This window comes from Micrasema longulum, unplaced genomic scaffold (assembly GCF_059751315.1).
Source record: "Micrasema longulum isolate JH-2025_06_02 unplaced genomic scaffold, ASM5975131v1 h1tg001656l, whole genome shotgun sequence".
Classification (NCBI taxonomy): domain Eukaryota; kingdom Metazoa; phylum Arthropoda; class Insecta; order Trichoptera; family Brachycentridae; genus Micrasema; species Micrasema longulum.
Window position 1 is genome coordinate 110,696 of NW_028278835.1, and position 60,948 is coordinate 171,643.

The window sequence follows — 60,948 nt, forward strand, 5'->3', positions numbered from 1 at the left end:
TATGTACAGAATGTTACTGACAGCTGACAGGATAGACAAAGTGCTGAAGAAACACAATATTGGAACAACGTTTGAGACTGTGGGAAAAATGAAGAACCATTTATTGAACCCAAAAGACATGAATCCCCTGGAAACGGAAGCTGTTTACAAACTAAATTGCCAAGGATGTGATAAGGTGTACATAGGACGAACAGGGCGCACAGCAAAGAAAAGGATTGTCGAACACAAAAGAGCGTGTAAACTTGGGCATCCTGACAAATATGCAATAGCGGAACACTTTATAGACACCGGACATTTTTTCGCGTTTGAACCGAAAATTTTGCATAAACCCAGTAATTACAGTGCACGAAGAAGAAAAGAGGCAATTGAAATACACAGACACCCAAATAACATAAACAAAGACGACGGGCTGAAATTAAACTCAACATGGTTCCCAGCACTACATGCTACAAAAATGAATAGAAATGTGCCTACTGCCGACTGCGACACGGTACAAATTACTAGTACCTAAACACATACTTTTTTTTCTTCTACAAAACACTCAGTTTACCCTGAAGATGGCTCCTGCAATGGTAGTCGGAACAAATCCAACACACACGGTATCACCCAAAAAAGGAGAAACAAATCCTTACGGATTATATCTTTGTGTTAACATAAGCTGTGTCCGTTTTTTTCCAAATGAAGAGGATAATGTTTCGAGTATATCCAAATATATGCAGACAAGCTGGTTTTCCTCCCTAGGGAGTCATTCAGATCTAAATTTGTTGCAACAGAAAGAGAAAACACTTTTAAAACATTTAATTTGTTAATTTTTTTATAATTTCATTTTTTATAATCGCAGCATGTTTTTTATATGAAACTGTTGTGTTACGGTATATATTTATTTAACTTTTTGTACATAATGTTATTTGTACAATGGCGGGCTTATTGAAAATAGCAATTTCTTCCAACCAACCAATAAAATAAAAGTTTTATTTTTATAATTCAAGTTACAGAACATATTCAATAGAAAAGAAAAAAAAAGATTAAAAAGTTAAAAATATATAAAAATAGAAATAAACTTATTTGTTTATAAATTACCTTAAATCAAAACTATTACTCAATGGGAAAAGGGAAAAAAGAGGAAAAAGGAAAGTAGGAGAGATTAAGGAAGAGAAAGGAGATGTTTCTTCAGACGTGATTTAAACAGAGATAATGTAGTAACATCTTTGATGGTGGCATATTTATAGGTTCCGCATATATAGTATTTTTGTAGCATAAAACTTTTTTTTTCTTTTTCACATTAAATTGAAGTTAATAAATTACAGCTGAGATGGGGAACATTTTAGAGAAGAAAATGTAAAAGTCTAGGCATTTTCAAGACTTATGACCATTCATTGGCTGGTTTAAGTGGCCACTTTACATGCTGTGTAACATTCACCATTCTGCCCATGTTTAAACATTCACTTTTTCTCAACTCTTCCATCTGTTGATTTTTGTGAAGTAACTTTTTATTTAACTAAGTTTATTTATGCGGGTAAGATTCATCTAATTGAATTATTTCACCTACATACTAGGCAACGCTTCAAAATTTTATTTTGTTTAATTTCTATACTTCTTCATGGACCAGATGGATTTATCAACAATATTTTGAGTTGTCTAAATTTTTGTAGACGAGGACTGGATTCAACTCCCATGGGAGCTATTAATATTAACATATTACAACAAAGATGAAGAACATTTTATAGGATGTAACATAGATGTCTAAGACAGGCGCCGTGGCGTAGTTTTTTTTTTTTTTTCATTTGTTTTTTTATATACACACGTTATTTACATAAAAATATAATTATATAAATACACTTTAGAAAAATACATCTAAAATTAAGCTATAACATGAATTGGAAAAAAATCCCACAAAGACTTCAGCGTCTAGGCGTGGGCCATTCCTTTTTTAATTATTTAAAAGTTTATATCATATATATGGTATGATATGAAAATGAAAAGAAAAAAAATGAAAAATAGAAGAAAAACCAAATTAATATATGCTGATATTACGAAAACATGATTTATTTGCAATATGCATTTATTTTTAATTTTATTTTTTTTTTTTTTTTTTAAGAATTGTCTATCTGTTCCTTCCATGCTAATCCAAGACCTCAAATCTACTTTATACTGTACGAGAGATTTATTTTTTTGAAATTCCTTGGTTAGAAGATTAAAGGATCTTAGACCAACATGTAAGGAGTGCCTCTGAGCGAACTTAGTTCTGCATCCTGGAACTGACAGTACACTATCGGATCTATTGCTAATATGGTTTGAATTATTACTAAACAATTCCCTATTTAAGTAAACATATTTCAAGCACTGAAATAAATATAATTTTCTAAAACTAGGGAGTCCCCTAAGGAGTTGGTTCATCCTGCTGAACCAATTCACCTACTCGGCAACGCCTGAAAATATTTTTTCAATTTCTAATACGTAATGCAGTGAACCGTTTTCGCGGAAATCTAAAATAATAAAGTTAAAAATATTTTCTATACTTGTAAGAAATTTTATTTTTTTATTTGACAGTTCATAGGCCCTTATAAATTAAAAATTGTAAAGAAGAAGCGTGATATTTCCCTATTAACTTTGCTGGGCATGTTTAAATAAGTTTATTCATGTGATTTAAATTCGATATATTATTTTAAAAAATATCTTTGACTAAATTTTGCGTTTTCTTTCAAAACATTGCCTGAATTTTATGGTCAATCCAACTATCCGTATTTTCGCATATCCGGATAACGTCTGGCACTCATTGAAGCGGATAGTTGGAGTTTTATGTCATTAGAATTCATGAAGTACAAATATAAAATACTGCCATTTTTCAATGGTCCTTTTTATATCCAGTTGTTTTTTTTGCATAATATTTTTTCTATTTCATTTTCATTTATTTTTGCACCACTACAGGCCAGTAGGCCCAATTACAGTGGTGAATTACATCACAGAACACCCAGGCTTGAGAAAAAATCATTTTGACTTTTGTGTTCTCACCGGGAATCGAACCCGGAACCTTCCGAGCGTGAGTCAAGCGTCTTGACCACTACACCACGGAGGCCGCCAAAAATTCAGAAAATGTTCAGAAAATAACAGGAATTTTTCAATTTCGCTGGTTTGGAGAGTCGGATTGACATTTTTTTTATTATGTTGGTATTCATGGCCTTGAAATATGCTAAAATTTCCAACTGTATTAATTGTTTAATTAATTTGTTTATTTAATGTTCCTTGCAATAAATAATTTAATAAATCATCATTTCAAATTTCAAGTTATTTCAATCGGCTAATGCTATTTTACTTAGTTCACTGTTCATTTCCAATAAATTTTAAAGAAGAATCGATCACAATCTTTTGAACAGCTCTGCTTATACCGGGTGTTTTTTAGCGTAATACAACTTAACTTTTAAATTTAAGCAAATATTTTTGTCGGATTCAGTTGGTTTTCATTGTGATTAAAAGGACTCAAAATACCACTTTTTGCACCTATACTAAGTTAATTTAAGATATGAGGGTATTCTGCCGTCATAAGAAAGAAGGACGCATCTAACGTTTTTTTTCGAAAATTAGTTAAATACACATTCGGAATCAGAAAAAAAATACGCATATACTGGTATTTTAATGAATCATCTTCCTAAAATAACCACAATCTTTTTATTTTTACTAATAAATGAGATTTTCCTGCAAAAAGTCTTGAAGACTACTAAATATAAAAGGCTGTTCTGACTTACATAATTATTAAAGACTGATTAAAATACTTATTTTTTCTTCTATTCCGTTTTTAAAAACATCTGAAATAAATGTACTTACTCGTTATCAGTTAAATTTAAGATCTGCTGGTAATTTCGAAGTAAATTTATATAAAGTCTTAATCTGTCTTCATTGGAGAGACGTAGAACTGAGATGGACCTTATATGCATTTTTAAATACTTAATGCTTTAAGTGATGTCCCATCTCTGTTGCAATCAATTTCTTTTCATGTTCCCAACCGTGTCACCAGAAGTCAAAATCTGCTATTTATAAAATCTTCTAAGAGCAACTTTGGTTTTTATGCCCCAATGTCCAGAATGTGTAGATTAGTCAATTCATCACACGACTTGGAATTTTTTGGGATAGATCTTCCGGCCTTTCGTAGATCTCTTCGCGACTAAACAGTGTGGGATGAAGTTGGATTGGCATGGTTTAGCTCAAAGTTTTTGGTCTTTCATTTTTTTGAATATATTGTATACTATTATTGTTTTGCCCTTGTTTGTCTTTGCTAAATAGTTTTATGTTCTTTTTGTTCAGTTTCTTGCATTTATGTTTCTTCGTGTAATTGTTGTAATTGGCTTAGGCCGTATGTATATAATAAATAAATAAATAAAGATCGGCGTCATTACTAGTTTGAAAAGCAGTAAATGGCCAGTAACGTCAATTTTATTTAGTTGAGTAGAATCAATTGGCATAACAACACTAAAAAATAAAGACATTCACTTAATTACTAAATAAAAAGGGCGTTTCTAGCCAGAAACGTCTTTTCATTGCAGTACAACATATTTTTTTGTATTTTTTATACTAAAAAGAAAATGAAAATGTTAATTTCACAACACACAACGTAAAATTTATTAAAACTAATATATATATTCCATTAGGGCAAACCATAATACATACTGTCGCAAAATAAAAAACTTAATTTTTGTAGTATTTTTACACGGCAACTTTTTCAATTTCCGAGTTACAAAATATTTATTTTCTCGTTTTTGCTGTGTGAAACGTCTTTATTTATTATGGCGGCAGTATTAGAGGGAAATTTAGAAATTTCCACCAAAAACGGAAAATCAGATTGATGCCAAAATAAACTGTACATAAAAACCTACCGGCATAAATAATAGCGCAATTCAAACCCGTCTCTGAATCTTGCAAAAACAGATTTCAATTATACTACTTGACACCTCTAACTAATCATTCTCCATTGAGTTAGTGAAGCATAATTACAAATCTCAAAATTATTTTTCCAAAGTTTTTCGCAAATATCTCAGTAACTCCTTCAATGGAGATTTCTAAGTTTGCTTATAAAACCCTAATAGGAAATTTTGGTATACACTCAACAATTTATTTTTTTGCACCACACTGTTGTGGGCCTCCTGGCCTGTGCCAGGAGGCCCAATGACAGTAGTGACTCACAGCACGAAACACCCAGGCTTTTTTATTTAGTTTTATGATAAACATAGTCTAATATAATATTTACGATGTTGTGTATAAAATTTACAATTTAATGTTAACAGCTTCCCCAGGGAGTTGAATCCAGTCCTTGTCCACAAAAATTTGGACAAACTCAAAATATTGTTGATAAATCCACCTGGTCCATGAAGAAGTATAGAAATTGAAAAAAATAATATTTTCAGGCGTTGCCTAATATGTAGGAGAAATAATTCAATTAGATGAATCTCACCCGCATAAATAAAGGTTTCAGCTCTTTAACTTCACAAACGTCAACATATGAAAGAATTGAAGGAATATAGATGTTCAAATATGGACAGAATGGTGAATGTTACACAGTGTGTAAATTGGCCACTTAAACCAGCCATTGACAGGTCATGAGCCCTGTAGATGCCTAGACTTCTATATTACCTTCTCTTAAATGTTCTTCATCTCTGTTGTAATTTGTTAATATTTCCAACAACAACAACAAACCATCACGCCGTTTCCCCGTAGGGAGAAGGATAAAACGCCATATCACTCTATCTTTGCATACAGACCTCGCTTTCTCTACATTCATACATCTTCTTATGCACGCACGCCGATTATTCCTACTTTTGACATGTCCATCTTCAAGTATTTGATGGACTTGATCGTGCCATGTCTTTCTCGGTCTTCCTCGTTTTCTGCATCCATCAACATTTGCATCGTAGATCCTTTTAGCCGTTCTTTCGCTGTCCATTCGCTCTACATGTCCAAACCAACGCTGCACCCCTTTCTTGATTCTGTCAATAATGCATGTCTCAGCCTTACACGCTTCACGGATCTCGACATTTGTGCACCTATCATACATCGTTTTACCACACATTCGCCTGAGGGATCGCATTTCGACAGCATTCAACCTACTTTCATCATTATTTTTCCAATTCAATACTTCGCTCCCATACATGAGAACTCCGTTGTGAACTGCTTGTTTAGCCTCCTGCGATAAACATTTGTTTGCCAAAGTAGATTTTAGTGCGCCGTTCACCCTGTTCCCGGCAGTCACCGTCCTTTCAATATCTTAATCGGCCTTTCCGTCCCTAGTAAACACACTTCCCAGGTACACAAATTCTTCTACCTGATTCAGAACATCTCCGTTCACGCTGATCTCAATAATATTAATATTTACAATACAATATTTACATCGATACTTATTCTAACATTATTTATTACTCTTGTTTACTTACTACTTCATGTTTTCACAAAGTGGGCTATACGTTTTGCGAACTGAACATTTATATTTTTACAATTTGCACGCATTGTTCTAGTTTAAGGTATTCAATCATTAATTTAAGTTTTGGTATAGAGCATGTAATTTTTTTTTTATTCGTCATCTTTAGTTTAGCAACAACAGGTTCTGGGTTCGATTCCCGGTGAGAACACCAAAAAAAAAAAACTAAAGCCTGGGTGTACTGTATTGTAATTCACGACTGTAATTGGGCCTCATGGCCTGTTGTAGTGCAAAAAAAAATAATTAAAGAACAGGCACCGTGGTGCAATTGGTTAAACGGTTTACTGTGAAACTGGCGTAGCGGGATCGATTCCGCCAAGATTTTTTTCTCAATGTAGAAGTAAAAAAAAATGTGTTTACACTAAACCAATTTTTTTTATGTATCGTATTATCAGCGCTATGATGTTTAAAAGTTTTGTGATTCTGAAATTACTCCGCCTATGACATCTCAAGTTCTCTACGGTGCGTTGTCCTGATTGGTGGGTTGGCTTGCCGGAAACCGGAAATGTAGCACAATACTCTGTCTTTGGTTGATTGCGGAGAAATATAGTCCTTAAAATATAGCTTGATTGGAATGACAGTTGTCAGAAAAAGTGACGACATAACTTTGTAGTAACGTCTAAGGAGTTATTTATATTGAACATTTATATTTTTACAACTTGCACGCCTTGTTCTAGTTTAAGGCATACCATCATTAATTTAAGTTTTGGTATAGAGCATGTAATTTTTTTTTTATTCGTCATCTTTAGTTTTACAAGGAACAGTATTAACAAACGAAAGCTTTATAAAGACAAAAAAACACCCGCTCTTTTAATGGAAGTACGTCCTGAAGCCATCGTTTCAAAGTTTTTATGTGGCGATTCATCTTTTACGATGTTTCTCCATTTATTTTAAGTTTGCTCAAAAGCAGTTTCTTTTATTTTTCCAAATTACCATACCTTAGTTCTGAATGAGAAAATTTACGACCATAAGTTTGTGAAAGGGTAAAAACAAATTTAAACAAATATAAATGATAGATTTTAAAATAAACGACGAAAAATCGGAAGATAGATAAGCGTTTTGAGAAATAAGTGAGACAATTTAGGCAATTTAGAACAATTTAGTTATTCAGTTATGTATGTGAATTTATTTTTTACTAGCCGACCCGACAGACGTTGTCCTGCCCGAACGTTGGCTTGCCTTGGGAAAATACATTTTTTGATAAGTAGGTACCTAGGTACTTGCTTGTGATTAAATTCCAAAACTAAAATTAGTTAATATTCAAATATTACATTTAAGTAGGTACTTGTTTGAAGTTGAATTCCACCACATAAAATAATTCTTTTTTTTAAATATAGCATTCTCTTTGCAAACGTCAAACTCCGGTCGTCTCAACAACAAAGGGATGTACATATGTAGGAAAACGATTTTTAAAAATGTATTGAAATTAATATTATTTTAGTGTTACTAAAAATCCAATAAAAAGAAATAAATGTGTAGAAATTAAAAGGAATTTAAGGAAAGAATCTGATTGAGATCCACAAAAAACAAATGATGTTTGTAAACATTGAAAAACAAACTTTTTTTATACACAAAAAAACAACATCTTTCCATTTTTTTGTTTTACATATTCGATTAAAGATTTTAATATCTACGAACACGCACAGCGCAAAGATCTATATTTCTCTGAAAACCGCACGTAAATCGGTTAAGCCGTTTAGGGGGAGAACGGTGACATCACACGTACAGAGGAATCATATATATAAAGATAAAAGAAATGGGATTCGCATTCCTATGATTTTACATGAATACATATTTTAATTTTGAGGGCATTTTAAATGAGTTGTAAATATTTGTTTACATACATTTCATGTATTACAAAAACTGGCACAAGAAACACTGACCGATTCTGCTTGTACTAAGAGTAGGCTCAGTATATGAAGGGTCGGCAAGCCAGAAATACAAGTATGCCTAATGTCGGAATCGGTTCCTAAATGGGCAAATGCCTGTTTTAAGAAACCGGCTTGTTGCGGCAAATATGGTTATCCAATATGTTTCCCATAAATAAAAATAATATTGAAGAAATAGATAAACAGCTTTATTTATTTTGTTCATTAACGCCCAAAAGGCATTTACAAAAAATAAAAATGAATTACATGCTAACATACTAAATAATAAACAGAATATACAGAAAAAATAAGTGAAATCAGTTAGAAAGAATATGATAAAAAGTTTTACAAAGTAAAAAAAAAAAAAAACAATAATAATAAAGGTATGTAAGAAAAAACAGTAAGCATATAAACAAAAAATGCAAAGATATAAGCTTATGAAATAAATTCTGTAAGGCAAACAATAAATAAAGTGTTACGGTAAGCAAGAAAGACATTTTTAAGTTAAATTAATAAACAAGCAAGCATATATTATCACGAAAAAATAAGAAATAAAAATATGTGTCTATGAAATGCGTATTTGCCAATACTACAACAGTGCAATTTGATATAATGGTAAAAAATAAAAAACAAGTATAAGGTAATAAAAATAAACAAATGTATTTTTTTTTTTTTTTTAGCCTAAAAGAGAAAAAAATATGCACAGTTTACGTTAATATAAAAAATATATAAATATGATTAATGGAATCGCGTAATATTTAGATTACTATCCTCAACTTATGTATGGAAGTGAAACATGGAACTGGCAGAGGAAGGATGAAAGCCGAGTGAACGCGGTTGAAATGCGATCTCTTAGACGAATGTGTGGGAAATCAATGTATGACGGGGTTACGAATGATGAAATCAGGCGAGAGTGTAAATCTGAGACAAGTATAATTGATAAGATTAAGAAAGGGTCTCCGAGATGGTTTGGTCACGTAGAACGAATGGACGACGAGAGAATGGTAAAACAAGTATATATGGCAAAAATGAACGGCAACGTTAGACGAGGACGACCAAGGAAGACGTGGCATGATCAGATAAACCAAAATCTTAAGTCTGGTCATGCCAAAAGCAGACAGAACCGAAGGGCATGTATGACAAGATGTATGAATGTGGAAGAGGCTAGGATTGTATGCCAGGATAGACGTGTGTGGCGGTCCATTCTCTCTGCCTACCCCTACGTGATGGTAGTAGTAGTACTATCCTCAATATATTTTCAGATTCCTTACTTCCGATGTCTGTCAACCAAATCGTAATTCTGTTTTGCAATACTGTTGGTTTATCAGATTTCCAAACACATGGAATCAGGTTATACAGCTTGTAACTGGGGGGGCTGATCATCGGTAGCAAAGCGATGGGAGACTTCAATGCCAATCGATTTAACCCCCATGTACCTTCAGCGATATTCAGTCGTTTAAAAGTTATTCAGGTTTTCAAGAATTTTTAGTAAAAATCCCATTTTAGGCTGGATGTCCAAAGTGTAGCCAAACTATCAAGTCTACGAGAGTATTTTTTTTTTACAAGTAGCTCAATAGTAGGTGTTTTATCCCACAGTACGGTTTTTAGTCGTTATTTGACGTAATTCCAAATAAAAAATAATCTTTTCCAAAAAATATGCAAAATTAATTTTTCCACTAACGTTTAAGGGCTATAAAAATATTTTTTTACATGAAAAATTTTTCTACATCCTATTTTAAAAACTACTCTTATTTATGAAAAAGTAGCCCTGAAAATTTCATTTGGCTAGTGCTAAGGCATCATGTTAAAAAATGAACTTGAATTGTACAAGTGCTAAAATAAATATTTTTTCTTTGCATCAAAGGCGTACTTAAAACGTGCGCTAGCTTATTTTGGTAAGACTAACACGAAAAACACGTTAAAAACTATGAATTAACTTTCCAGAAATTGTATTCGTATATTGAAGATTCCAGATATTATGTGTTTATTATTCTTACCATTTTGTCCCACGTTGTCTTGAAGATTTTCTGAAGTCAGTAATCTAAAAATGAGATAAAATATTCACAACATGTAGGGCATAGACAAAAGTGTCTTTATGTGGAACACAAAATACACATTATAATATACAGTCCGTTCAAATCTTCAATAACCTCTGCTTTTTCTGTGCGTAACAATAAGTTTTCATACAAATCATTCTAGTGTACGTGCTAGCATAAACGAATGTTTACTTGGTTAACCGACAGGCACTTATACATCAACTTAGACATATCAAACATTCGAACGCACCGTAAACATACATATATACGCATCGATCTATTATACACATAAACGGCATAGACGCGCCCCGTAGATTAATATATTTTTAGTTTTTTTATATGGTTTTTCGTATTTTTTATTTTCTCGCTATCTATCCTCGCTTTTGTTGTATACACCATGATTTGGTCTGACACGCGTTTTGTATGTCCGAATTATGTTTCCAATAATCATGTGACATTTATTATATTTTTAGAACCGTATTCCTACCAGTGCTAGCAGGCATTTTGGTTTCGATTCTAAATGTCAAGCTCACGTCAAACCCGGCTGGCGATCAAAGAACGACTAAATACGCGTTGGGCATCATTGATCGTTTGAGCATCAGTTGAATCGGGTTGTGGTCCCGTGGCTAGTGTCTCGGACTTACGGATCAAAGGTCCGTGGTTCGAATCCTACTCTACCCCAACTTGATTCCCATTTTCCAATAGTTAGTTATTTACAACTCGTTGAAAATATCCCTTAAAATTAAATATTTAGGCAAATTATAAGAACGCAAATATGTATTTTAAAAAAAAAATAAAATGCTATAATTTTCAAGGGCTCAGGGTGTGCCCCTATGCGTCAATATATGCACGTATATAATTTTATAATATTAATTCAAATATAAAAAGTAAAATATCATCATCACCATCAGTGCCTTTCCGCATTATGGTGGTCCATAGGGCACTGCATTGGTTCACCAATCTCATCATATCTTGGACATTTTTGTTACATAAAAGTTAAATGATCAGCCTCAACAAAAATAATCCACATCATAATTTACCTTTCCGCACCCAATGGTTCATAGGGCACTGAATTGGTAAACCAAATGTGGCATACTTCGACCATCTGTTACATAAAGGTTATGTGATTAATCCTACGCTTCTGTTCGTTGGTGGATGCCGTGAACGAGGAAAACTGAGAATAACATGGTATGTCCAGATACTTGAATATGAAAATGCATCAGAGGATTTATGAATGAAGAGGAAGCGAAGTTTGTGTGCAAATAAAGACTAAAGGAGCATTCTATCGTCTCTGCCTACCCCCACGGAGAAACGAAGTTATGGATTGTGTGTTTGTGTACAATTGTGTATTAGCGACACTTGACTCACACATGTAAGGTTCTGGGTTCGATTCCCGGTGAGAACACCAAAAAAAAACTGAAGCCTGGGTGTACTGTATTGTAATTCACGACTGTAATTGGGCCTCATGGCCTGTTGTAGTGCAAAAAATAATTAAAGAACAGGCGCCGTGGTGCGATTGGTTAAACGGTTTACTGTGAAACTGGCGTTGCGGGATCGATTCCCGCCAAGATTGTTTTGTCGATGTGGAAGTAAAAAAAAAGGATTTACACATAGCCAATTTTTTTTATGTATCGTATTATCAGCGCTATGATGTTGAAAAGTTTTGTGATTCTGAAATTACTCCGCCTGTAACGTCTCAAGTTCTCTACGGTGCGTTGTCTTGATTGGTGGGTTGGCTTGCCGGTAACCGGAAATGTAGCACAATACTCTGTCTTTGGTTGATTTCGGAGAAATATAGTCCTTAAAATATAGCTTGATTAGAATGACAGTTGTCAGAAAAAGTGACGACATAACTTTGTAGTAACGTCTAAGGAGTTATTTATGTTGACACACGAAAAATCATTCGTATCTGGCGTGTTAATTTATTATTTAATACAATGCTTGACATATAAATCAGCATAATTATATAAAATCACCTTTAAAACTTAAATGGCAATGTAGGTGAAATAATTCAATTAGACGAATCTCGCCCGCATAAATAAAGGTTTTAGCTCTTTAACTTCACAAACATCAACAGATGAAAGGATTGAAGGAATATAGATGTTCAAATATGGGCAGAATGGTGAATGTTACACAGTGTGTAAAGTAGCCACTTAAACCAGCCATTGACAGGTCATATGCCCTGTAGATGCCTAGACTTCTTCTTTATTAATGACTAAGGAGTGAAATCCGGTCTTTTGTCTACGAACATTTGGACAAACTCAAATATTGTAATAAAACCAACTGGTCAGAGAAGAAGTTTGAAAATTGAATGATTGTTTTCAAGCGTTGCCTAGTATGAGATGAATCTCTTCACAACAATAAAGGTTTCAGCTCTTTAACTTCACTAAAATCAACAAGTGGAAGAATTGAAGAAATTTGGATGTTCAAAAATAAGCAAAATGGTGAATGTTACACAGTGTGTAAAGTGGCCACTTAAACCAGCCAATGACAGGTCATAAGCCCTGTAAATGCCTAGACTTCCATATTCCCTTAAATAAACCTAATTATCAACGACGTTCTTGCAAGGTTACATCATTTTGCAAAAACGTTAGAAATGGGACAAATTGATCAACGTAAATTGATCGAATAAAAAAAAAATTAATTTGATGTTGTTAATGAAAAAAGTATAAATGTCTAATTTTTTGGTGAATAATTGTCTTTAACACTTGTTTTTACGTTTTCATATAAATTTTCTGAGACAGGGTTTCATGATTGCATGAAAAAACTGATAAAATCGATTTGATCAGTGCTCAGTAATTTCCCACCACTAATGACATTAGTTTGACAGATGTCATTCTAATCAAGCTTTATTTTAAGGACTTTAGGGACGACGTTCAAAGCAGTTCTTTTTTAAAAATATTTTTTCATACATTTTCGAGATACTTAACCTTACAATTAAATGCTCTTATTTTAACTGCGCGTAAGAAAACATTTTGTTATATCTAATTTCCCGTTGCAGTGAAATTCCACATATCCCCTCTTTCTCACCTACTGATAAGCCTCTAAAAACAGGGTTAGCGAATTATTCCTAATTTAAAAAAATAAAAAAAACACTTACTCGTTTTGAAGGGAGCCATTGATCGGGTCCAAATGTTGAGATTCCACTTGAAGGAAGTCGTTATTTGGCACTAAAAGAAATGATTTATTTCATAAACCGGTATTTCTTATGTATCTACTCTCACTGCCTCCACCTTCCATGGAATCATTTCTCTACAATACCGCAGAGTGTGTGCGCACCAACTACTGCTTTACAAAATTATGACAGGAATGGTTGACTGTACAGAGCTGCTTGGTTTAATTACAATACATGTGCCAGCCAGGATTTGTAGACGGTACCACCTGTTTCATGTACCAATAAGTAAAACATCGTATGTTAAAAATGCTTTTTTTCGTAGGACTTTTTCAATGTACAATACAAAATTTAAAAATATAGATTACACAAACATCACTCTGTCAGATTTAAAATTTACACTAAAAATGTATTATGTAACTTAGTAGACATTATAATAATAAATATGTACATCTCCCCTCCCCTCCTTATCCTCTCTTCAAGCATTTTTGTCCTTATCCCGCCCAATTTACAGTAACTTAATGTTCTTAAAATAAATATTTAAAAAATCTTTGATTATTGAGTACATGAAAATAACATTTTTATAAGTATAAATTGTATGTATTTATTTGATATGTAATATATTTTTTTTACCAACTTTGTATACTATGTGGAAATCTGTTATTATGTAGTTCTGAGTTTATACACTATATCTGTTTGTTTACTAAAAATATGTATGTAGAACTGTTGATTTCCCAAATAAAATAGTTGAGTCGATTTCGTTCTAAATGTGCGATATAAGAACCTGGCATAGTATCCTTACAATTCAGCAGGACTTAAATTTGAAGACTTTTGTGTTAATATTTTTTAAATAAAAAAAAACTAATAATAATTAGTAATAATAGAGGGTACTTGCGTTCACAATGAGCAGCGGCCATGTCCTGATTTTGGGCAGCAAGGCTAGAATAAACGTCACTCGATTGTCCCGTGATGTCCGGGATACTTAAATAGTCATTAAGGATCCTGGAAAAAGAATTTATCAATTTTTTTATTTTTTTTTTATTTATTTATTATTCACATACAATATTACATTTTAGTTATTTTAAGACATTTTAATTTATTTTTTTTTACGGGACTCACCAAGCCAATGAATATGGCTTGTCGGTAAAGATCCTTTACAATTAATCATATGATAGTCCTACATGGGTTTATAATAATAATTACTACTAACTTAGATATAGGGAGCGACAAAAAGTACATGTAATTGATGTTTTCAAAAAAAATATTTAGAAGATGTAAAAAAAAAAAAGCAAAAAATAAGTGAATGATTACGCAATTTTAAGGTAAAAAATAAATAAATACAGAACCGGAGTACCAAAATTTTAAACATAAATGTGTACATATTTAATAGGCACAAAGCATTTTATTAAAAACATTATTTATTAACACATCCATATCTATATCTATATCTATATCTATATCTATATCTATATCTTGTCACTTTTGGTAGTGCCATTTCTCAGATTGTTTGGTAACAAATTGAACATAACTGGAACCACATATTTTAAAGTTCTTGTCCCATATTTGTTTCTTGTCTTTGGAATCACTAAACTTTCATTTTGTGTGAATCTTGTGTTATAACCATGTTCCAATAAATTTTTGAATTCATCACTTTAATCAAAACTTTTAGTTAAAAATGTTGTAAATTTTTCTAAAATTATTGCAAAAGGTAAAACATTTTTGAGCAGGGGATCTCAGGAATTTACAGGGGTTCTGACCACTAGCGGCTCCTGACCGAAACATTGGCAGTGCATTTCTTTACATTTTGTCAACTTGTATATTATTAAGTTCAATAATATTATAATAATATGATAGGTCTGACGTGATAAACAAGCAATAGTATGACAGCCCGCGCATCGGAAACAAAAAACGCTAAATGCGCCCAACATAACACGCGCGCTATAGTTAAATAAATTCGCACGAATATTATGTCATTACGCATGTTCAAAGTGACATTACAAACGAACTTCAAATCTGCGCATGCGTTGGCAATGCCCGGAATATGTATATTATCTTCTCCTTCTAGCGCACAATTCATCGGTATGAAGCATTGTCTGTCTCGCTCAAATGACAATTTTAGGAGATATGAAATATTTCTTACAAATTCAGGGTAAAAGATTGTGCAAAACAGAATATGCACTGGGACGATTGCGCATGCGTAGACAAAATGAGAAAATCGTCCTCTAGAGTCGATTTCTCTAGATCTTTTGGCGCTAGTATTGAATATTATGGTGTTTACGTGTATAATATTGCAACGAATCCCTGTTTCTTTCTGTCTACTTGTAACATATTTTTACTATCAATAAAATTACTAATTTATCTAAACAAACTTTTACTTGGCAGTGCACTGCACTTATGCACATACTAAGGAACCGCCTCTGGTTATGACCTGTCATTGACTGGTTTAAATGGCCTCTTTAGGCTTTGCATGCAAACATTTATACATACTCAAACTGTTTTTTATTTAACTAACTGGTATAAAAAGAAGCATACAAATTTAAAATTGTTTTCAGGCGTTGCCTAGTCTTTATATATATAAAAAAAATCTATACGTGTGATGTCACTGAGCTCCTCCTAAACAGATTTAACCGATTTATGTGCAGTTTTCAGCGACATGTAGATCTTTGAGCGGCGCGTGTTCGTAGATTTTAAAATTTTCAATCGAATCTGTAAAAAAAAGTGAGAAGCATAAATCTTCTTTTCATCGACCTACCAGGGTTGCATTCGACGAGAATGCATTTACAAAAAAAAATGGAAGGATGTTGTTTTTTTGTGATTAAAAAAAGTTTGTTTTAATTGTTTACAAACAACATTCGCTTTTTACGGATCTCAATCAGATTCTTTCCTTATAATTTTTTCCCATTTATTTCTTTTGACTTAAATAATATTAACTCATTACCTGACATTCAATACGTTTTTGAAAATCGCATTCATGAATAAAGTGCACCCCTGTTGGTGAGAAGAGCCGAGTTTGACATTTGCAAAAATAATTCCATATTTGAAAATAATTTATTTTATGTATTGGAATTCAACCGTAAACAAAAACCTGGGTATCTATTTAAATTCAATATTTAAATATTTATAATTTTTAGTTTTGGAATTCAGTCATTAACAAGAACCTAGGTACCTACTTATCAATGAAAAGCCTTTTTCTAAGGTAAGCCAACGTTCGGGCAGAACAACGTCTGTCGGGTCCGCTAGTAAGTTATATAATTCAGTCAGATAAATCTCACCCCCACCGCTAAATGTTTCTGCTCTTATACTTTACAAGAATCAACCCTTCTCAGTAATGTTTTCCTTTTTTACTGCAATAAATTTAGTATGTACATGTTTTCATTTTTCGATTTTTCGAGCTAAACTAATAAGTGGAGAGTTCTGGGCATAGTTCGTACGAACTGCTGGCACATGAAATAGAGAGCTCCACGTGAATGAATAAATATATGTATTATTTTTTTTAAAGAAATATTGGCGTTCTTATGATTTACCCAAATATTTAATTTTGAGGGCCATTTTCAACGAGTTGTAAATAACTCACTATTAGAAAATGGAATCAAGTTGGGGTAAAGTGGGTTTCAAACCACAGAACTTTGGTCCGTGAGTCCGAGACAATAGCCACAGGATCACAACCCGATTTTAGTAGTAGTTCATATTAACCATGTCGGGAATCAAACCCGAGACCTCTTGCATGGTAGGCAAATGCGCTGAACATTACACCACGAAGCCGGCACAGTCTTTTAGGAGCTAAATATTAAAAATACAAAAGAATAATCTTACGAGTTATATGTTCTTGGAGACAAGTTTCCATCACTCTTGGGGATTCCGTAGTAACTCTCTAGCTCCTGGACGCCACTATCATTGTAAAAGTCCTCGGTATTATTAGTGTTACTTTGCCCGGTAGAATAATCACAGACCTCCACGTATATGTTAGATTCGTCATGAGGGTAGTCTACGTTGAACCCCATCCGCTCCAGAGACGATCTTCTGAGCGGAAGCTGATGCAGATTATCTATGATCTTCTGCCCCTGCTTACTGTCCTCCGTGGCTTCGAAGCAGTCGGGAGCGAAGGCCTCGGAGAGGTGAACGTCTCCCTGATTAGAGGTCAGATCTTCCTTAGAGTCTATTTCCTGGCTGAAGGAATTGTCTGGTATTCTGTATTGGTGATCGTGGGCGCTCGAAGAACCAAAATTGGTAAATCCGAACAAATTAGTCGGTTGTGAATAGTCTTCTATTGTCGCTATGTTATCATCCTGAAAATATTAATTGCGGAATATATTTTTATGCATTGCACTTCTGAATCACCTTACAAAGCCCCCTGCACTTAGCCTGATTCGTCCTAGAGGCCATTTTTCAAATCTTTCATCACAAAAGTGGTTTGATGAATAAGTATTTGAAGACAGTTTTTCTGTCACTCTCGCAGATGCCTCCCCAAATACTATGCGAAAAAGACTGCACGTCAGACTGATAATGCCTAGCAAAAAAAAATTTAAAAATCAAGTTCCCGCATTCCTGTTTTTCCTACCCCAAAACTGAACCATTTATGATTTTTTTTTAAAGATAGAGTATTAAAAAGAAATTTCGATCTGGTTTTTTGCCAAAATAGTCACCATATTTGTAAACCGTTCTGCCGCAGATAAAGCTAGACGTTTTTAAGATTTTTTTAATGATCCCAAAAGACAATTTATAAAAAAATATGAGTCTTTTTCCAAAAGAGGGAAAAATTGACATGTAAAATTGTTGATCACAAGGTTCAAATTGCTCTGCGTAATGCAGTAACAATATTTTTCAAAATAAACCTGTATAGATGAAATCAATATTTACATAATTATTACATTAATTTAAAGTCACACCTTTACAAATATTTTTAAATAATGGAAGTTTTTCCCCAATACTACTAAAATATTCCTCTAAAATATACTCAGTATACCCTTATTGATTTTTAATTACTCTACTTATTTTAGCTTGTGTAGAAATCCACAAAAATAAAACGGCAATTAATTTGAGTATATAAGGAAACTTTGTAAATATTTAAGTTAGTTTGTTTGAAAATGTCCTAACAAGACAAAACGCGTCACGATGGACCCTTTGTATATTTTAGAAGGAAAATTATAATCCAATAAACTTGTTTTATTTTGGAGACATTACCAAATTAAATATGGAATGGGCAATTATCATGGATTTTTTGTTAGTTAATAAATTAATTTAAAAAATCACAAGCCGATCGGTACTATTTTTGTTAAAATCTGTTAAGAAGTAAGGGAGATATAAAGGATTCAATTCTATTAATTTGAATGGTGCCAACGTGACGTCATCAAGTATGACGTCATCAGATTGTTTTCATTAATGTCTATGGATTTTATGGAGTATTCTAGATAGCTTCCTTTTTCTGTGTGTCGTTTGTTTACATTTTTGGCGTCCTGTCACTTATCAAACGCTACGAGTTGTGATTTATAATTTTCATGATAAATTGATAACTCAATTTATCATTATCATAATAAATTGACATTTAGAAGAGGTTGAAAGTCATAAAATAAAAAAAGAAATTCGAGATGTAAGATGTAATCCGTTTTCACTTTCATCTGTCAGTGCCTGGAACTGGAGTGTGGTGTGTATAGATGTGGCTTAAGATAATATGCATAGACAACTCTCCTTATATTTCTATATTATTTATTGACTCGGCGTTAACATTGTGGAATAACATATTGAATTGTATAAATAAAACAAATTTGTTTTTAGTCCACTGAGTTTATATATTTAACACGACATGTTTCGGACACGCAGTACTGTCCTTTATATAGTTATATTATGTAGTTATATTTCTATCTGTGGCCTGTGTCATTACCAACATTAAAATGAATGCATTACTCGTGAACTTCTGTGACAAAATTTAATACCAACTTGAGAAACGGTCGTTTTCGAAAGACCTTATTTTCGAAACGAAAATAATGAATGAAAATATGCAATATAAGGGTTTACATAAATACTAGGAGAATCTTTACGAAATATTTTATTTGTAGAGTAGGTTAAATCCGATATTCCTCCCGAGTGATAATACACTATTCTACCAATTGGCTGCATACACAATAAAAACACTAAAAATACTCGTCAAACCTTCATAACTGTTTTTGACTTCTTGAAAAATACCGTTTTGGAAAAGAACCCTACAATCAAGATTACATACCAAGTAAGGTTTATCGATTTGCTTAGCCCATTTTATGTCCTGTACGTCGCTGTCCACCTTAACAAACGCGGAAGACTCAGTTATCTCTTTGACGGGGCTTGAGACATCAGTTTTGGGAATAATGTTGCCCTGAAAAAAAAAAAAACAAATTCAATACGCAAAAAAAATGTTTTTATCAAAAATATTTTGAGTTGGACTGGATTCAACTCCCCGGGTAGCTGTTAACATTAACATATTACCACAGAGATGAAGCACATTTTAGATAAGGTAATATAGAAGTCTAGGCAGCTACGGGGCTTTGATCTGTCATTGTCTGGTTTAAGTGGCTTGACCTTATCTAAAAACGGCTTAGAATATTTACAATACGAATGTTTATAGATGCAGAAATAGAGGAAGACCGAAAAAGACATGGCATGACCAAATCCAAAAAATACTCGAAGATGGACATGTCAAAAGTCGGAATAATCGGCGCGCGTGCATGATAAGATGTATGTGTGTAGCGAAAGCGAGATCTGTATGCAAAAATGTAGTGTTGTGGCGTTCTATCCTCTCTGCCTACCCTTACGGGGAAACGGCGTGATGGTTTGTTTGTTTGTTTAACCTTATCTAAAATGTTCTTCATCTCTGTGGTAATATGTTAATGTTAACAGCTCCACAGGCAGTTGAATCCAGTCCTTGTCTACAAAAATTTTGACAAACTCAAAATATTGTTGATGAATCCACCTGGTCCATGAAGAAGTAAAGAAATTGAAAATTTTCAGGCGTTTCCTAGTATGTAGGTGAAATAATTCAATTAAAGGAATATCACCCGCATAAATAAAGGTTTCAGCTCTTTAACTTCACAAACATCAACCGATGAAAGAATTGAAGAAATACAGATGTTCGAATATGGGCAGAATGGTGAATGTTACACAGTGTGTAACGTGGCCACTTAAACCAGCCAATGACAGGTCATAAGCCATGTAGATGCCTAGACTTCAAAATAACCATATTAATTGTTTTTATATTTAATTTAATTATTCCCTTAATTAAACATAATAGCGCTTAGATCACTGAGAATAATACCTTTATTGCATTGTATTTGGAAAATACATATTCCTTCAATTCTTCATTGAAGAGAGCTTAAACCTTTATTGTAGGCGAAATAATCTGAATAATTTTACCTACTAGGCCCGAAAATACTTTGGTTTAATCGACAATTTTCAGTAATAATAATAATTATTATTATAGATATAGCGCCATTTTCGTAATATAATATCTCAAGGGCGCTTTACAAAGTGATTATATCGTTGTCGCTGTTATAATAATTATTTTAATATTAATTTTAAGCGAGCAGCTTTAAGCTGATATGCTTTCTTTATCTTTATTTTATTTACATTAATATAATTTTTTAAACTCTATATTTTTTTAATTTTATTTTTTCAATAACTAAAATCCCACCAAGCCACTTTATTTTGACTGAGATTGAAATCAATACTAACTTTTAAAATTAATAAATATATGCAAAATTTCTAGTCGCAGCCTGAACCCTTTGATTAGCTTTGAAAGTTTGAGTAAACAGTGTCGATTTCCCCAAAAGACCTTAAATTTTACGTAAAACATTTTAACATATTACAACAGAGATGAAGAACATTTAAAAGAAGGTAATATAGAAGTCTAGGCAACTACAGGGCTTATGACCTGTCAATGGGTTATTTAAGCGGCCACTTTACACACTGTGTAACATTCACCATTCTGCCCATATTTAAACATCCATATTCCTTCGTATTCTATATTCCTTAGTATGTAGGTGAAATAATTCAATAAGATGAATCTCACCCGCATAAATAGAGGTTTCAGCTCCTTAACTTCACAAACATCAACAGATGAAAGAATTAAAAGAATATAGATGTTCAAATATGGGCAGAATGGTGAATGTTACACAGTGTGTAAAGTGGCCACTTAAACAACTCATTGACAGGTCATAACCCCTGTAGATGCCTAGAATTCTAAATTACCCTCTCTTAAATGTTCTTCATCTCTGTTTTAATATCCAGTCCTTGTCTACAAAAATTTGGACAAATTCAAAATATTGTTGACAAAACCCATTACTATGTTTGATTGTGTCCAAATGCTTGCAGACTAGCTGGATTTCTTCCCTAAGGAGTTGTTCATATTTAAATTTATTTTAACAGAGAAGGAAAACATTTTTGAGAAGGGAATATGGAAGTCCAGGCATTTACAGGGCTTATGACCTGTCATTGGCTGGTTTAAGTGGCCACTTTACACACTGTGTAACATTCACCATTCTGCCCGTGTTTGAACATCCACATTTCCAGCTCTCTTACTTCACAAAAGTCAACAGATGGAAGAGTTGAGGAAATGTGGATGTTCAAACATGGGCAGAATGATGAATGTTACACAGTGTGTAAAGTGGCCACTTAAACCAGCCAATGACAGGTCATAAGCCCTGTAAATGCCTGGACTTCCATATTCCCTTCTCAAAAATGTTTTCCCTCTCTGTTGAAATAAATTTAAACATTTTATTTATTATTTGAATTCGAATTATGTCATACCCAAAACCCGTACGATTTTTGCTCAGAGACATCTCTCCCATATCGCACCGAAATCGCATCGATTTATTTATTTATTTAAGGATAAAAAATATTTTCAAGAGAGGAGTTTTGAATTGGATTTTTTTTAGTGGGAGGGATTTGAGTGGGAAACTTGTTGATGATTTTCCAAATATCATCATCATCATTCACTTTCCACGCCTAATGGTGCATAGGGCACTGCATTCGTACACCTTGCAGCATATATTGATCATTTTTTTTACATGAAGGTAAGGTGTTTAGTCTTACGGTTCAGGTGCCAGTCAAGGGACTATTAAATATTCCAGTAAAAGAACACCCTTTTCAATAAATATTTTATGTTAACCAAGTCGGGAATTTTCCGAATATCGAACGTAAGACCACCTTTTTTTTCTCTCTTTTGTAATTAAATGTAAAACAAATGTTTGAGTTTGCTGTTCGCCATATTGATACGCAATATATTTATTAAAAAAATATATAATTGTGTTTCTGATCATATCAAATATTTGTACAATTCAACATGGAGTTGGGACTTATGTCTCAAAAATGGGTAATAAACTGTTTATAATATGCTGTATAATTTTTAGATTATTTTTTTAAATATCGTATAATTTTTAGGTTTAATTAGTTTTTATAAATCTTGGGTATAAGGAAATTTATGTTTAAAAAAAAAATAAGCCAAATATGTTGGTATTATAAATGTTTGTAAAAGGCAGATTTCCCGTTTATGTTAATAAAAATAAAAAAAGTAAATAAAAAAAATATATATGTATATATTTTTTGTATGTATATTTTTAGTTTGTATGTATATTTTTAGATGCGGTACAAGTACCTTTTACAACAATATTTTAAGTTTGTCCAAATTTTTGTAGATAAGGACTGGATTGAACTCCCTGGGGAGCTGTTAATATTTACATATTACAACAGAGATGAATAATATTTTAGAGAAGGTAATACAGAAGTCTAGACATCTACAGGGCTTATAACTTGTGATTGGCTGGTTTAAGTGGCCACTGACACACTGTGTAACATTCACCATTCTGCCCATATTTGAACATTTATATTCCTTAAATTCTTTTATCTGTTGAGTGTGTAAAGTGGCCATTTAAACCAGCCAATGACAGGTCGTAAGCCCTGTAGATACCTAGACTTCTATATTCTCTGTTGTAATATGTTTATAAATTTTACAACATAAAATATGACAATGTAAAGGATTAAATTATATATAAATAAATATCAACATAAAAACACAAATACGGTATTTTTAAAAAGCATTTTTTATTATATAGGTATACTAGCGGACCCGACAGACGCTGTCCTGTCCAAACGTTAGCTTGCGTGCTATTATCTTGGAAAAATACTTTTTATTTTCATTAATAAGTAAGTACCTAGGTGCATGTTTGTGATTAAATTCTAAATTTTTTTAATATTCAAATATTGAATTTAAGTGGGTACTTAGGTACTTGTTTATGGTTGGATTCCAAAACATAAAATAAACATTTTTTCAAATATGGCATTTTTTTTGCAAACGTCAATCTCCGGTCTTCTCCCCAACAGAGGGGTGTACTTATGTAAGAATACGATTTTTAGAAATGTATTGAATTTAATATTATTTTAGTATTACCAAAAATCCACTAAAAAGAAATAATGGATGGAAATTATCAGGAATTAAAGGAAAGAGTCTGATTGAGATCCACAAAAAACGTATGCTGTTTGTAATCATTTAAAAACAAACTTTTTTATACACAAAAAAACAACATCTTTCCATTTTTTGCAAATGCATTCTCCTCGAATGCAACCCTGGTAGATCGATGAATAAAACATTAATGCTCCTTGCTTCTTTTTTACATATTAGATTGAAAATTTTAATATCTACGAACAGGCACAGCGCAAAGGTCTATATTTCTCTGAAAACCGCACGTAAATCGGTTAAACCGTCAGTTCAGTAACATCACACGTACAGAGGAATTATATATGTAAAGATATGCATTTAAAACAAAATACGCTATAGGTTTACAAAATACCAGTTATATTTATATACATAAATGTTATTCATAATGTTGAAGTGCTTTATCTGTTAAGTTTTTTATTGTTCACTTTTTAGCACGAACACCTCACAAATTTACTTTTGTGTTCAATATTTGTTTTTGTAAATTTATTGATAATTTTAAGTTATCAGAATTTCACTCGTCCATGCACTTTGTAGCTGCAAGACGATTAGTAATCTAGCTTCAATAGGTAAATGCTATCAACTATCAAATATCCAAATTTAGTAAATGAGTTCTAGAATTCCAACCGTCCATGCGCTCAGTAGCTGCAAGACTTGTTGTAATCTAATTTCTGTTTTTATAAATTTGTTTTTTAGTTATTTTTTTTAAATATCACTAAATCTCAGAACTTTATTGTCAAATAAAAAATAAAAAATGTAAAAAGGGGCTAGATTTCTTATTGTCTATGCGCTGCAAGACGTGCTGTAATCTAGCTCCGACGAGGAACAAGAATCCGAACCATCCATGCGCTCTGTAGCTGCAAGACGTGGTGGGATATTGATTTATTGTACGGCGCCCTTGAGGTGATTTTCATAAAAATGGCGCCATATAAATTATCCAAATATATTTATAGATTTATATAAGTTCCTTATACATATCGTTAACATACATATGAAATTGCAAAGTTTTGATTGATTTAATAATAATTGTTTAAGTCAGATATAACGCACCGCAGAAATTCGCCCTGTTTTGCATAACTGAGTTATTTGGGTACTTATACTACCTATCTCAAACCTCCCCATCATCGACTAACTTCTTATTTGACTCAATTAAGAACGCTAAACATGTTTAAAATGGCTATCGAATTATAAACAGATTGAAGTCCAAAGTTTTACTAACAATTCGGGATCAAAGGACGAGACGTTTGATTTATTTCGTTTGAATTAATATCTGTAACTTAACCTTTCCCTAAAGCTAGAGTTTCTTAGGACAGCGGTGCCCGCATCTTAACGGCCGTAGTGAACGGTGAAGCGGTGGACATCCGTCGTAACGTCGACTAGAGAGTGGTTTCCTAGGGAATCGGTGTTAAATGGTGTTGATAACACCGTTTTTCTAGGAAACCACACTCTAGTCACCGTTACGGCTATCCACCGCATCACCGTTCACTACGGCCGTTAAAATACGGGCACCGCTGTCCTAGGAAACCCTAGCTTGTCCAGACAAATTAATGAGTGCATTCGTGCAATCACGAAAATAAAAACTGTGTTTAGAAAGACTATTGAAATGCTTTGTTAATCCTCTTTATAGGTTAGACCATGTACTAATGAGGGGGTTTCCCCTTGCGATATGCAAAAAAAAAATAGGAACCTAAAGGATGTATTATTTACCTTTTCAGAGCTGGTGTCATTTTTTGCCTCGCTGTCTCCCATAATTCTCACCGTTCTGACGACGTCTTCATTCTTCCTGCAATCGGCTGCAATTTCATCAAGTTTGGAAGACATCGGAGCTTGAAGCAGGGTTTCAAGAACTGTCTGGTTCTTCCTAGCTGGGCTTCTGCCGTCTTTTCTACCACTTCCGTCAGGCAAGTCAGTTCTTGCGCAAGACATGGCAACACCGCCAACGCTTCTAACCTCTGACATTTTGATCCGTCTGAGCGAAAGACTGGGCTGGATCAGGCGATGTTTTCTGGGTGCTTTGTTTCTGGACCGCGTCTCGCGGTTATTGTAGATTTGGGAGCTGTTAAGCAAAACGAACGGCTCTTTGGGAGCGAGTCTGATTTCTGTACTACGGGGTTGGAGGCATGAAACTTGAGAAAGAATTGATGTCTGTAAAAAGGGATAGCTATTATTACTTTTGGTGTCAAAAACTCGCAATAAAAGAATGAAAAACAAAATTACAGTAATGAAAAAATGTGTATGGAGCTTGGAAAAGAAAATTTGAATATTGAAACATCTGTATGTGAAGTAAATGATAAAGTAGATCAATTTGTGGACAACATGATACACAATCTGACCTCCGTGATCTGGTCTCCCTTTTATGAAAGCCTGATTAATCATATCGAATTGGTGCAACATCGTTTGCTAAGAAAAGTAGCATGGATAATTGGCCTCGTGAGGGGTGACTGCACTCACGGAGAAATGGAGTAAATGTTAAAAATCTCAAGTCTACAAAACGTAGAAATAACATTGACTCCATATTTATGATTAATTTACTGAATGGCTTAATTGATGTACCATCGTTACTGGAACAAGTGGCATTCAATGCTCCAATCCGCCGGTTGCGAATTAATAATGTGCTGTAGATTAACACAGCACAAACTATGGCTTGCATGCACCAATGTCCCGATTGTGTCGTATTGTACACTCTAGATAAGATGTGAACTTTTTTGGTGCAAGTCTTTATAGATTTAAAAAATCACTAAGATAGACCGGATCTTGTCTTGAGGTCGTAATTTTTTTTTGTTCTAGCTTTAATTTTATTTGGATGTATTTTATTTGATTAGTACCTGTATTTATTATAAGTTTTTGTATTTAGGATTGTTAGAATGGACTGCATAAGTCCGTCAATAAATAAATAAATACACAACCATTTTGTGGACTTCAGAAACAGAGATGAATCGTACAAAGTTGTTCAAAAGACAGCCTGACAGAAAGAGATCATTTTTGGGTGCAGAACCCAAAACTGTTGTCAGATTTGGTTCGGCAGCTCTAGTTTTTGAGAAATACTAGATTTTTTTTAAATTTTGATAAACGTCAAAGTAAGAAAAGTGAGTAACTTGAAGAGCTATTTTTTTTACCTAAAATTAAAATGTAATTTAGCAGTTGAACTACCCATTGACTGAATCCCAATTAGCATATTCCTGCATAACACCCCACCATAAACTACTACCTCGCCGGATTAAAAATAGTCCAGAAACCGAATAAGCACATCAAACAGAAGGCGACTAAACTACTCTTAAACGAGTAGTTTTACGTTTTGACCCATTAGTTTCTTTGTAGACGTCGCTCAGTACGCAACTCCCAATTCGAATTCAAATTCGGCGTGTTGTGTAGAAATACTGCTGGGATCTTAAAGAAACATGATGGGATCACATTTCATGTGTAATTAGAAAATGCGTGTGTAAGTAGTAAATGCACTACTTAAAAATTGAATTATTTTCTCATCTGTCAGATTGTCGAAGAAAACAAAATGGGCATTTCGTTAGTGTTGCCAGGGTAGTAATTTTTTTACCCTACATTGCTTATCTAATGAGAGAACTAGTGAAAATTGGACCTCGGATTAAACAACGTCGTGGTGGACATTTGACCAACATTACCTTAAAAACATCAAATATTATTTAACATGATTTAAAAAAAAGCCGTTTTATGTAAAATAAAATTTGTTTTATATTTTTAGTTCAAAGATCATTAATTAAATTACTCTTATTAAATTACGCTTTACTTATCTATTCTGTTGTGTCAATCAATGTTTTCGCGTGCACAATACAATTTTGAAAAAATTAACAAATTGCTTTTTTTTTACCTTACATTTTTGTTATGATTATATTTTTCTCCATTTGGCAACATTACGCGGCGACTTCACGAATGCGCGCGGCAAAAGTGGAGCAAAGCGGGGGAATTTGACACAGTCCGATGTATTCAAATATTATTCTACGCTCATTCTGGACTATTCTTAATTCTATGTATTTAACTATGAAATATACTTACCCCCTTCATGCTAAAATTATGGCATAAAATTCGAACTTAATTGGAATGTTTGTGTTAGTTTTAAGCACAAATTTTAACTACGTATGTACACAGTACCAAATGACTGCGTTCCTAATCAAAAACCTCACCGCACGCTTTTGATATATATGTATTTTGATTATAACGATATTATAATCTAACCTTTTTGCTTTTTCCTTTGATTGTTTCCTCTCTCTCTGTGAGTGCCGTCTTCACGATAGACTTCACAAGTCTAGTATCATCGTTCTTCTGTGCGAGAATCAAATCAATTAAATATTGTTTCTGTAAAAAGCGGCAGAAATTATTACAATTTATCAAAATGCCACCGCTTATCCTTAAAAGATAAAAATAAAAGAAACGGCAGTTGTGAAAACCTTAGTTTTATTATAATAAGTTACTAGCTTTTTTTAATCAGATGCATAGTTTTGCAAATATCGAAAATTTTGTTTTAATTCAAGATGGCGCTCGGTCCAAGCGCGGGAAATTTCGCACTTGAGTGACAGTGAAATATCGCACTTTTCTCAAATAGGCGATAACACCCCCTTGTGGGCGCTGAAGGCCTTGGAGGGGGCGGTAGAAGGCCCAAATAAAATTGATGGGCGTTGAGGCGGTCAAGGATAAATTTTGTATTAAAATCCAGCATATTGTTACATTTTTCTTAAATACAATATATTTAAGAAAAATGTTTGCAATTGGATGCTGCACATCGATAGGGACGAGGTTGTCAATTTTTTTTTAAGTTTGAAATTAGCAATTAGCAAAAAGTGACTTTTTTATTAGATATTTTTTATGTTTTTTCATTACGTATTTTTGTATTATTTAATTTAGTACTAACTCTTATTTGGCATAGTATGTATTACTCCTATTTCTTACTACAGTATAGAGTGAGTTTCTAGAAACCATATCTCAATTATCATTTCAATTATGTTTTTATGTCAACAATGTTTTGAGTATAACCAAATGCTCGCAGACTGGCTGGATTTTCTCCCTAAGGAGGTGTTCATATTTAAATTTGTTGCAATAAAGTGAAAACATTTTTGAGAAGGGAATATAGGAGTTTAGGCATTTACTGGGCTTGTGACCGGTCATTGGCTGATTTAAGTGGCCACTTTACACACTGTGTAAAATTCACCATTCTGCCTATGCTTGAATATTTACATTTCCTCAACTCTTCCATCTGTTGACTTTTGTGAAGTAAAAGAGCTGAAACCTTCATTATGTGGGTGAGATTCACCCGGCTGAACCAATTCACCTACTAGGCAACGCCTGAAAACAATTTTCCAATTTTTTATACTTTTTCTTTTACCATTAATTCAACAATGCTTTGGGTATGTCCAAATGCTTGCAGACTGGCTGGATTTTCTCCCCAAGGATTTGTTCCAATTTGTAACAAATTTAAATAAGAACAACTCTTTAGGGAGAAAATCCAGCCAGTCTGCAAGCATTTGGACAGACTCAAAACATTGTTCAATATATGTATGACAATACTGTCATTGTCTCCCTGACACACAGTGTGTAAAGTTGCCACTTAAACCAGCCAATGACAGGTCATAAGCCTTGTAAATGACTAGACTCCCATATTCCCTTCTCAAAAATGTTTTCCCTCTCTGTTGCAACAAATTTAAATGTTTTTTATACTTATATTCTTTTTCTATTGAATTTAATGATACTTTTGTATTGTATATTTGATTGTGTTTGAATCTAAATTTATTTAATTGATATTTTAATATTTATATCTGACTACCTTTTTTACATTGTATTATTTGGAATTTCGCTATTTATTACTTTTACCTTGTTTTTCTGGGTTGTTATTCATTGCATCACATGTCATTATAATTAAATCTAATTAATTTTACTTTGTATTTTATATTATTCATTATCGTAGCTTGACACGGGCACAGCCTAAAAAGCCTTAATGAGTTCATTAATAATTAAGCGAGTGTAATTTTAAATGAATGAAATGAATAAATTTATACAAATTTTACTTTCCAAATCCGGTGTGAAAATATTCGTTTGAAGATAACAAAAAAAACAACTTCGTCATTTGAAAAAAAAGGTAAATATATCAAGTCTTCTATTGTATGTAGACTAGTGTGACATCACAGCCACACAAGAGTTAAAGTGTGTTTTTTCTACAGGATAATCTCTAAGTTTTTATACAAAGATTAAACAAACAAGGTATAGTTAGATGCACAGTTTTTAAGCGATTTGTCCGCGCTGTGGCAGCGGGTAGGTACCCTCGCCCGAATCAGACCTCCCCATATTAATTCTGCCACCACAAATATTAATTTAATCAAAAGCATGCAAATACCTGTCTCTTGGTAAAAAGTTACAAAGTGGAAACATACGCTCACTTTTAGGTTCGCTGGTATCTTTAGACCTTTTGCCAAGCTTTGTACTTCTCTATAGGACATTGCTTCATAGGCCGTTTTTTTGCTATCACCCATATCTCGGAGCTACGTGTGTTTGCGAAGAAATCTAAAAAAACAGTTAATCAAAAAAGCATATTTTTCATTTAAGGCATATTACTATTGTTTTATATAATGCCTACTCGTTTGATTTACAAGTAAACGTCGTTTTGCGCCGGTTCGATTTACGCCGGTTTACAATCACGCCGGTAGGTGCCAGCGTAGGATTCCCTGGTTCAGCCATACCAGACGACAGTAGGCGCCGCGATTCTAATAGCAGTCACACTTTTACACGTTGTTTTATTCTATTACCGTGTATGCGAGCACCCTATTGTGTGTGTGAAATTGTTTCCGAGTTAGTTTTCGTCTTGTTTTTAAGAAAAATAAAAAGGTATTATTATATATTTTATTTTATTATTATTAAAATTAGAAGAATACTCAAATATTCAAATATTGCTTTATTTATTTAACGTTTACTTTTAAGCATGAACACTTGGCAAATTATTTACTCGGCTTAATGTTTATTTTTGTAATTTGTTAAAAGTTGCTAAAATTCCACTCGTCTATGCGCTTTGTAGCTGCAAGACGATTGGTAATATTACTTCAACGTGTAAATGTTATTATTTTTAGTGGTTTTCTTTGCACCACGACAGGCCAGGAGGCCCAATTACAGTGATGAATTACAGCTCAGAACACCCAGGTTTGTGAGTCAACCGTCTTTTGCGTTATTAACCATAGAATACTTAGGTTTTGTAAAAGGGGTCTAGAATTTCAACAGTCTATGCGCTCAGTAGCTGCAAGACTTGTTATGATCTAACTCCTATTTTAAAAAATGGGATTTTTATTTTTTATTTTAACATCATTCAAACACTAAACTTCATTGTCAAATTAAAACAAAATCTAAATGTGGGCTAGATTTCTTTCCGTCCATGCGCTCTGTAGCTGCAAGACGTGCTGGGATATTTATTTATTGTACAACGCCCTCGAGGTGATTTTCACAAAAATGGCGCTATATAAATTATCCAACCATAATAACTGCCTATCTTATTGAAATTTAAAATATATGCAGTGCGTTTTAATGTTTGATAACTTCCCATATTAATAGTAATGTATGTATGTCCCTGTCTGTAATTTAAGTAAACACATACATTATGGCAGAACACGAGAATGATTTATGTGAAAACTTATTGTTACGCACTCATAAATCAGAGGTTATTAGATTTTATTTATTTAGATAATTAAAATCGACATACATAATTTTTAATAATATTAATTTCCTACCTACCTATTTACGTATTTTTTTAGGATACCTTAGAAAATGTTATAGTAGGTAGATATTATAACTTCAGAGACGTAGAATGTTTTATTGTTAACAAAAAATACTAAAATGTAATGTTTTAAAGGACAGTCTTTAAATTTTTACTAAGCAATTGTAAATTTATCAATAAAAATAAAACTTACCTGTTTTATGACGAAATCATAAATAAAGAAATATAAAACCACTTATATTTATTCTGGAGACACTTTACAAACATAATTTGTAATTCAACTAACTTTTTAATTAATATAATTAAATGTAACACTTAAATAAATAATAATTATGTTCGAATTTGAACACGTAAAGTTAAAAAAAAGATTTGCACTCTGTTGCAAAAACGTTGTCATTGTTTTTGCAAAACAACGGAACCATAGACAGTGATATTTCCTTTCGTGGATCATAGAGATAAATTAAGTAAAGTATGTAATAACTAATTTATCAATATTTAATATTAGGTTGCTACCAATAACCGCTTCTGAAGTGTGTCTTACATAAAAGTTTTCAACCCGTAGAATATTAAAAAATAAATGTGTCTTTTAATTGAAAATGTCTATTTTATTTTTATGGTAAGCTACCACTAACTTTGGTATATCAAAAACCGGATTGTGGTCCTGTGGTAGTATTGTGGACTCACGGACCAAAGGTCCCAGGTTCAAATCCCACTCTACCACAACTCGATTTTCATTTTTCTAGTACAAGTTATTTACGACTTTCAAGAAATGGACTGAAAATTTAAATATTTGAGTGAATAATAAGAACTCTAGTATTTGCTTTTTTTTTTAAATATATATTTTTACTTTACAAAATATGTAATAAATAAGGATAATCCCGTGTAAGTTTGATTTTCCGACGTTTCGGCTATCATTGCAGGAGCCATTTTTGGGGTAAACTGTATGTTTTTGTACCAGTAATTTGTATCGTATCGCAGTCGGCAGTAGGCAAATTCCATGTTGAGTTTAATTTTAACCCGTTATGCATAATAACGTATTTTTTCTACAAAACAAACATTTACCCAGAAGGTGGCTCCTGCAACGGTAACTGAAACGTCGAAACAAATCAAATCCAACTTACACGGGATTACCCAAAAAAGATACGTATTGATAACAGTTACCGTGAAAATCTACGTACCTATTTAATAAATAAGGAATGCATGTATCGCGATTACTTGCACACATTTGAACTAAATATTACATAATTTTAAAGAATATTAGTTTTAGTAAACGTTTGAGAAACACAATTTTCAGCAGTACTTTTAAATATTTGCCTGAATGTAAATGGCCATAAAACACTTATTTCTCTATGGTTTATTTTGACATTTAAATCTCGCCAAGTTTTGCCGGCAAAAGTAAACTGATATTATTGTTACTATGTTTTTGTGAAAAATTATGTTTAAATGTGTAAACATGATATGTATTTTTAAACTGTCTTCATTGCTGTTCTTGGCGGCGACGATTTACATGTTTTCTCTCGATGGAGACTTTGTTTTTGACGATTCCGAAGCAATTGTCAGAAATGTCGATGTCAAACTCGAAACTCCTGTACTTAATATATTTAAAAATGATTTCTGGGGAACAAACATGAAAAGCAATTTAAGCCACAAATCTTATCGACCCCTGACCATTCTCACTTTCAGGTATTTTAAATTTTTACTGTAATATACTCACATAAAAAAATATAACCGTAAAAATATTTTTCCAATAATTATATTACAGAACTTCTATTAGCAGCTACGAAAATTGTATTTTTATGCTTGAATTCAGATGGCTTTTTATTTAATTCACGAATTTACGCACATTTATTAAGAAATATTTTTTTTTTTAGGTTCAATAGATATCTAAGTGGAGATGCACCCGAGCCATTCCATTTCAAAACCACAAACCTCTCATTGCACGTGATAGTTGTGTTATTAGCGTATATGTTATTGAACAAAATCCTAAATAGCCATTGTAAAAATGAAAAGAAACTTGTGATATGGAACGACAATGCATATTTATCTTCAATTTTGTTTTCTGTACATCCAGTACACGTAGAAGCTGTCTCTGGTATAGTCGGCAGAGCCGACGTTTTGGCGGCATTGTTTTTTATGCTTTCCATACTCTTCTATGACAAATCTATTGCAAAGAGAAAAACAAAAGAACACTCCGATGTTCACTTGTTTCGGAGTACTATTTTCAAATGGTTGTGGTTTTGTGCAGCTCTCTTGTGCGCTGCTTTTGCAGTACTTTGCAAAGAAACTGGTGTGATGGCGCTTGTAAGTATTAATTTGTTTTCATTTTATTTTATTTTATTTATTTGGATAACCAACAGCTATAATTATCTTATACTCGTATATATAACAAAACAAATAACAAATAAGCCAATTACAGGTTTTCACAAGTAGCATTACCGTGAGTTAAAAAAGATTCTCGAACATAAAATGAATAGTAATTAAATGTAAATTTAGAAAATAAAGAAAAGAAAAAATACTTCGAATTATTTTGAAAGCAAACGCTGTACGTCGTTAAGAATATTTGCAAATAAATCTATGTTAAATGATTTATTTATTACATTAAAATCATTAAAAGTTCGCCATAAATATGAATTTTGCCTATAATTAGATGAAACAAGAGGTATGTGAAGAAGAGGGTTATTTCTTAAAACTTTGGAAGGAACATTGATAGAAAGTTTGCATAGTAATTCAGGATAGTCAATTGAACCAGAGGCAATTTTTAGTAAATAAATTATATCCGCTATTTCACAACGTTTTTGCAGAGGCAATAGGTGATGTTTTTTTACATATATGAATATACTTGAACACATGAACTTTACGATTTTTTTAAAAATATTTTCAATGCGTGATACCTGCACATTGTACATAGGATTCCATATTTGTGATTCATGTTTTCAATTTCAGTGCTACACAGTTGTATGTTTATATATAAAACGAATTGAACTAAATAATGCATTATGAGTACACTGGAACTTCTTTTTACTTAGGAAATACGTTCTTCTTTTTATTTTTTCATGGCTTTTTTCACCGAGCCACTGGGGTGTTCTAGCCAGTGTCGTGTTTTGTTTAGTTTTTCTTTATTTTTATGGTTACACATATTTATGTTAGTAATTTGTATACTTATACAAGTTAGTATCTACTATCTACTATTACACTATCTACAACATATTTTCAACCTACTTAATTCCATTATTTACAAGATATTTGCGCAAAATTTTAAATACAGGTTTATTGGGTGAGGACAGGAGAATTATGATATCGGTAGGAAGTGAAATGTTAATATTAGAGAGGTCCGAAAGGAATCCAGGATAACAATAGTTTATTGGGCATCCAAGAATAAAGTGATTTGTATCTTCCTCCTCAAGCTGACATTCGCACGTGGCAGAATCCCGGACATGGATTCTGAACAGAGTGGGAACCATTTGCAGTAGTGTCCCAATGCTCATTCTACATATGAAAGGTCCACTGCAATAATGCTGAATGTCCAAAATTTGACCAGTTCAAACTAACAATGCCATTCGATTCCTTGATCTACATAGTACTTTTTCACATTTACAAACTGTGCAATAACGCAGACAGTCTCAAGATAAATTGATTTTAAAAATACAGCTACACGACTAGAACGAATGATGTCACACGCGCTCAAAGCAATAATGATGAATGTCCACAGACAACACCGACTGCCATTTTTTATTGCATCATCCTGTCGTTCATTTCATAATTTTGTCAGTTCAGTTTTGCCTAGCAGTTGAGTTGGGTGCATTTATGCGAATTGGTGTTTTTTGTTAAAATGGAAAATAATGAGGAATGCATAGACACAAAAAAAAATACGAAAAAGAGAAAATCTACAGGAAAAATGAGCGATTTTTTTTAAGAAACTTTGATACAACGAGACCGGAAAAGACTGAGAGTGTAAAGGTGCAGATAATGTAGCCCCACACGTGTTTCACTTCATATTCAAAAACTTTGTCAAAGCTTTGACCATTTTCTGTGACTCATGATGTGGTCAGAACAAGAATTATGCAATTTTTAGATTCCTACACTATATTGTACACTGCTGTAATCGCTTGGATTCTGTCACAGTGGTTTTTCCAATCAGAGGACATTCCTATATGGAATGCAACCAAAACATGGCTTTCATTAACCAAAAGACAAGGGTCGAACTTCCACATGAATGGACTGAGCATGTACGTAAAGTTCGACAGAAATCAAAACCTTCTGATGTCATCGAATGCTAACAAGATTTCTTTAAAGGCTGGACTGCACTTCTGAAACCGTTTTACAAGAAGACGTGCCCATCCCCTACAAGACTTGTAGGTACGTAAATTCAGAGTCTATAAAGAGAATCCACGACTCATGTTCCACGAGAACCTTTACCACACTCCATGGGAATCAAGCTCAGTAAACACACCAGCTTCTTTTCAATCCATGAAAGCAAATATCGAAGATGGAGAATTCAAGTTACCTAAAGCAGCATATACGAGCAAGTTGCCTATATCATCTGCGAAGTACAACGACCTGCAGTTCCTAAAAAAGTTCTGTAGGCCTGAGACAAAAGACTATTACGACCAGGTTCCGCATGCTGCAAATGTAGTAAAAGAAAATGATTAATTAAGTATGACTTTGGACAATCATCGTTTTTGACTGTGTAAAAGTGTTGACATTCATAATTTTAGTGCAAATTTTTTGAGACTTGAACGCTTGTTACCCTGATTTCTAATAATTATAGGAATATATTTTGTTTATAAGTATTAAAAACCAATACTCTGATTTGTATACTTAAAGTTCATGTATACATTTTTTAAAATCCTTTAACTGCAGCTTTGCATTTATTTATTTATTTATAGTTTTACATTGTTTGTATTCTTTTTTAATACAGAATAATGTTCCCTCACTGAGATGTCCCGTTATCTAGTTGAAACCTTTAAAGCAAATATCTCAGAACTAGATTGATAAGACATTCAGCATTATTGCAGTGGACCCTTCATATACAGGTTGTTTCGAATTTGTTCAGAATCACTTCGGAGAGCCAAGGTTTTTCCGTAACATTTGGTTTAAGATGGAAAAGATATTTACCCTTGCCTAATTCATATTTGAATTCATGATTTATGTATTGAAATGTTACTTCTTAATTAATTTTAGGTGGCGTGCAGTATATACGACATATTCATAATCAACAAAATTAATGCATTGCAAATGGTGGACTCAGTCCAATTAAATTCTTTTAGCAATAAAGAAACTTGCAATGCTGTTTGTTTAATATCTAACCTATGGAAAAATATGTGTTTTAGTATAAACACATTCCTAAAACAGTATAAAGATCTCATTTTGCGACAAATACTGATACTAGCATTCTTATCAATACTTTTGTACAGGAGATTACACATTATGGATTTTAAAGGACCCGAATTTCAAATTACCGATAATCCTGCTGCATTTTGTGAATCTACAATTTTAAGAGTAAGTTAATTGTTTTTACTGGGCTATTTTTGTGCCGTGGGCGAGCATTCTTGGGCTACTCCCAAAATCATTAATGTATATTTAAAAAATTTTGATTACAGATTGCTACATATAACTACATATACTTCATAAATTTATTGATTTTAATATGGCCGCAGTGGCTGTGTTTTGATTGGTCGATGGGATGCATTCCAATTTTCAAATCTTTACTTGATCCACGGATATTTTGTGTTGCGATATTTTGGTGTTTTCTCTGTGGACTCACTTATAGAGTTGCCAGTTGTAAAACTGATGACCGAAGAAAGTAAGTTCAAATTTATTTCGATTAACTTATGGCAACATTGACAGCGGTTTTTTGATGCACACCAGAACCTCTGTTTTACTTTCCACGCAGTACCATAAAAGTATGGATAGGTTTCCGTGTATATAAACCAATTTGGGATTTAACAAAAATGAAATTGTGTACTATTTAATCTATTTATGGATTTTTAGTACTATGCAATTAAAATCTATAACCTACTTCCACTGTCCATCAAAACAATTAGTAACGAGAAAATGTTCAAAAAGCCTATAAAAATAATCGATAGTGGAACAGGGTAGAAGTGAAATGGATTGTCTCATTTGCCCAAACCAAAATTTATTTATTTATTTATACATCAACGGTTCAAAGAACCTTTTACAAAAAATTATAATTTACAGAAATAATCACAGCAGTGCTCAATAAACATGTATTACATAGTATGAAATAATAGAATAATTAAAACTAAAAAAAATTGTGAAGATATAATACAAAAAACAAAAAGTAAAAAAGAAACATTTCATCTCGAAATAAAATATAACAATAACCATGAGAAAATCTTATGTTCTAAATATAAATGAGATTCTAAATATACTTGAGAATAACTAGAAAATAATATTTTTTTTAAAAATACAACATTAGTATTTGAAAAATATAAGTTTTTGAACAATAAATTTTTTTAAAAAACAAACTTAAATGAACATATTACAACAGAGATGAAGAACATTTAAGAGAAGGTTATTTAGAAGTCTAGGCATCTACAGGGCTTATGACCTGTCAATTACCTGGTCCATGAAGAAGTATAGAAATTGAAAAAATAACATTTTCAGGCGTTGCCTTCACAAACATCAACAGATGAAAGAATTGAAGGAATATAGATGTTCAAATATAGGCAGAATGGTGAATGTTACACAGTGTGTAAAGTGGCCACTTAAACCAGCCATTGACAGGTCATAAGCCCTGTAGATGCCTAGACTTCTAAATAACCTTATCTTAAATGTTCTTCATCTCTGTTGTAATATGTTAATATAAACAGCTCCCTCAGGGAGTTGAATCCAGTCCTTGTCTACAAAAATTTGGACAAACTCAAAATATTGTTGAAACTTAAATTAACTAAATAATATCTTTATTTAGTGAAATCATCATTATCAGTTGGTTGGAAGAAGTTGCCATTTGGCAATAAATCCACCAATGTACAATTTAAAGTATGTCTAACATGTTAAATAAAGAAATAAGATATTGAATCAACTGCTCCACAAATGTATAGTTTATGTTATGTTTTTGTTCTTTTATTGTGCTGTTTTTAATAAAAATAATACAGGTATACATAAATAAAATAAAAACATAAATACGTAGTGTATAAAACTGTCTGAACATTTTGTTAATTATCTCCGTATATTAAGTTTCCTTTGTATATTCTCCCATGTAAAAATATTTTAAAAAAAAACATTTTTAAGTGTCCTCGGCACGGGTAACCCCAGTGAGGTCACATTATTTTTATTATTAATCATTGTTTACTGTGTGGAAAAAATTTAATAAATAAATAAATCCTCCTTCTCGTCAAGTCAAGAGAAAAAACAAAAAACTCGACACTGGCTAGAACACCCGAGGTGAGAGGTGAAAAGGCCATAAAATAAACGAAGAAGAAGAAGAAGGCATGTCAATTATATAAATTTAAAGAATTAACTTCAAATTTATTATTTTTGACTTCCGCCTACTCATTTTCAAATAATGCTGCTCATTGTTGATGTATAATTAATTTAAATATATTTTTTTGTGACAATGTTAAATCGGGTTGTGGTCCTGTGGCTAGTGTCTCGGACTCACGGACCAAAGGTCCGTGGTTCGAATCCCACTCTACCCCAACTCGATTCCATTTTCTAATAGTGAGTTATTTACAACTCGTTGAAAATGGCCCTCAAAATTAAATATTTGGGTAAATCATAAGAACGCAAATATTTCTTTTAAAAAATAAAAAAAAATTTAGGTCAAAAATTATAGAAATTTTGAGAGAAGCAGATATTTAACTTTATTATTATTATTACATACATATTTTTTCATTTTGTTTCTTTTACATTTATTATATTGAACATAATTTAAATGATTGTATTTTTTTTTATTTATTTACAATTTTAAAAAACCCGTTAGGGTTACATTAGAAATTTAATATTGTCTAGTCATTTTATGTCTCGTCTAGTCTAGTTAGTTCAGTCATCATGTGCTTTTTCAGATTGATTTTAAATTTGTCTCCATTAAAAGTTTTCAAGTAGTAAGGTAGGTCGTTGTAGTGTTTAAGTCCATTATGTAGTATTTTTGACTGTCCTGTGTTTGTCTTTGCTTTTTCAATATGATAGTGTTTTTGTTGTAATTAAGTGTAAACAATTTTTTTGGTGTGTGCATGAGTTTCTTACACCAATATACAAAGAAATTGGCAATATATGTGTACATACTGTTTGTTTACCTAATAAAATAAATAAATAAATATATTGGGTTCAAAGTCAAACCACCCCACACCCAAGATTCTTTCCGATGTTGTTTTTGAATTCTAATTTCGATTTATTTGTTTGAATTTTTCAGGTTGCACATTATATCCCTCAGCATTCTTGTCCTACCATTTCTCCCGGCAAGCAATATTGTAATGCCAGTGGGATTTGTCGTAGCTGAAAGAATTCTTTACATCTCTTCCCTTGGATTCTGCATAATCGTTGTCACTGGCTTCCAAAACATTATGTCTCACTATGAAAATTTTACAATTCAAAAGGTGAGTCACACAAAAACAACTAATTTTTTAACAAATTACAACAGGGATGGAGAATACATGGAAGTCTAGGCATTAACAGGGCTTATGACCTTATTCTCCATCCCTGTTGTAATTTGTTAATCTTAATGACTTCCGAGGGGGTGAAATCCAGTCTTTTGTCTACGAACATTTGGACAAACTCAAATATTGTAATGAAACCAACTGGTCCAAGAAGAAGTTTAAAAAATTAAAAATTGTTTTCAGGCGTTGCCTAGTATGTGAAATAATTCAGTCAGATGAATCTCTTCGCAACAATAAAGGTTTCAGCTCTTTAACTTCATTAAAATCAACAAATGGAAGAATTGAAGAAATATGAATGTTTAAACATAGGCAAAATGGTGAATGTTACACAGTGTGTAAAGTGGCCACTTAAACCAGCCAATGACAGGTCATAAGCCCTGTAAATGCCTAGACTTCCATATTCCCTTATTTAAGGTATTTTCCATCCCTGTTGTAATTTGTTAATCTTAACGACTCCCGAGGGGGTGAAATCCAGTCTTTTGTCTACGAACATTTGGACAAACTCAAATATTGTAACAATTTTTTTGTTTTTAATTTAAAATATTTTATCAATGAAAGTCTCATTATATCCATTATTATTAGCAATCTGTTTTATTTTATTAAGTTCTTTATTTAAATTAGTATCATCTAGTGGAACGTTAATTAATCTATGTATCATTGAATGGAATGGGAATGTTTATGGGCAGTTGGATGATTTGAGGAATTATGAATAATGGTGAAAATAAAATATTAAAATTACACGACTTGGAAGTTGTAGAAATTTAAAAGCGATTCATAATCAGAACAAATTAATAAATAACCAAATAAACAATATTTCTTTTCAGTTTCAGTGCTGCAGAGCAGCGTTTATTTAACAATTAAAAAATACATATAAGAATTTGTTACCCACTAAGTCTAAAGACTTTTCGGTGGAGTGGTTAGTCCACTCCTGTTTAGTTTCGAACGTATGCAGCTTATACTACCATCCTTTCAAGAAAAAAAGACTTGATTTATTTGTTTCATTGGCAGCATACTGGTAACATAAAATAAAATAGGAAATAAGTTATCAGTTGAGTAAGCCTTGAGAAAGAAGCTTTTTTAGCTTTGAAACCGGTCGGTATTTTTTTATTTTTTTTAATGTGGTTAAACACAAAGTTGTTTTATTTATTTTATTACAATGAATAACCATAAATTTAGTGCTTCAAATATATTTTTTTTTATTTAAATAATAATAAAACTAAAAAAAATAAATAATAAAACTCATCAATGAAATAATTTGGAAATCCTCGAAATCGAAAAAGTTGTCAAACAAAATTTAAATATAATAACTAATCAATTAAATTTAAGTCAAAGCCCTATTTTTAATATTTTCCCTGTAAAGTCTAACCCTATGATAAACACATATACCCCCTCCTCTATCCTTATTGACACCCACGGTTCACTATTTCTTTTACGTATGTATACTTAGTCATTATATAACCCTGAAGAGGGCAATGTGAGTTGCCGAAACTAGTCACCTGTGATAATAAATAAGTGGTTCATAAAACAAAGTAATTTTATTTATTCCTTTAAAATATAACAATGAATTACAAAGTTAGTGCTACAAACATTAAAAAAAATATACATATTGTTTATAAAATTTTAAACTTTTATTACTATTATACAGGGTGTTCTTTAAACCCTGTCACATCCGAAACCACGATGATCAGTATGAGCAAAAAGACATATTGGCACATAAAAATATTTTTTTAGAACAAATAAAAAAATTAAAAATAATTTATTTAAAAAAAACAAATGGTTGCTTACTTCCGCAGGGGAGAAGTGAGGAAAGCGCGGCGCAGTATCAGATTCCCTTCTCCCTCTCCTCGCTTCTCCCCTGCAGAAGTAAGCAACCATTAGCTTTTTTTGATATTTAATTTTTTTAAATTTTAATCATTTTAAAAAAATATTTTGATGTGCCAATATGTCTTCTTGCTCATTCTGATCATCGTGGTTTCGGATGTGACAGGGTTTAAAGAACACCTGTATATTTTTGGAGCAATGAAATAAGAATGCCTTTGCGCCAGTCTTGGCTTGCATAATAGCCAAACTAGTTCGTCCTTTGTTAATAAATATTGTTAAGCCAGTCTTGGCTTGCATAATAGCCAAACTAGTTCGTCCTTTGTTAATAAATATTGTTAAAATAGTTTAATTTTTAGACGCTCAAGGCCTCCTTCATATTTCTCACTTTGATCTTTGTCTGGCGTACGATCGAACGTAGCGCGCAGTGGCAAACAGAACGGGAATTGTTCACCTCTGCTCTGTCTGTGTGCCCTCTGAACGCCAAGGTCCACTATAACATTGGCAAGAACGCAGGCGACATGTTGGATCCATCGCTCGCGGAAGAAGAATACAGGATCGCCATCGAGCTGTACCCACGGTATTACCAGGCTATGAACAATTTAGCCAACCTATTGAAAGACCAATCCAGATTTGTAGAAGCCAAAAAACTGCTATCAGATGCACTGAATATCAAGTAAGTTGATCCATATTATCCGTAGAAGCCGTATTAAGCAAGCAAATTGCCCTATTAATGAGTGCATTCTGACTTGCATTAGTGTGCGTGCTTCTGGGTGTGTAAAACAGTGCATGAGATCTCGCTCTAGTATAATTATTGGAACGTACAAACTGATCTCTTTCAGTATATTTGGATTATTTATATTTCTAGAAATCGGCTCATAGAAATGTTTCCCAAGAAAAAATTGTCGACGAGATTCGAGAGTATTGTAATCCAGTATCCCTGCTAGAAATAATGATGGACAATTATTATTTTATTTAAGAAATAATTATTTCAAAAATCCCTTTTGAAACTTCTCTATTTCAAGGATGTGGTTTGGTTTAAAAAGGTCCCAAATTATGGCACAGTATTCTAGTATTTTTTTAAATATTTTTTATATGGGAGTTGCTTTATTATTTACCTTGCTTATAATATACAAGGTTTATATTTCAAAAAGTGGATTTTTCTCCAATTAAATATCTTAAAATTTATCTAAACTATTGGGATCAGGAGGGATATATTAATGTGGGCTAATCAGGAACTTCTCAGCATTTGCTCACGTGGAGAGGAAACCACTTAAAACTCTTCAGGAGAAGCCGGCCTGTTGGCAGTAGTCAACAGGCCTTCCGTTCCACTAGAGGAGTGTTCGGCATTTTGTTCCCTACAGTATTCTAGTATGCCACATGTATGTGTATGTTTGTTTGTTTATGAATGCATTGTAAGTGCCCCGACTCGACATGGATTTCCTAGTGAGTAGGGGCAAGTTCACAGGCATGGGTCCGTCCTGATTGTGTCACTTTTAACTGTATCTCTGTCCCCAATAAATGTATTGACAAAACCTCCTAAAAAATTTTTTTTTTTAATTTTATCCACAGAATTGCCCTATTAATAATCAATCTCAAATATTTAGTACTTAGCATTTTTAATTTATTGCCGAAACAACTTAAATTGAACACACAATGTAACAAGAGCAAAATAAGAGAGTGGCTACTCGATCAAAAATTTATATGTGAGTAGTAGCTTATGTGTAAATATTTTAATTTTTCATATATTTTCTTGTATTTAAAAAAAATTAACAAAAAATATTATAATGAGGAAGTTCAGTGGTTTTTTTTCAATTTTTTATTTGTTAATAGACTGTTAAACTAAGTAAAAAAAAAAAAAAAAAATTTTTATATTTCGTATTATCGGCGCTACGATTTTTCAAAGTTTTGTATTTCTGAAATAACTCCGCGTGTAACGTCAAAGGTTCATTTCCGCTTATTCTCATTCAGTTCTTCCCATTGGTCCAGAAGCAACAAGCAGACCGGAAATCTTCCATACCTCTCAGATCATAGGTTGATTCACAAAAACCAGTGACGTCATTAAAAATAGTGCGTTTTTATCAAAGTATTTTTTATTATTTTTTCTGTACATTTTCAAGAAACTTTGTTTTACAATTTAATGCTCTAATTTTTACCCCACGTAAGAAAAAAAATGTTGTATCCAATTTCCCGTAGGGCTGAAGTTCCTCATTATTATTTGTATATATACATGTATATTCTGATCTTTCCGTCTGTTGAGTATATCTGTAAATTCATTGTTTTTATAAACGCAGATTATATTATATAAGTTAGTATAAATCTCCACTAACAAGCTAGCGAAAGTGGCTTGGTGGGATTTTAGTTTCAGTAAAAATATAAAATTGAAATTTTAAAACTATAAAAATGTATAATTATATAAATATTTTTATTTTTTTTAAATGGGTGAATTATGACTTGCATTTGTACGGCTTCTGGGTGTGTAAAACAGTGCGTGAGATCTCGCTCTAGTGCAATTATTGCGAACATTAAAAAACTGATCTCTTTCAGTATAGTTGTCAGGAGTCGCGTCGTCACAAGATAGCTCATTTCTTCAACTGTAAAACTGGCCATTATCTGTCATGGCGCCGAAAACATGTATGACTGCTTACATGCCATTTTCAATCCCAGAAACTGCCCTCTGTAAAATGACAAATAAATCGGTCCCAAGATTTGGCACAAGATTTATTGCTCATTCTTAAAGGGGGGGGTCAGTACTATTCAAGCTCCCGACGTCACTGCGACCTGCGAATATCTATTGTGGCAGACCCCTGTGAATAATGAGTACTTACATGTATATTTATTATTTTATTACTTTAAAAACTCTTTACATATTTTTAAATTTGGATTTTAGACCGGAGCGTTCTTAACAATTTTACATCGATCAATTAGGTGGTTGATAGGTTTCCTCATTAAGGTTTTAAAAAAACAGTTATTTTTTTATAATCATGGTTCACTAAGTCCACTTATATTCACTGCACACTCTCTCATACACACCTTCACACAATATAAATATATATACTCACCCTCACTTAACATGTACAATAATAAAACTGATACACAAAATTTTTAGTCACTAAAACAAGTACTTAACTTAAATATTAGTATGTTATAGTAAAAGTTATCCTCCTAATGTAATGAGGAAGTTCAGTGGTTTTTTTCCAATTTTTTATTTGTTAAACTAAGTTAAACTAAGTCAAAAATTTTTTTTTTTAATTTTTATATATCGTATTATCGGCGCTACGATTTTTCAAAGTTTTGTATTTCTGAAATAACTCCGCGTGTAACGTCAGAGGTTTATTTCCGCTTATTCTCATTCAGTTCTTCCCATTGGTCCAGAAGCGACAAGCAGACCGGAAATCTTCCATAGCTCTTAGATTATAGGTTGATTCACATGAACCAGTGACGTCATTTAAAGTAGTGCGTTTTTATCAAAATATTTATTATTATTTTTTCTGTACATTTTCAAGAAATTTAGCACCACAATTTAATGCTCTAATTTTTACCCCGCTTAAGAAAACATGTTTTGTATCCAATTTCCCGTAGGGCTGAAGTTCCTCATTGAGACACATTTAATGTATATACTTCTACCGACATATTGAAACCATTGTGTAAATTCCATTGTGTATTTTGTTTTTATGAGAAAAATAAAAATGAAATAAAATAAAGAGAACTACACACTTTACTTTCATCATCATCAGTGGCGCTACAACCCGTTGTAGGTCCTGGCCTCCTCCAGAATTCGTCTCCAATCGTCCCTGCACCCCGCGGCTCTTCTCCAGTTCGTCAGGCCAATCGCTCTAATGTGACTTTCCACATTATCCAGCCATCTTAAGCACACTTGACTTTACCTTTATGCGAATTTTCCAGAGAAGACTTTCCCGCTGCTTGGATGAATTTGGGAATCGTGCTGGCCAATCTCAAAGAGCAGTCAGCTTCTGAAGATGCATACAAGCAAGCTCTCCACTACAGGAGCAGATACGCTGATTGCTACTATAACCTGGGAAATTTGGTAAGATATTTTAATCCTATCCTATTGGCACTTGAAGCGTAAGACCGATCAACTTACCTTCATGCAACAATTTTTTTTATCAAGATACGCTGCGATTGGTGTACCAATGTGGCGACCTATGCACCATTAGGTGCGGAAAGGGAATGATGGTGATGGATGGTGGCTTTGATTTAAGTTAGCCGTCCAATGGAACGAAACCATCAGAATATAAATAAACCCTTTCAGCCCATTTTTTCATTCAAATGTACCCAAATTTGTTTTTTTTTTAATCCCGTACCTGCTGAAATTAACACATTTCATGCAGGAAAGGTAATTCTACCCGCATGCCTGAATCTTATTGACGGGAAGTGTAGAAATACCCTTTTTACAATATGGATTGTTTTTTGTTCGTCGTTATGCAAATGCAAATATAGACCTACATATTTTTTTAATGATATTTTATAAATATATTAGCGGACCCGACAGACGTTGTCCAGCCCGAACGTTGGCAAAAGACCTTTCATTGATAAGTAGGTACCTAGGTACTTGCTAATGATTGAATTCCAAAACTAAAAATTATTAATGTTCAAATATTGAATTCAAGTAGGTACCTAGGTACTTGTTTATGGCTGAATTCCAAAACATAAAATAATTTTTTTTTTTAATATGGCATTCTTTTTGCAAACGTCAAACTCCGGTCTTCTCACCAACAGAGGCGTGTACTTATTTAGGAATACGATTTTTAAAATTTGTATTGAATTAAATATTATTTTAATATTACCAAGAATCCAATAAAAAGAAATAAATTATAAGGAATTTAAGGAAAGAATCTGATTGAGATCCGCAAAAAATAAATGCTATTTGTAAACATTTAAAAACAAACTTTTTTTATACATAAGAAAAACAACATCTTTCAATTTTTTTGTAATTGCATTCTCTTCAAATGCAACCCTGACAAAGACGGATCATTGGAGAATTAAGGCCATAGTTTGTTCTATGCTGATCGATGAACAGTACTTCATTGTATCTCAACCTACAAGTCGGAATATTGAATTTTACTTATCCCAGTAATGATGGAACATCGATTATACTATTTAGTATGCCGAACATATATATGGAATCAATATACACAAATCTATCAATTATTTTAATAAAGTTTTTGTTTTATTTTCAGTACTTGGAACAGAAGAAATTTGACCTGGCACTCGGTGCATGGAATGAAGCAACAAATATAAATCCTAAGCATACTGTAGCGTGGAGTAATTCTTTGGCTTTACTTGATAATTCAGGTAAATTTAATCTATTCAACGTAACATAAAAAAACATAAAAAAATAACAAATAAATTTTTAAACAAAATATCTCCAGGTCAGATAGATAGAGGGCTGCAGATGGCACCATTGGCCCTCGCGGCCCTTCCCGAAGCGGCCTCCATACATTTCAACGTTGCAAACTTGTGCGGAAAGAAGGGACTGTTCACTTCTGCCGAGGAGCATTTCTTGACGGCCATACGCCTCAAGGGAAATGAACCACAGGCTGTTTACTATGCCAATTTAGGTAAATATCTTAAAGCGTGTATGAAATGAAGACTGTCCTTAGTTATTAAGATTAACACATTACATATTGTCGTTGAAAGGTCAAAAGCCCTGTAAATACCTAGACTTTCATGTTATCTTCTCTGTGAAAATGTTCTCCGTCTCTGCAGTAATACCGACATAATCGCCAACATCGGAGAGACCTGACAAGCCACCGAAAGAAGTAGAAGAATACATTCCTCGCTTCTTTCACATTCATACATTTTAACGTGCATGCTCTGCCTTAAGTGAATATTCATCATCATCATCATAGTTTCCTTTCCGCACATAATGGTGCATAGGTAACCGCGTATCTTGATCATTTTTGTTACATGAAGGTAAGAGTTCAGGTGCCAGTCCAGGGACTATGAGATATTCTAGTGCGAAAACACTCTTTTAAATTAATATTTCATTTCAACCATGACACAAATTGAACCCGAGACCTCTTGCATGGTAGGCAAACGCACTGACCATTACACCACGAGGCCGACTGAAATGAATATTATTATTATTAATTTAATTGGATGCGAGCAGCTTAAAGCTGATATTCTTAAATCTTTTTTCAGCAATGTTTTGAGTATGTCCAAATGTTTCTAGACAGGCTGGATTTCCTCCCTTGGGAGTTACTTAGATTTTAAAAAATTTGCAGCAGAGAGGGAAAACATTCAGAGAAGGGAATTCATCAATTTGTTCCAACATCACTATGTAAAGCGCCCTTGGGGTATTTTATTACGAAAATGGTTTGGAAAATTTTGTAAATGGAAAATTTTCTGTGGTTCTGTGAAAATTAACTCAAGCAACAATTATTATTAACCACGTGATAAACGTAGCTTTATTCTACACTATTTTAATACAATACTTGTACAAAAGTTTATTTACAAATGCCACAATGACATTCAGCAGTAACTGTCAACACCGAGCACTGGTCGATTCCTTTCAAAATGAATCGTGCCAAAAACGGCCAATGCGAACACCACATGTCCTACGTGATACATAATATGTCAATGGTATCCTATCAAAGAAAAATAGACCCTTGGAAATAATGTTTGAATTACTGTAGTCCTAAAGCCATAGCTAGATTAGAATGACAGTTGTAAGCAAGAGTGACGACATAACTTTGTAGTAACGTCTAAGGAGTGATTTATTTATATTGCCACACGAAAATTCATTAGTATCTGGCATGTTAATTTATTTTTTTAATACAACGCTTGACATATAATCCGCTTGACATAATAATCCGCATCCTCCTCTCCGTTGCTCTCTATCCCTGAATAAATATAAGTTTTATAGTGAGAAGATCTTTTAATATAATTATGTATTTTTAAAAAAAAAAAAATATTTTCTTTTATTTAGGAAACATACAGTACAGTTACAAAGTTTAATATTTTACACACTCAGACTTAATTCTAATGGACCAGTGAAGTTTCCATATTATAAAGCAATTATATGTAAGGTTAATTATGAAAGTATAAAAAAGAGAAGGAAAAAGAAAAACATAAATGAAAGTTGTTTAAAAATTTAAATTTAAGTAAAAAAAGATATTTTAAAGTTTGTAGTTTGTAGTGAGTATTTACTAATGGAAATAATATTAAAAATGAAGAAAATTTGCAAGAGTAATTAAAAATTAAGAATTGAAATAAAGAATGAAAAACATGCTCAGATGTAAAAATAAAATAAAATAGTAATAAACATCTTTAAAAAAAAAAAAAGGAAAAACATAAATGTACACATATTTATTTTAAGGGATTCAAAGAAACGATGAGAAGAATCTTTAAGTGAAATATAAGACAAAAAATTTAAGTCAATTTAAAAAAACATCTTCAAAATTAATGACACATTATAGTAAGAGCAGCAATATATTGATTTTATATACATATATAATATAATAATGTATCCCCGTACTGTGGGCCAACTGTTTGTGACACCTGATTTTTATAATTCGAATCTTTTCTATCAAACTTATATGTTATTCTTATTTACATATTATGTAGGTGCATTTAATATGTATTTGTATGTTCGTTTTGAATCAACGTTCGCGTATTGTCAAACCTTATTTTATTGTTGACATTATATCGTATTTACTGCATTTTGTGGTTACCCACCGTGCTCGTATTGTATGGGACTCGTCGCACATTATTCATTCAGTGTGTATCAGTTCAATTTTAAAATACAATGCTTTTTTTCAGAATACGGTTTTGAAATTTAACATACTTTAAAAAAATACAATTTATAACATTTCTTGATTTGAATTTTAACAAAAAGGTTTCAAACTTTTTACCAAGCTCTTTCTTGTACCATTTTTAATATAATTACAAGTTTAAAACAATTATTTTTTACACTTACGCACCCGCACACGCGCACCCTCTACCTCATTCATTCACGCATACACACATTCACATACGCATGAATACAAACGTCACACACATACAATTACGTAAACTCTTTTCTTATATATTATGTGTCATTAGATTTACAGTGGATTTTTTTTATTGGCTTTAGTATTGTTAATATTTTTCTACTTATTTTGCTTATGTAATAGCTGTGAAAATCCCAAATAAAATAAATATAAATCAACATGAATGTATAAAATCAGCTTTAAAACTAAAATAAACCTAATTATTAACGACGTTCTTACATACAAGGTTACATCATTTTGCAAAAAATGTTAGTGATGGGACAAATTGATCAATGTAAATTGATTGAATAAAAAAATAATTCACTCGATGTTGTTCATGAAAAAAGTATAAATGTCTCATTTTTTGGTGAATAATTATCGTAAACACACTATAATAGGCTTGTTTTTGCTTTTTTATATCAATTTTCAGAAACAGAGTTTCATGTTTGCATGAACAAACTGATAAAATCAATTTGATCGATGATCAGTAATTTCCCATCACTAGTGACATTAGTTTGACAACTGTCATTTTAATCAAGTTATATTTTAAGGCCTATAGTTTCCAAATAGAGAATCTTCAAGTAACATTTGTAATCTGCGAGCTTGTTTTAGTACCAAAAAAGCTGACTTGGGTCAAAGATGTAAAAAAACATAGTGTACTTTTTGTATGGAGAAATAAGCTGAGGTAATCGGCTAGTTTCATCGTTCACTGAGAACGGGCTGGGCGCACTTCGTAGATATTTTTTGTATGAAGATATAAACGGTGGTGGTGATTTATAATGAATAACAATTATTTTATTTACTTTATCCCCGATGCCCTATGCACCGTTGGGTGTGAAAATGGGTTTGATGATGATAGTGATGAAATGATGAGCAAGATGCGGTGCATTTGGTGCACCAATACAGTGTCCGTTATATGCATATATCGGATGCGGATATAGAAGGAAAGATGACTTCAATTTTTTTTTTTTAATTTTCAGGTGTTCTTTATCACAGATGGAAAAAAACAGACCTGGCCGCTGAGATGTATAGAAAGGCACTGAAAATAGATCCAAATTTAAACAGTGCGAAAGAAAATCTACAGAAACTGCTGAAGATATGAAATAAATCAGTATTGTTCTTACCATTCTGCGAAAAACTACATGAATATGAAAAAGTAGGAGGCATTTTTTAGTCTTAAAATAATTTCAACAATGTTTTGAGTATGTCCAAATGCTTGCAGACTGGCTGGAGTTTCTCCCTGGGGGGTTGTTCATATTTAAATTTATTGCAACAGAGAGGAAAAACATTTTTGAGAAGGGAATATGGGAGTCTAGACATTTACAGGGCTTATGATCTGTTGTCGGCTGGTTTAAGTGGCCACTTTACACACTGTGTAACATTCACCATTCTGCCTGTGTTTGAACATCCACATTTCCTGAACTCTTCTATCTGTTGACTTTTTTCATTATTATGTTGGTAAACATGCCCCTGAAGCATGGATCAAAGAATTTGTATCAAATTTTGTGTAAAAAATTAAGTAAAGTGTAACAAAGTGTGTGAAATGTTAACAAAGGCCTATAGTGAGTCTGCTATGATTAAAACAAGAGTTTACGAGTGGCATAAGCGTTTCCAAGATAGCCGTGAAGACACTGAAGATGACGAACGGCCCGGATGCCCCAGCACATTAACAACAGATGAAAACGTAGAAAAAGTGAATGAAATGGTTATGAACGATCGCCGAATCACAATCAGAGAAGTCGCTGATGATGTTGGCATATCGATTGGCTCATGCCATGAAATTTTTTCAAATGCTTTGGGTATGAAACGCATGGCGGCAAATGGAAGTTGCTCAGGTGCCACTAAATGAAGTCAACGACGATGCAGAATTATCTTTTTTTTAAATACTTTTATAAGGGAGTTGCATTATTTTTTACCTTGCTTATAATATACAAGGTTTGTATTTCAAAAAGAGGATTTTTCTGCTATTATATTACTTTATTTTAGCTGATTTGTTGGAATCAGGAAGGATATTCTAATGTGGGCCAATCGGGTACTTCTCAGCATTTGCTCGTGTGGAGAGGAAACCACTTAAAACTCTTCAGGAGAAACCGGCCTGTTGACAGTTGTCAACAGGCCTTCCATTCCACTAGAAGAGTGTTCGGCATTTTGTTCCCTACTTTTGTTTATTTTACCAATTGCCTGCACTATATTGATCATGTATGATACTACCTCTCGTGTGAGTTCTTTATTACCTACCACCGATGGGATGTCGCATAGATCTTCACCCAGGCTTCTGCATCGCGCCTCCAGCTGTTGTCTCTGAAAGCTGAAAAAGGGGCAATGCACCAACAGGTGAGGGATCTTGAGGAGTTTCATCGTCGCATGGACAGCTGTCGATCTCGGAGAATTATTGAAATGTGTTATAACAGGTGACGAAACACGGGTTTACGGATAAACGTCAAAACTAGGGCTCAATCGTCTATTCAGTGGAGGCATTCTGGATAGCCAAGACGAAAATCGCCGAGCACGCCGAACACATCTAACCTTAGCGGCTGCCACAGACAAAGTAAAGAATGAATACAGCTGGAAATTTCAGCATACTCCAGAGGCATGTATAATCTCTCCTCCTTTCCTTTTTCCTCTTTCCTCATTCCTCTTTTTTCCCATTGAGTAATAGTTTCGATTTAAGGTAATTTATAAACAAATACGTTTATTTCTATTTTTATATATCTTTAAATTTTTAATCTTTTTTTTTTTTTTTTTCTATTGAATATGTTCTGTAACTTGAATTATAAAAATAAAACTTTTATTTTATTGGTTGGTTGGAAGAAATTGCCATTTGGCAATAAGCCCGCCAATGTACAAATAACATTATGTACAAAAAGTTAAATAAATAAATAAATAAATAAGTATACCAACATATTGGAAAAAAAAATTGATGATCGGACTCTCTGAACCCGCGAAATTAATAAGTTCCCATTAGTTTCTGAACACACCTCGTACATATTATAAATAAAAGACTTGTTAATTTTTTGATAATTTATTTACATGTTATTGTCAGATGCTCTCATGGTATGAGCCAGAAATGTGGATTTACATGATACAGTAATACATATTCCGGTAATATTGAATACAAACACTATCTATATTTTCTTGAAAGAGGATCGTACATTATTGGAAGAGGAGACATTTGTATTAATTTACATCAGGCAACACTAATTAATTATTAATCGATTCAAACAAAACTGGCAACATTTGATTCTTCATGGTCCTTCGTGGGCTTAATTCAATTACTTAGTATAAAACGAAAAAACGAGAATAATACATATCAAATCTACCAGAAAGTTCCGCCTGGTAATGACCTCTAAAGATTTTGTATATATTTTTAAATATTGTAAGCAAGCGTTTTTTGCTTATAATAATGGGTAAGATTGAGGGACAACGTGGACCAAGCAGAAGGTAAACGTCTTGGCTGCGCAATATAAGAAACTGGACCGGAATGTGGAGGAGTTGTTCTGGACATTGTAAGTCTTTTTAGAACTGATTGCCAATGTCAACTCAACACGTTTTCCATTCAGGCTGTTTCGGAATCACTTAGGCGCTTGTTATTAATTAGCTCTGTTCAATTTCCTAGCTCCCAAAATCGCCCCTTAGTAGCGCCTGCCAACGTCACCCAACATAAACATTCTCATTTTTATTTTAGAATCTCAGCCACACCATAAACGTTTACAAAATAAATTGGTTTGTTTCGGTTATTACTGGGGTGGATAATACGTCAGGCATCTCCATCCGACACGTCTGCTATTTACAAAGCCACTTTGGGTATAATTTTTAAATCAGACAATGTAGAGTTTAGGAATAGAGGCTCATTAGCTATGGCTGCCTGAGGGCCATATTTGACAATAGAAGTTATATTGTCAAAAAAAATAAAAATTGTTATTTTAATTGTGAAAATGAGTCGGAATTTATTCAAAAGCTTTATTTTGAGTTTGTCCTAAGGTTTTTTTTTAGATAAGGACTGGAATTAACTCCCCGGGGAGCTGTTAATATTAAAATATTACAACAGAGATGAAGAACATTTTAGAGAAGGTAATATAGAAGTCTTATGCATGCATCTTATGACCCGTTGTTGGCTGGTTTAAGTGGCCAATTTACACACTGTAATATTCACCTTTCTGCCCATATTTGAACATCTATATTCCTTCAATTCTTTCATCTGCTGATGTTTTTGACTCAGCTCTTTAACTTTTTTTGATCCAAAACCGTACAGAACTTTCTGGTAGATGTATTAAATATAGTCATAAGGTGTTGGTATGCGTAAAAAAATATATAAATGATTTTATTAAGTATGCATGAGATGGCAGAATACACATCTAGGTGGTGAAAAGAGCTAAGCCACAATATCGCACGTATAATAAAAATTACTTATATCTTTCCGTCGTAGTACCGACATTCAGCTAGGTTAATGAAACCTTTAGATAATATTTATTACCGAATACGCTACAGATTTTAAAGAAAAAGTTATGAAAATTTGTATTACACCCCTTATAGACAGTACAGTGGAACCTCTATTTATAATTTATCTGTTCTGGGGGTCTAAACGAAAGTACTAACAGTTTTTCCTATCTATTTCTAATGAGAAATAACTGAAATTCAATTCATATGTTTCTAACTCCTAAAATGATAACAATTTTTTTTTAATGAAAAAAAATATATATATATTGTGGAGTAAGGCCAATTTTGTGTTCTGCTAAAACCACCAGGGGTGGTATTCCAAACGTCGTTAATTTACATAAAAAATACACAGAAAAACTTTTACTCATGTATTTTGTAATACCAGCTCAGGCCGCTTTTGCAATAATCACCTTCTGAAAATAATTCTGATCACAAAAACAGCATTTCTCAATTTGCATAAAACAACCACAGCACTAGAAAAATCTTACGGTATAGATGCCGATGGGAAGAGTAATGCCTCCAGGAATCTAGTTCATCATCATTCCATGTCCGCTCCCTAGTTGGAGCATATGGTATCCACAAAGAGCCTCCATGCATCTCTATCGGCTGCCAGCTTCTTTGTGTCCTCCCAAGTCAGGTCCTCGTCCCGAAGTTCTGACATAAACTGCCGACGAAAGGTCAGCAGTGGTCGTCCAAGACGTCGAGAACCTGATGCATTGTAAAGTAGGCAAGCGTGATTAAGGCTCTCAGGAGGCATCCGCAGTATATGACCTAGCCAACTGTATTGTCTAGTGACAGTGAGTTTGATGCGTCCGTTCTCTTATTACTTTATTCCTCACAAAGTCAAAGGAATCTAGTTCTCTTAAATAAATTAAAGTGGATAAATACATTAATATTTTAATTTTATAAATTTGTTCATTTAAAAATACCCGTTATAAAAAAATATGCTTTAAAACAATAATGTCACTTCACACACTCAAAGTTTGAATGAGGTATCATTCAATATTAGATCTGGCTGTTTTCTGCAAAATGCATGTTTGAGGTTGTGGTCAGCAGACTTAAAAAAAAACACCAAAATTCCTTTAACACATAATTAGGAACTTCAGCCCTACGGGAAATTGGATACAAAAAATGTTTTCTTACGCGGGGTAAAAATTAGAGCATTAAGTTGTAAAACAAAGTTTCTTGAAAATGTACAGAAAAAATAATAAAAGATGTTTTGATAAAAACGCACTACTTTAAATGACGTCACTGGTTCATGTGAATCAACCTATGATCTGAGAGCTATGGAAGATTTCCGGTCTGCTTGTCGCTTCTGGACCAATGGGAAGAACTGAATGAGAATAAGCGGAAATGAACCTCTGACGTTACACGCAGAGTTATTTCAGAAATACAAAACTTTGAAAAATCGTAGCGCCGATAATACGATATATAAAAATAAAAAAAAAAATTTTTTGACCTAGTTTAACAGTCTATTAACAAATTAAAAAAATAAAAAAAACCACTGAACTTCCTCATTGAAGTATTTTTCTTCTTCTTTAGTTCTCTAATTCTGGGAGTGGAAGAAAATATCAATGAATACGGGAGAAAAAAATTGACACCAAAATGTGTCCATTATCGAATATGGATGTTGAAAACTATAAAGGCTCCACTGTGCATATTTTTCACTTAGGTCTTTTCTCCAAAATGACGATATACACAAAAAATCGTATAGAATACAGTTTTGCAAGCAATAAAGGATCCACGTACATAATTAATGAAATAAAATAACATTGTGAGTTTATTAATTTTACAAAGCGATTATTTTCAAGTCTTTTAAACGGTGTTTTCCATTTCGGACTTAAATCCATTTATAAAACTGCAAGATGATTCGTAATTCAATCCAAATAATGAATTTTTAAGCGTTATAAGCTAAATACTATGAAAAACGCATAGTTCACTTATAATGTTAAAAAAAAAAAAAACATTAGTCATTCTTGTAAATGGGGATTAGTACCAAATAAGTTTCTGACGTCACTGCGATCTGTGTATCTGTATTGTGGCATTTGAGTTATTTTTAAAATGTTTTTTAGCTGTTTATCAGTTTTAATTTCTAGAATGGATTTTATCCCGATGGGCGTCTCTGGACCGTAAATTATTACTCTGAGAGTTGATCAGAATTTTTTACATTAAAAATGTTATAAGAAACCATGCATTTTTCATAGATAGACTTGGAATACGCCTCCATTGTAATTTCAAACACTATTTAAAAAGATAACATCTCAAATGTTGAGTACAATTATATCGTTAGGTAATTACTACAACTGGGTAACTTCTAAATTAGCATTTGTGAGTTACCCATTAAAAGCACATTTTTTTATCTTCCCCCATGAATGCTACAAAGAGAGGAGTCATGCATTCAAATCATATGATCTTAATGAATCATAAAAAAATCTGTTTTAGCAGGTAACTCACAAATGCTGATTTTTAAGTCACCTACTTATAGTAATTACCCCGCGATACGAAACTTGATAAATCCACCAAGGAAAATATCTTAAACAATTAAAAAATTTATACACGATATTACATTCTCATGGCCCCCAAATTATTAAGTAAATTTGTAACAGCTGAATCATTTTTATAAAAGGTCCCAATAACTGGCAGCAAAACATATTTAATTAACACTTTTACATGGGATTAAACCATTACTGAATATAAATATAAATGTCGAATTAAAAATACATTGACGATAAAACGGCTGAAAGATTGATGCGCCATGGAGTGAATTTTGCATATTAGTTAATCTTAAGAAAAAGTAGTATACACGGTTTTTCAGGGCCAGACCGCGAAACTTCAGAGGAACATTATTCACGGGAAGCTTTAAAAAAAATCCTAGTAAAATTTTTCCAAAAAGTCATTTTTTGTCGAGTTACACGGTTCACACAACACCGTTTTTATGACGCATCAGTCACTTAGTCTTTTTTACCGTCTATACGTATCGTAATGTGAGATGCAATCAAGTTTGTCTTATGTGGAGTTATTCTAGAAAAATACTTTTTTATGATTTACTAAAATTGTTTAATTTTGGGGCACATTCAGTTAGCTGTTAATAACAGTGTTAGATGTTGGGTATTACGTTGTGGTAGAGCGGGTTTGAACCTCGGATATAATCCGGAATTCACAACACTACCACATTACCATGACCGGACTTAACTTTATAAATGCTTTTATTATTCGGCACATCAATTGGTTTTGCGCTATCATTGGGAACTTTTAAAAAAATTTACTAAACATTTATTGAATCAAATTCCAATTATCTTTTTTATATTTCGCTTCAGAAATGCAACAATTACTTAAATACAAAATCTGAAATTGACAGTAATTTTATCAAACATAATAAAAATTGGCGTTAAAGAATGATTTTTAACAGCTTCTATTTACAAAAATATTCAATTCATTTAAATTATATTAATAAATGTGTATTAACATCGAGATCGCATTAGATATCATTATTCCGTGGGGGCTAGATAACAATTAGTATGAATTTTCTTATATTAATATCATTTTTGATAAACAATAAACATCCTTCATGGCGAATAAAATGAGCTTAAATTTATAATTGTTTTAATCAAATAAAAATATTTTTAAGACTAATTTTGACAGTTGTTTTTGAGAGGTTATTATATTCCCTCCGAAATTGGAAAAAGGCTTGAATATTTTATTTTATCTGTGGATGTTTTGTGTTGCCAGGTACTCAAAATAAATATTTCTAATTATGTAGGTACTTGTATAAAATGTAAGTCAGCGCAGCGGATACATGAATTTTCAAAGCAAACAGCTTTTTTTTCAATATACAAAACAGTTTATTTTCTATACTGATAAATGATATTTAATTATTAAGAATCATACGTATTTTCGACTCATGTATAAATTTGTTATATCTAAGGTGAGTTTAAATATTTATTCAAAGAATGTTTGAATTATGTCTACATTTTTTTCATTGTTTAAGATAGTGTTTTTTAAGTAAAGTATAAATGGTAAATAAAATTTTATTTCATTTCGTCTTCAATGGTGCACTTACTATATTTGTATTCCTATTTTTTCTTCTTAGATCGTACGTTGTAGGTGCCCTTTTACATTAGGCAACATTGGTTGATTACACATTTTAAAAATTCAGAATGTCGTTAATTTTATATAAAAGAGTATATTATTTAAATTTGTAATCAAAAATAATAATTTTAAATCTGGTTTAAGTGAATAAATATTTATCATTTTATGTTATGTATATTTTCTGATATGATGATGCATTGAGGGAATAAATTCTACGAAAGAAAATAAAATATACTTTCCCATCCAGAGTAATCTCTGTCCATTTTTAAAAAATTATTGGTTAAGTACTTATTTTCGGTATGTGCATTGCCGTTATATTTTGGAATATGGTTTTCTTGAAAACCTTTGAATTTGAATTTTTGACATTTTACGCAATGAGCAATGTATTTGAATACAAAAAGGAAATTGTAATATTTTGGTAGACGCATATCAAATTGTATTCTATGAATGAGATTTAAGTATAATTTAGTTACATACCTTATAATATCATCCGCGATTCCTTTCGGTCATTATTTTAGCATTATCTTTTTGGCAAAGCATACTCTGAATTACTGGAAAGCACTTTGACTACATCGGTTATATTAAAAGCTATGAATAATCTCCTTAATGTTTAAATGCAATCATATTTAGTTTACTTACTTTTAGCATATCATTTGCTAAGAGTAATTAGTCAATTCCGAAAAAGCATTGATTTTGTAATCCTGGGGTGGGCATTTGAACGTGTGGGCATTACACTAGATTTGTCTCGCATCTTAGTCTTTCGTACACTAACTAATTGAGTCAGTGGGGGACCAAACGAATAAACTAAACTTTTACAAATTGAGTAATTAGGGACAGTGGACATTAATGAAAGTGAGATCAAAATATGGGAATGGTGAAATAATGAAAAATACACCATAACACCCAGACCAATTGAGGAAAAAATCTTTGATGGATTTTTTTATTGCAACTGGCGGATATCGAACCCGCGACGCCAGTTTCACAGTCGGCCGTCTAAACAACGGCGCCACGACGCCTGTCAAACTAATTTCAATAGTGATGGAAATTAATCATCACTGATCACCGATCATGTACCGATCAAATCGATTTTATTAGTTTTTTCATGCAAATATGAAACTCTGTTTCCGAAAATTGATATAGAAACGCAAAAACAAGCCTATTTTAGTGTGTTTAAGACAATTATTCACCAAAAAATAAGACATTTATACTTTATGAACAACATCAAATGAATTATTTGATCAATTTATCCCATCTCTAACGTTTTTGCAAAATGATGTAACCTTGTAAGAACGTCGTTAATAATTAGGTTTATTTTAGTTTTGAAGCTGATTTTATTTATTTATGTGTCAAGCATTGTATTAAAAAAAAAAAATAACACGGCAGATACGAATGATTTTCCGTGTGTCAATATAAAAAACTTTGTTAAAGACGTTACTACAAAGTTATGTCGTCACTTTTGCTGACAAATGTCATTCTAATCAAGCTATATTTGAAGGACTAGTGTATTTAGTAACTTTAGCTGATTTTGTTATTTTTTCTGACTGTGGTATCTGTTATCTGTCAAAAAATTCACATTCTTCCAATGATTAGCTCTGTAAAAGATCCCAATCACACAAATAAAAGCTTTTGTTTTCCATATCTGCCTCTTTTGCCCTGCCCAGGATTAAAAGTATATTCTTTTTATTAAATATTTAATATTTACAATATTTAAGTTTAAAAATTCAGCATATTCAACTTCAAATTAAAATATTCTTGTGTTAAAAATTAAAAGGCGTATGTACATGTGGTTTAGCAGACACTAACAGTTTTCTTTAATAATATTGCAAACAAATAGTATGAATGCAAATCCGACTCTTCTAACTTCCATTTCGTTCCTAGATCTTAATTTAGTATTCCAGTGGCAAAAATGATGAAAGAAACATGTTTATGAAAACATTTATATTTTATTTATGTGATTTAAATGTCAATTGTCTTTTGAATGCTGATGATGCCGTGCTTCTTGCTAACAACAAACAAAGAGGAACTGAAATTCTTGGTAACAAAGGTCTACGATGTATGCAAAAGAAGCGATTTGCTGATGAATATCAATAAATCGAATGTGATGGTTTTTGAAAGAAATGAAAGTAAGTGAATGGGGTTATACTAAAACAATAAGAGGAATTTGTGTATCGGGGAAGTATGTTTACTAGGGATGGAATGACTGAGAAAGATATTTAAAGGAGGTGAGTGCCGGGAACAGAGTGAACGGTGCACTTGAATCAACCTTGGCAAATAAATGTTTGTCGCAAGAGGCAAAATTATCAGTTCACAATGGAGTCCTGGTTCCGACCCTGATTT

At 32.6% G+C, this 60,948-nt stretch overlaps 1 protein-coding gene across 1 annotated transcript; it reads left to right on the top strand.

Annotated features, from left to right (window-relative positions):
* The first annotated feature begins 33,016 nt into the window (after positions 1 to 33,016).
* On the top strand, positions 33,017 to 52,036 carry LOC148274421 (protein O-mannosyl-transferase F38B6.6-like). Its single transcript, XM_088237138.1, has 10 exons — positions 33,017 to 33,338; positions 33,527 to 33,956; positions 36,837 to 37,154; positions 37,256 to 37,458; positions 40,030 to 40,213; positions 42,451 to 42,767; positions 45,998 to 46,139; positions 47,293 to 47,407; positions 47,485 to 47,673; positions 51,066 to 52,036. Exons 1-10 carry the CDS (start codon positions 33,091 to 33,093, stop codon positions 51,185 to 51,187), a joined length of 2,268 nt encoding a protein of 755 aa, XP_088093264.1. The 5' UTR covers positions 33,017 to 33,090; the 3' UTR covers positions 51,188 to 52,036.
* Positions 52,037 to 60,948: the final 8,912 nt, after the last annotated feature.

What these genes read in the sequence shown, in the direction of transcription:
- LOC148274421 (XM_088237138.1), top strand. Translation starts at nt 33,091, where the DNA reads ATGTTTAAATGTGTAAACATGATATGTATTTTTAAACTGTCTTCATTG. An exon ending in GTGAATCTACAATTTTAAGA is followed by an intron (nt 37,155 to 37,255) that starts GTAAGTTAATTG and finishes TTTTGATTACAG; the next exon opens with ATTGCTACATATAACTACAT. An exon ending in GGCTTTACTTGATAATTCAG is followed by an intron (nt 47,408 to 47,484) that starts GTAAATTTAATC and finishes AAATATCTCCAG; the next exon opens with GTCAGATAGATAGAGGGCTG.